General features: G+C 46.3%; 1 protein-coding gene across 1 annotated transcript; it reads right to left on the bottom strand.

The window, feature by feature from the left end:
* Positions 1 to 5,853: 5,853 nt before the first annotated feature.
* Positions 5,854 to 41,725, bottom strand: LOC119457911 (uncharacterized). The gene is made up of 8 exons (XM_049671434.1): positions 41,603 to 41,725; positions 30,648 to 30,831; positions 29,380 to 29,637; positions 27,940 to 28,206; positions 26,273 to 26,389; positions 15,534 to 15,750; positions 8,932 to 9,083; positions 5,854 to 6,043 (listed from the first exon to the last, which is right to left on the bottom strand). The coding sequence occupies exons 1-8, from the start codon at positions 41,723 to 41,725 to the stop codon at positions 5,946 to 5,948; spliced, it is 1,416 nt and encodes a 471-aa protein (XP_049527391.1). The 3' UTR covers positions 5,854 to 5,945.
* Between the last annotated feature and the right edge of the window lie 20,097 nt (positions 41,726 to 61,822).

Here is a 61,822-nt window from a genome sequence, read left to right as displayed (position 1 = left end):
TGAAAGAAGCGTCATTCGGCCATTATTTGCTATGTTTCCCTGCGACCAGAAAGAGCGGAGTTCACATTGTGTGAACAAGGAGGGCAGGGTAGGTGTAATGCGTGTCGAAACGTTGGTGTTTCTGGGTTAAAACTGAGCTTAGCAAATAATTACGAAGCCATCGTTTTCAGCCCAGTTCAAGCGCTCCACGGGTCACGTGTTAGGTTGCCCCAATGTCATAGTTGAATGAACGCTGGGAAGAAATGAACCAGGAAAAAATAAAGACAAAGGCACGACAATGATGGGAATCGAGACGCCAGTCTGATCCCGATGACCTGACGACAAAGTCATGACGACAATGTCCGCGTTAATTTAAGGTACTCGAGCGGGCTCTAGCCAGCAGAGTGCGCTCTTTTAAACTTAATGGCTAAAAAGCGACATCCGCTGCGTGATTACGGAGTGCGCGATAGCGTGCGCCTGCTACGGCGTCCGGAAAAATGACGTAGCTCCAAAGGCGTCGCACTCGAGCGCACTCGAGCATACTCCTTTGGAGTACGGGACGTACTAACTTAACGCGCCCAATGTGATGACCGCGTGGAAAATTATTAGTGTATGCAACAATCGCAAAGTAATGATGACTACATGACGCCGCAATTACATTGACGATGATTTACGAAGCAAATGGTATGACGCTGACTTCATGTAGTGACAGTGAAATGTAAAAAAAACTTGAAGGTGGCGTTGGTGAAATGGCGAAAACGCAACCACCATCCCGGAATGATGACAACGACACAACGACGGAATTGCGATGATGGCACGATCACGAAGGAATGCAGTCGATGAAATGGAGACTCGGCATAGTGACTATGGGCTGAAGACGACGGTACGGCGACAATGGGTTGACGATATCATTACCGATCGACGAAGCCCCGCTTCGCAATCGACTTCAAGGGCATTCCTCGTATATACAGGCTTCTTCACTTAGCCTGCTGTAGCGAAGTGCTCACCGCGTTACTCGACCGGCATCGCGGTTTCTTGAACCTGCCCCAATTATCCTTTACGGTTCAGTATGGGTTCGCGCTTTAAACCACGCCTTGCTGATTATCAAAGAGGTTCCTGCTCCGCCTGACGTTTTAATTCAGTACAAGATCGCTCGTAAGCGCGAAGCTGGGCGTTGTCGATAGGCAGCGGTGAGATTACAGCGGAATCGCATTGTGTCGTTTACGAGTGCGAACAAGTACTACTTCGAGTAACACTTTGTACAAGATGAGTTTGCTTCGCTGCGATGTTTGCGCGATATACTCTGGTTTCTGTTCGGGCATGTTTGCTAAGTTGGAGCGGGGACGCGCTGTTTACGCTTGACACCACGTCTACACTTTTTTAAACGCGTCCAAACTAGTTGTGCACGGTATACTTCCGTAATGGTCGGTAAACAAGAACAAAATTCATCGAAAAAGACAAAAGAATGCTTCGCCTAGGTTGATTCCCACAGCGCTATGCGAGCCGCATAATTGTTTTGCTGTTGCTGACAACGCGTACCCCTGCATCCAGCTGCCCGCTCCTTCCTACCGAGATTCCCGCCTTGCAGTGGACAATGAGGCACCATGAACAATCGGACAATCTGTTTTTCTTGTCGTCTACCTGGTCGCGTTGTTCAATATTGCCATTGCCGTTTGGGATCATTCTGAAAGGGCTTCCGGCCTGATCTATGCGTAACATTGTATCTGTTTTACTTTTCGCTTCGGGACCATTCCCAGAAATACCCGTACTAAGACGGCCATCCCGTGGCCAACCACCGCTCGCTTTCACCCATGCGGGTCGTCCTCCTACACCTCAACCAGGAAACTGGTCACCACCGTTTAGAAGGCAAGAACTGCGACATTGACAAAAAGAGCGCGAGGCCTCCTCCTACAAATGTAGCTGACAAATATATTGACGGTGTCAAGGCATTCGACCATTTTGACACAGGTGCAGCAGTTTCTGTCATTAGTGCCAAACTCTGGCGTTTGCTACGGAAAGTTGCAGACAAAAGTTCCTATCCAGACGTAAGTTGCTGCACAAGTTCTGTTATTCTGTTGACTGCCAATACACGTCTATGGGAAGCACGTGAGCGATCTGTCACCGCATGGTCATATGTGCCAGTGTGCTACTGCGACAAAGGGCCTTTCGTGTGCCAGTGTCAGAGTGTACCTTATCGGCGATCAGGTAGCTCATATTTTCAATCATGGCATCGTTCAGCTTTCCCACAGCGCTTAGGTCCCTCCGTCGTGTTTGCGCTTCGACCGGTTTGGGAAAGCGCTGATGTTGCTGGTTATTTGTTTGCCTTACATATATAGGAGCGGCGAGCAAATACGGAAATTTTCGAATGAGATCGAATACGAACGTTGAAAAAAAAACGACTTGGAATGTGGAATGTAATAACGAATATTTATAGTTCTTAAGCAAAGCGAAATATAAAGGGCGCGTGGATGCAGTTTGAAGCAAATGGTTTACTTACGTTGTTTTTCATTAGTAATGTCATTATTAATTGAAAGGCATTGCAAGCGAGACGCTTGTAAAGGAAAAGTGTTCGTGTCTGGTGCACCACGATAATGGCAACAATGAAACAAAGGGACAGCACGTCACCAGATGAAAGTAGCAAAGCGTAGTGCTCTTTGAACGACGCGCATTGTTTGAATGTAATTACGATTTGGCGAGATTGGCAAAATAATTGCTCTCTCAACATCAAGGCAACAAGTTTGACGTGAGACATGTTTATTTAGTGACTGGAAACTAACGGGAAGGAATGATGTCCAGGCGTTTGTATGCGTAACTATATGCGTATGCGTAACTGTAGGCGTAACAGAATTCGTTTGTATGCGCAACTATACCATATCTCTCCTGCAGCACAATTTTCTCCCTGTGGACAACAATTGTTGTTGTCCCTTATTTTGCATGAGGTGAATGAATGTGCGACTTCGAATATAAAACTGTCGAATTGAATACGAAGTGAATAGCAAAGACCTATTCGATTCGTATTCAATTTTCTTAATACTAGCACTAAAGGCCGTGACCCAGCCGACATGTTAGTAAAGAAATATTTCATTTGACACGTGCGCCATCTGGTTATTCCTTCCGTTATATATATATATATATATATATATATATATATATATATAGTGTTTCAGCGAACACTTTCAAAATTTATTTAAGGCTGCCTGTGGCACATATCCCAATTCTAATTAATGAGCCGGTCTACTCAAAGAGGCGGACATTATTTTCACAGAAAATTGAAATGCATAATCGCCTAATTAACAAAAATTCACTAATTAAGTTTTTAACTAATTACCTGATGGCCCCTATTGCAATTTACAAATGGTAGCCTTAGAGTTCGCAAGCAGGATCCACTTGGAACGAATTCTCAGGATGACACCTGTTTCAAGATAATAATTCTCGAACTTTGCAGAGAAATGCATTGGCGTTCCAGTTAATTTTGTGCTTCAATGCATAAAGCGACGTTTTTTTAAGAATCCAACTGGAACACCAATGTATTTTCCCGCAAAGTTCGGGAATTAATATCTCGAAACTGGTGTCATCCCAAGAATTCGTTCCAAGTTTATCTGCCTCGTGAACTCCACGGCTACAATTTGTAAATTGCAATAGGGGCCGGGCCATCAGGTAATTAGTTAAAAACGTAAAACTGGTGAATTTCTGTTTATTAGTCGATTATGCATTTCAATTTCTTGTGCAAGTAATGTCGCCTATTCCAGTAGACCAGCTTATGCACTACAATTGTGGTATCTGCCACAGCCAACCTTTAAGAATATTTTAAAGTGTTCGCTGAAACACCCTGTCTATATATATATATATATATATATATATATATATATATATATAAGCATGAGAAGAAAGGGAACAGAGGGGCCCGATTGTTATTAATCATATCATAAAAAGCCCACAGACAATGATACCAAGGACAACATCGGGGAAATTACTTGTACTTACTAATTGAATTAAACAAATGATAACCTAATAGAAATGAAAATGGATGACAAAACAACTGTCCCAAGGTGGGGAACGATCCCACGTCTTCAAATTACGCGTGCGATGCTCTTACCATTGAGCTACTGCGGAGCTGTTTTCCCATCCACTTTCTGGGGTATTTAGGTTTTACAACTAGAACTAACCCTGGGAGTGTTAGCCAGCGCCACCACTCACGAACCGTGGCGGCGGAAGTGGTTGGTATCATTGTTTTTGGCTTCTTATGATATGATTTATTTATTTATTTATTTATTTATTTATTTATTTATTTATTTATTTATTTATTTATTTATTTATTTATTTATTGCGTTTTTCTTTATTGTTGCTATTATATAAAGACTAACTTCGCCTCTCGGCGTTTGTGTGAATTGTGATATGGTAGGTCATGCGATGCTCTGTTACCCTGGGTATAGGCTATATGCGAGTTTGGCTGGGAATGGCAGCGCAATAGGAAGTCACTCTCTGTGAGGCGTCGAGCAACGTGAACATGTAGGGAATAACGAATCATGAAAGCCTATCTCATTTATTAAGAAATATCATGCTCCTTTCGAAGGAGGCAAGGAAAGAGTGGAGAAGGAGAGGCAGGGAGGTTAATCAGTTTAGCACAACCGGTTTGCTACCCTACACATGGGAACGGGATGGGGGAGAATGAAAGATCGGGAGGATAGAGAGAGAGAGAGAGCACATAGCACAGCACACACACCGTCAGTCGCAGTCCGTCACTCTTGCGTGGTACGTGACATCACTGTCACAGCCGCTTGTCCAAGCCCGTTTCTTTCAAAAACCTAAGTAGTCCCTTCGTCGCCTTCAGCTTCGATGTCTTCTGTCGACGACATGTGAGGATCGCTTCAACTGACATTGGTCTATTGTCAAGGTGCGCTAAAACGGACGTCAGGGACTGTCTCGGAACATTATATTCAGGACAGTCACATAGAATGTGTTCTAGCGTCTCCTCGCAAAGACAGGTATTGCAAAGAGCGTTGTCGGCCATTGATATGAGATATGAACAAGATTTCGTCAATGCCATCCCTAGCCATAAGCGATAACGCAGAGTGGCCTCTCTTCGGCGGAGTCCACTTGGCATACAGAGATGCATCAAATAGGACAGGTGGTATTGACGATTACTCCGGTTTGTCTGGCTGCTTGGTGGGCACCATAGAGAGAGCGTGATCTCCTGTGCAAGCACTCGAAGGCGGCTGGCTAGCGTCGGACCATGAAAGTGGTATGGCCTCGCCCTGTGTCTTCAAGAGCTGCCCGAGCGGCATTATCGGCGTCTTCGTTCCCTATGACGCCGCAGTGACTTGGCAGCCACTGAAACGTCACGTGGTGTCCTTTCTCATGTGATGTATGGAGTAGGCTTCTAATATCGAATACGTGCTTTTCGTATGGCCCGCGATGAAGAGCTGATGGCACATATTGTAAGGCAGCCTTTGCGTCACTGAAGATTCACCATTGTCGAGGTTTGCAGCTTGTCTCGTCTCTGCCTAGCCTATAACATTGACGGGATTAACTCTATTGAAAAATCCATATGCCCCATAACTCCCATATCCGATAATCCGATATGAAACTTACAGGATCCCATACGAAAGCCCGTTTTTCCTATATGTAATATGATTTGATGGAATATACGAGTTATGGAGAATGCGGGGTGTTTTAAGTAGGTGACTGTTGCATGCAAGTTCGATTCTGAAGTTCAAAAAGCTGTGGAATGGTTCAACGAAGATTGCGATGTTGATTGCGTAGAGTTCATTTTCTCGGCAAACATGTGACAAAAAAAGCTTGACAACTTGAGCACGACGTTTTATTCGGATGATAACGCGTTCACATATAATAGGTACGAGATAAAAGCAGACTACTGAACGAAGACTGGCGACAAATGTGCGGGTATCAGAAGGAAAAGGATGGCCGAAGATACAGGAAACCACACAGGGACCACGGCGTTGGTTTCACTTGCACGGGTTCTGGCGATAGTGGAGCTTGAAGCCGCGGGCGTTGTTCACGTGGTTTGAGACGAAGCGCATCAGGAACGGACCGGGCGTTCCGTCTGCGAATCCAGAGCAATGGAAGATGCAATGAGGTTGATTACTTGGAAATTCTTGGGTCTACGGTACAATAAACACCGCCTATATCGCCTAATTTTCACTACATGCTCAGTAAATCTCTTTATGCCTCCCAGTTGTGGATAATTATATTTCGCCATATTGCCAAAAGTATATAAATAGAAGCGATTTCATTTTAGATTGTTGAAGATTTATTCGTTCAAAGCTTTTTGAGATTTACTTAGTGCACTAAAATATCTTAAAATGGAAGAGACACGAAGTACCTGCCACCTTTTTTTTTCTCTTTTGTACATCTCTTTTTAGTGCTCTTTTTATTTTATATGTATATATAAGGATCAAACTAGCCCAACCCGTTCTCTTTTGTTCACACTTATTTGGCCCAAATCTATTGTTTTCGTGATTTTGCTTTCATTAACTTAAGTATCTGATATCGCGCTACGTATTATGCACTTTGTTCAGGCGTAAAACATTATTGCAATAGAAAAAAGGTACAGAGACAGGTTGAAAACGTAAAGGTCCGAATTTTCTTTTCCGGTCTTGTACCTAAACAACGGCATTTACGACCATCTTGTGACGTCATAGATTTCACGGCTTTTACGCTCATCAGTAGCCTCCGTTGTGTCGGAGAAATGCGTAATAGGTGCCATGCTCACTGTTTGCTTACTCTTCAATGAGGCCTTGTGTATCCTACACCTGGAGTTTTTCGCTTAATATCTGGCAACTGTGTTCGCCGTAGTGCGCCAAGTGCAAGTTACTTGACGATTCATGTCATCCAAAATAGTTGACGAAAAAAAAGAAAGAAAACCACGAAGGAAAGCCAAAACGACGCACTCCATGACATCCCACCATGGTTGTTTTCACGCAAACTGATTTACATCCAATCGTTGAGCGGCTGAGCTTGATCTCGAGGGTTTGATACCGGCATTGGCGGTTGAAATTTCATGAGAGTGATATGCAAAAACGCTCTTGTATCTATATTTAGAAGCAGGTTTAAGAACCCCAGACGGTCAAAATTAATCCAGAGTCTCCCCACTACGAGGCATCTCATAATCAGGTCGTGGTCTTGGCGCGTTAGACCACAGAACTTATCTTTTATATCCAATACGAAGCCTTGCAGACTCGCGCGGTTAGTAGCAATGACTTAGTATACAAGGACAAATAAGGTCTATTAATTTCTTAGTGACATCAAGCGTGAGCGCTGAAGCACCCCAACTTAAGAAATCCCTGCTGTTATACATACACCATTCAATTCTTTGACCTTTGGTTAATCTTCTGAAGTTTATTAGCTGATTTATGAATGGTTTTTTTTCGTATTCTTCTCCTCTTCATATCGAATAATGTAAAGTAGCAAGCCCTGCTATTAGCGGGGCTGACATCTCCAGCTTCCATTAAACACTTCCTCCCTCTTGGGTGGACACAAACCTTTATTTCTTCATATCATTTTTCTTTTCACTTTATCGCGACATGCTGTCCCAAGAAGCTTAGCAGTGCCCAATCATACCATTTATTAATTTTATTGGTATTGCAATGTGACTCTCAGATATCGTTAATTCTTATATTAAGCGACCACCGCCCATGTTTCAAAAAAAGTTTCATCTATTTTGCGTAAAGAATGCATTTGGTATTTTAGTGACTATTGAAAAGGTTTTCATATAGACGCTAAAATTTATTACAGGGCATCGCGAATTTCAGAAAAAGTAGAAAAAAATAAGGCGCATAATTGTTTAAAGCTCTGTAACTCTGCTAGCAAGTCCTATAGCAAAATTATATAAGTGGCCACTCATAGAGAACCTAAAACACACAGTGTAAATAAATTACATACACTTTACGTAAAACAAGTACTTTGGTGACTTGAATTTTGCAAAACTGTTGCATATAAAACGGAAACGTTGTAGGGAGTCACGTCCTATGTAGCAATCTTTTTTTTCGGTTTATACGGTTTTATTTCGGTTTATGTTTTGCGATATTCCACAGGTGCTTTTGCTGAAGTCGTGATAATTGTGAGGTGATTTTTTTGTGCACACATATTTATATTCGTTGATTTTCTGAAAATGTGTACCTTGCCTGAAATGTATATTGGGACCACAACAGCCACTAGATAGTAAATGCGACGTTAACGATTACGTTACTAAAGTAAATCAATTTACGAATTTACGTTACTTATTTACGTTCTTGCATTTCAGGTGAATAACAGTATAATCGAGCAAAATTAGACAAAGAGAGCGATTGTGAATAGGAAGAGGTGCTTTTTGTTGTTGTTGTTGTTGTTGTTGTTGTCGTCGATGATGTTGTTCCTCTGCGGAAGTGTCACATACCCACCGTCGGGAACGGCCATGAATTGGGCGGTTGGCAGAAAATGTGTGAAAGAAGTTTCGAAAAAAAAATACTAGGGAAAAACGTTTTCTGCTCGATGTTCAAAGTGGAACAGTCGTTATGCTAAAGTGAACAAAAAATCGATAAAGATTATCAGAAATTTACTACTTTAGGAAGGAAGCTGATTGGTATCAAGAATAAAGTCTTTCACCGCGGTGCAAACATTCTCGTGACTGAAATTGACATTCCTTCGCTTCCTCCTTCTTTGCCACAGAGGAGGGGGGGGGGGAGGGTGAAATTGTCTTACGCCCACGTAAATGCTGCTAAGGCATGCTACAATGAAGCAACCCAAGTCCCCTTAAAACGTTGGTGCCAGCGAAAATCCTTGCTTGACTACTGTTGTTGCCTTCGAACCTCCGTCTTCCTCTGAACATTGTCTTTCCTGCATTGCAAAAGTGCTTCACAAAGGCGGGGGATAGCTATGACTCCTTTTGAAGACGACGCGCGAGGCGACGTACTGTATTCGCATTCACATCGACGCCGTGTTTCTCGCGTTTACCTGTTATGAGTGTGAGGCCCGTGGCGTTGAGGTCCCTGGTGTGTCGCTGCTCGACCTCCGTCTCGTGGCCCGTGGAGCACATACGCACGCCGCCGATTATGATGTAATCATCCGGGCACTCTGCCATGATGGGCGAGGAGGTGAACTGCGCGCTGCAGGCAGGAAACAGTAAACGAAACACTTGGAGAGAGGTATCCTTAAAAAAACCAGTGCGGGAAACATATGGGGATACACAGGGCTTAATATCTGTCACAGCCAAAGCCAAATGCAGTAAGGGAATAGTATTCCAGAGAAACCGTAGGTGATGTTTCATTGTTATTATTAACTGAAAATTTAGAAATAATACGATAAAGGGAAATAAAAGTGCAAAGAAAAATACAGCTTGCCGATCACAGAGACATAGATACGCAGAGACAAAACACACAGAGCCGAACCACCATGTTGAGCATTACGCTTGCAGTACTTAACCACATAGGCTAAGCTAAAGCATCAGCCATCCTCCGGCCCACATTCTTGCCTATTTCTGTACAAGATTACCATCTGGATAGTTAGCCAGAGCCACTTACGCCCAAAGTGGCAGACGTGGAACGTCCTTTTAAGCGCAGGCGTCACGTAGTAAACGTAGGGCTGCCAACCATTGCAAATTTAGCAGGATAGTCCCGACTTTCGAATAAATGTCCGATGTTCCTACTTGACCCAATCCGGACGGCCAAATTTCCCGACTTTCGTCTTGCTTCTTTTAAGTGCGAAGCACTCTGGTGCCCACGCTGTCGGCGTGTTATGTCGTGGTCACGCGCAAAAAACAGGGTCAAAACAAGCGCAGAATTGATGAACACCGGTTCAAAATTAACTAGCATGATTGAAAATATTGTAAAAGATTGGAATAATCAAGCATTAAGCGCATTAATTAGCAGAAACTCGTGAAAATTGTGACAATCTTGCAATGTGATCTCATGTCGTCGTGGTCACGCGCGACAGACTTGGCTCCATGTGCGTGGTGGTTTCCCACCAGTTGTGGCTTAACACAGGTTTCAAAACGGATGATGAATTGCTAAACAGAAGAAAAACACAGTATAAAACAAGATACACGCAGGGAAAACACAAGGTAAACACCGGCGATTCACTGCTTCGCACTTACACAGCTTTCACGTTGAGTGGAACTGCGTTACCGCTGAGTTTACCAAGGCCACTGTCCCAGACCAGTACCCAATTTATTTCTGCTGCATAACAATGAATAGACCAGACTTCCTTTATATATTGCCTGAACGGTCGTTTGCGCACTCTTCTTTTTTGCATTCTGTGACATTTTTCATAAACATAAGGGTTGTTTCGTTTTTGTCGCTGTTCTAGTTCTCCTGTAGGCCTTAACCGTTCACAGTGTCCGTATTGGTAGACGTGTTAGTCGGGCAACTATACGGCACGTTTCCTTGCTGTAAATCGCTACACGGTAGAGCTAAAAAAATTAGACGTTCTGGCACGTAAAGATTCTTGCACATAGAGTTGTTGCCTTGAAACTTTGTTGCACGTAGAGTTGCATTGCGACTTCATTCACTCGAGGGTTGGCAACTCCATGTATGCATGAACTCAGTAGCAGGTGACTGCCCAATAAACCTTCGTATGAGACCTCAAGGATCATGACTGCCAAATTTGAGGCCCCATGTGACTCTTCGAAGTTTGGTTGTTAACCCGTTGCCGTGAAGAGCATTTACCCAATTTGTGGACCTCCCAGTCAGGAGCCATTTCGCTCCTTTTGAACACCACACAGAAAAAGCGCTCAAGTAGACAAACGCGCGTTTATGATCTGTTTCAGAAAGCTTTTATATATTGCTGAGGCTGTCGACGGTACTTGAACACTATGTGGTAGCGCTCGAAGTACTCTCTCTTCTGGACGGAGGCTAGAATTTGCACTGCCGGTCTGAAGGGTTCCTCAGTGTGGCCTTCTTCTAATGTTCTCTTATCCGGGAAAGCTTGCTGACTATCTGAAGGCGAAATGTATTCATCCGGATCGCTAACATCATCATTCTGATTAACTGAATTCACGCGACATTTTTCAGTAAAACGCGCATGCAAGAAAAATAGACAAAAGTTTATGATACGAAATGCAGACAGGTCGGCCTGAGGTACCTTTCTCTAGCAGCTACTCTGCGTTGAGGGAAAGGGAAGAGGGAAAGGAAGAGGAAACATAGCCAACCTGTCAGAGCTTGGCCTACAGATAGCACAAATTGCGCCAAACATTTCTTGAAATACCTGCTGAAAAAGTGCTGCCCTCGTGTGGAGCCATATCGAAGTGCACTTATTAGTTGGAAACCTTGGCGAAAGCTGGCGCTTCCAACCCAAAGTACCGGCGAACGAGAGCACGCGCAAGCGTGTAGCGCTTCCCAACATCAGACCGGAATCGACGTGGCGGCAGGGGCCCTACACGTGTTCGATGTGGCAGGAGGAGCAAGGTTGGTCCAAATAGGCCGCAAAGCTTCGGGCGGAAAGCGGTTCAAAGCAATAATTAGCAAGGGTGGTTATGGGAGCAGCGATTGAAGGGCGACTGTTAGGAGTGAACAAACCTTGGGAAAGAAAAAGCGGTTATTGATTAAAGCCAGACACAGTTAGATTCAGTCATCGAAAACAAAATTCCTAATAAATTTTACATACGCGTGATGACAAAAGAAAAGACGACTCTATTTTATCATTCTCAACCTTTCCTCAGCGATCTCCGTAAGAGGGGGCAATGATGCTGCTATCACTTGCAATGCAATGCAGCTTTTCAAGAGTGTAGAAAGGCGTGTTCGTGAACTTCAGCTGTTACAATAAACCCCGCGTCCCACGTTGTGTTGTATTGCTCTTTGGCGTTTGTCTGAATTTGGTGATGCGGGTAGTTTCATCGTTTCTTAACCTGTGCAGTCGAAATTATTGTGTGACGACCGCCAGATAATTGTTTACTTTAGTTGTTTTCGTGCGGCGGCGCTGGCCGACGGGCTTGGCGTTGGACGATAGGCCGAGCACTCTACACCTAGAGCTTTCGTCGACCTCCTAAAAAGTATGTTCTGTGCGAGGGTGCGGTTTCGACACCCGTACGGCTGACCTTTTCCTGCATCGCTTTCCGAGCTGAAAGCTTGAAACGTCCATCAAGTTGTATGGCGGGGCATTTGAATATATAGCGGTAGTGGTAGACTACCAGAACAAATTTCGCGCCTTTGAAAATTAAATGACGTCACTTCTGTTTTAAGCCGATATGGCGTCACATTATTTTTTCTTCCACCGGAAGTGTTCCCTCGTCACACAGATGGCGCTAAGCGCCATGAACCGTCGATGAACCGCCATGTTTTGAACGTACGGGCTTCTATGGAAGCTTCGCTACCTGGTATATTTACCTCGGGAGGGGCGCGATGAAGCGCATGGTTTGGTTTGTTCGATGCGCATTGATGCAAGCGTTGACAAACTTGTTAAAAGGGAGAAATTGCATCCATCGAACTTCCTATAGAATACCCCTAGGGCACTTGTCGAATTCCTTTCATAGTGTTAATGGGAGTTGTCTACTTCGAAGCACATATCGACACTGCTGGTTACTGCCTCGAGAAATCTCTGTTAGTTCTGACGAAGTTGTTAACGGCAACGTATCGATTCACCCTGATGGTAGCGCCGCATCTATAGGGGAATTGCGATAGCGTCTAGCCTTTTCGTTTCTGTGGTGGGCGTGCAATGGTTACCGCATTGCAAACCACCACAGATTACGAACTGTTGACCCATGCATGGACTATCACAGACGCTGTGGACGCTTGACCCGTTGCCAGCGCTGCTATAACTACTGCACCGGCAGAGTCAACTTCGTCTCCACTCGCCTCCGCCTTCTCCTCCTGACGACTGCCATCAGCCGAGTCGTTGCACCTGCTGGCACTCTAAATCTGCTGCATTTGGTGAAAAAACACAGCCCCTTGTCCGAGAATCATTCGCCAGCCCTTGGAAAGACACATGTAGCCACTGATCGCACCATGACCAATGGCTCACAAATTCGTCACCGGCGTGTACATATATCACGTGTCCCTTACCGAGCGCAAGGTAATTAAAAAAAAAAACGGGGACGACATGTTTGGACGGAACATAATGCTACCTTCCTTAGCCAAGTCAAATCACACGCAATGACTTTCATGGTTTCTGTCATTCCGTCCTGGTAGTTTCGTTTTCTTTGCGTACCGATTGCTGACGTATATATACGTGACAAACAGCTGGCTCAATGGAGCCCAACGTATTACCACGTTTCGGTTCACTGATTCATCATTATCATCATCAGCCTATCGCTTTACGATTCCCTATCCCTCAACGCATCAGGCCTACAGCTAGTTCGGTTGACACTACGAAGTTGCAGTAGTTTGAAACGCGTTACCGCAACTGCTCTCTGACATTGCTATAGTAAGACTCACTTATGATATAACTACGTCAGTACTTCCGGCAAAAAGAAAAAAAACTTCATTTGTCTGCTCAAGTAGCCTTCGTCGTAGCACGTAACTACGACCTTGCGATGCTGAGCTTAAGGCCACGGTTGCCGCATTTCGATAGGCGCGGAATGCAAAAAACGCCCGTGTGAGGTGGAGTAGCAGCACGTTAAAGAACCCCTGGTGGTAGAAATAATCCGAAGTCCCCACTGTGGCGAGAATCAATATACAAGGGGTGTTCAAATGAAAAGGTACGAAACGTCGTAACAACGTAACCGTTAACATATATCCCTATGCTGCTATGGGAGAACGTAGCGAGACATCTGGGGATGCGATTGGAGTCTCCGCCGTGCATCAGAGCAGATGCTCTTATAAACAGCGCCATCCAATTGAAGCGGCAGTGCGTGTGAGGACAGGATGGCGTTCACATTGCAAAATTCGACGATGGAGGAACAGTGAGGCGTTGTGCGATTTCGGACAGCGGAAGATGTTAAACCGATGTGTACTGTGAGACACTCCGAAGCCTAGCAGGTCCATCAAGAACAAAAGACCGGAGCTGCTCCCGGAGGGATGTGCTCCATGATAACGCGCATCCACACGTCACCTCCAGGGTCACACACGCGGAACTGGCCAAGTTCAAGTGGGAGCAGCTTGACTATCCACCGTACAGCCCGGGCAAGTCGCCGGGCGATTTTCATGTGTTTGGTCACCGGAAAAAAACATCCGAAAGGGAAGCGTTTAAACTCGGACGACGAACTGGAGGACGCTGTGAAGGACTGGGTCACGTCACGGCCACAGGAAATCTGGGGGCAAGGAATCCTTCGGCTCGCTGATCAATGGGACTGTTGTGCACAGGCCTATGGTGTATACTTTGAATAAAGTCTTCATTTATACCCACAGTGTCGTTTCATACCTTTTTCATTTGAACACCCCTATCATCACATTCATTGAAGTTTGCACACATTACAGACGCCAATGCCTAATTTATCCACCTCCATCTGTACCTATAGTACGGGCCAGAGAGAAATATTGAGGCGCCAACTACAAACTCGCACTTTTCTTACCCCTCACACTTTGCACTTATTCTTTCCCGCCACATACCCGACACCAAAGTGTCGCTTGTGCCCTGTGCTGACCGCAGATATCTCCCACATCATGTGGCAAGGCCCCATCAAATCCCCCCCGCACAGCCTCAAACCATTAATTAGTAGCGAGGTGCTGCTCCCACCCTACAGGACCGAGTCCGGAGGTGGGCTGAGGAGGCAGCGGAGGCCTACCACGACTGGTAGACGGACGTCTAGCAACATCAGGCGGTGACAGACACCTGCTGGGACTGGAGGACCTAAACCTCCCTCTCCGCCCTCCCACCCCCGGCCTCTCCCCTTCCTTTACAAATGGAAATAAACGTTTATTTAACCATTCATTCAAAATCAGACGGTGGTTGTAGCTGGAAAACCTCACTAGTTATTTCGATCGCCTAAAATTGTCGTCATCTCGAATGTCTTATGTCGTTTTATGATGCTCTGATGTCACGAAGTGCATTTTCTTCTCAGTACGTTTTCTTGTGACACAAATGCACGCTGTCGTAATCAATATTTCGCTCGCACTATTTCTGTCTACAATCACGAATTGCTGCTCTTGCAGCAGTGTCGAGTTTCTACATTTCTATGCATCGATATAAATAAAATTTCAATGAAATAAATGCAATGAGTGAGTCAGTTGGTAATGCATGTACAACGTTATTTTGTACGCAGTATTCTGCATATATCCACTATTTTTCAAACTTCGCATGCCGAATACGAGGTCGCCGAGGTTTCTGAACGTAAAATAGCCTTACAATGACGAATTTTGCGAACTTACAATTCTGCCCATGCTGTGTGTATGGTCCATACGGTTCGCTCACCACTAGTAGCAAAATTGTTTGACCAAGTTGAACAGAAATATAGCATCCAAAAGAAAGAAACAAAGAAGAGACCCATCGTTTCGTTACGAACATACACACCAAGCACTTCAGTACGAAAGTAGTGAAGATCACTACGGAACATTTCTTATAACATCACGTAAAGAAAATCAACATAGAGAATGTTCCCCGGGAAAGGCCAGTGACGTGGCATTAGATATTGTCGCATAATGGCACAGCCCCGAGTTTCGAGGGAGCCTCACCTTTCCCTCTGCGACGGTATGGCGCCCACTCCGAATGGCGACGCGCCCAGCTCTTCGTCCGGGGCTACCTCGTAGGTGACGGAGCAGAACCCGGGCTCCTTGCGCAAACACACGACGTAGTCCAGGTCGTTGGGGTAGCCCTGGTGGTGGAGGCTGCCACCGGCCTCGTCGTAGTTGAAGCTCTTCACAGTGCCGTGGGTGCCCCAGAAGTACTGGAGGCAGTGAGAGGGCGCTACGAGAGAGACGCCATCGTTGTCATATACGTATATTTACATCCGCTCATTATAATTGACACGATAGAAGGAGATGTTGGCTTACAAATACGGCGCCGGTTACTTCTCGGCCCTTTAAGGGCTGGTATGTGCAGCATACCACCCCTTAGCATTATCACACACAAGTCAAGGCAATGCCATGACATCGCAAGGAAACTTCTAAAGCAATATGGTGAGCCAGGATATATCATTGAGATTTGAAAGAAACACTCAAGCAACTATGCGAACCATAATAATGCCAAATACGAGGTCTGTTAGAAAAGTATCCGACCTTTTGCCGCTGAAAAAAAAAAAACTGGCATAACTGGAGCGTTGGAAACCTAATCACCCTCAAAGTAGTCTCCTTTGGACTCCACAAACTCCTCCCAGCGGTGCTACCATTGTTGGAAGCATTCCGGAAGGCCTTTTTCAGAATGGAGTTTACCTCAGCTGTCGCTGCAGTCGTAATATTCTCTCTTGTCTGAAATCGCGCTCCATTCATAGACCTCTTGATTTTGGGAAACAGCCAGAAGTCGCAGGGGGCCATATCAGGAGAGTAAGGAGCCTGTTGAACTACAGCAGTCTGGTTTTGCACCAAAAAAGTCTGAATCAAGTGCAAGGAATGTGCATTAGCATTGTCGTGATGGATACGCCAATTTCCTGTTGACCACAACTCCGGTCTCTTGCGCCGCACAGCATCACATAGGCCGACGGAGGTCATCCCTGTAGTGTACTCTTTGGTGATTTTTTGACCCTGTGGTGCGTACTTGTGGTGTACCACACCGCGGGAGTCAAAGAAAGCAGTCAGCATCACTTCGAAGTTGCTTCGCACTTGGCGGGCCTTCTTTGGCCTTGGTGACGTGGAATGCTTCCACTGCGACGACTGGGATTTGGTTTCCGGGTCGTACCCGTACGTACACCCAAGACTCGTCACCAGTAATTATGGTGTTCATGAAGTCGGGGTCACTGTTTGTGGAATCCAGCATGTCCTGTGAGACTTGAACAGGATGTAGCTTTTGCTCCACTGTGAGCAGCTTCGGCACGAATTTCGCCACAACTCTCTTCATGGCCGAATCTTCGGTCATAATGGAATGTGAGAAAAAGTGCTGATACCCACCTCTTTCACAATGTCTCGGATAGTCGCACGACGGTCCCGCATCACCACAGCGTTCACTTCGGCAATGACCGGGTCATTTCAGCATGTCGATGGCCGACTTTAGCGTGGCTCACTCTCCTCCGATGTGCGGCCGTCTTTAAACCGGTTGTACTACTCCTTAATCTGTGTGCTGCCCATAGCATCGTCACCCAAAGCCGTCTGAATCTTCCGAATGGTTTTCACTTGGCTGTAGCCCAGGTTCTGACAAAATTTGATGCAGTAGCGCTGCTCCAGTCGCTCCGCCATTTTCCTTGCAATAAAGAAACGACGAGAGCACTGCGCACTACCTCACTCATACGCTGCGTCCCAGCGACTGATGCGATTGGCAGGCGGGAAAAAATTCGCGCATGCGCACGAAGGTTCAAGGTCAGCTGATGCAAGCGCGCTTGTTTCATATCCATCAGGTGCTCGCAAAAAAATAATAAGATCGGATACTTTTCTAACAGACCTCGTATGCACGTAGACATATTCAATATTTCATTAGCTCTAGATAGAAACATTGAAACGCTTATTCATCGGTTAACAATGAGTTTTAAGCGAAGCTTCATAGGCTCAAGTGTTGGCGGTGGCGGTGGTGGTGGCGGCCGTGTCACGCTTAAAAGTGGGCCGATCCTGGCGATAGTGCAGAAAGGGTCCAAGATCATTGGTACATACCAGGGACGAAATAGAAAGAGAGAAAAGAAGAGGTAAAGAAAGAAAGAGAGAGAGAATAAACAGAGAAAGCAAGATTGAGAGAAAAAGGGAGAGAGAAAGAAAATCACCACGAAGGTCAGAGAAAGAGAGAGAGAAAGATAGAGGCAGAGAAAGAAATGAAGAGAGCGAGAAAGAGAGAGAGAGAGAAATATATATATATAGAAACAGAGAGAGAGAGAGAAATAGAGACAGAGAGAAAGAAAGAAAATCACCACGAAGGTGAGATACACACACGACCAAGCTTCGCTTACCCCCATTTTCTCGACAGGGGAAGGACTGGTGATTATTGACAATAAAATTGGCCGCGCTGAAGTTGCTTCGTGCGATTGTGGTTTTGTTGACGATCGGGACACATATCACGTCCACTCATTCAGAAATTTATGTCACGGTTCACAATCTGTCCTTTCGGAATCTTCCGACCAGTTCCTATCACTTTCTTTTCTTTTTCTCGCCCTTTCTTTGTTGATGTCATTGTTGCCGGTTATCCACATAGTATATAAAGGAGCACAACAGCCCGTTAAAATGGGTAATTCATAAGGCTTACAAAAAATAATCAAGTGTTATGCGTTTGCAAAACGTGAAGGCGAAAGCCTGTGAGCTGTGGAAGAAGACGAAGACGAACGCGCGAGCAGTTCGTCCGCATCTAAATGCGTCAAGCTATATCTATGAATTTCGTTCATTTTTAAACGCGAGAGCGTTAAGCGTCTCGTCTCGCAGAAAATCCGGCGAAAGGCGAAGCGTAAGCGTCCTCCAAAATTTTCTTTTGGCGCCTAAAAAAAGTTGTCGCAGTTTCACCTGAAAGGCGAAGCATCAATTGCGATAGCAAATTTGTAGAGAGCTATACGGAGTAATGATAGTAGCTTTATCAGGTGTATAACCTTGGACATGCAGCAGCACCGGCAACACGCAGAACTGTTGTCGACGCCGTCGGCGTTTTGCCCGCGTTCGCACAAAATGCGTACGGCGTTGGTGGCTGTTGCCGGAGCCTCTGATATAAATAGGCACTTGGTGCCGCAGCTAAACGTCGCCTCCCTTCCCTCCCCCTCCCCCCCCTCCCCGCCACGGCCTTTCGCGCGTCGGAAGAAGGCGCGTTTGTTCTACATATATGGTGGTGGTGGGTGGGTAAACTTTATTGATTCACGACAGAATCATGTGAGGGGGGGGGGAGGGGAGAAAGGGAAGCAGGACGACGATGGGCCCTCAGGCCGCTCTAGATGGCCGGGCACATTTGTGCTTCGGCGACCCCTCTGGCCCAGCCCACTGTCCGAAGCTGTAAGTCCGGTTGCGAGCTGCGCAGAGCAGCCTCCCATCGCTCCTGGTGTTCTGACCCTCGCCACGGGGGCTTGGGCTTGTTCGGGCAATTTAGAAAGATGTGGGCAAAGTCAGCTCTGGTGCTAGGACACAAGTGGCAGTGAGGAGAGGTTTCCCCGTGTGTAATAATCGACAGAAGGAAAGGGGTCGTAACTGTGGCTGTTTGAAGTCTTCGCCACAAAGCCTGGTCACTTCTGGGAAGAGATTTATGCGGCGGGGGGTAGATTAGGCGGGAATTTCTATAGAACAGGGTGAGGTCATGGTAGCTGAGGAGTCGATCTCTTGCACTGCGAGACGAAGGCGGGTCGCTCTCAGCCCGGTTGACGAGTGCTCGGGCCTGGGTGTGAGCGGCCATGTTGCCTGGGTGTTCGCTGTGTGCAGGGACCCAAAGGAGGGTGATAAGGCAATTAGGAGGGGGATTTGATTCGAGTATTTTAGAAGCCGGGGAGTGGATTTTGCGATTGGCATAATTACTGATTGCGGTTTTTGAATCTGAGAAAATATACGTAGCGTAGCGGAGGAGTGAGCAATTGCTAAGGCAATTGCTGCCTCTTCCGTTTCTAGGGATTCTGTCAAATTTGGAATCGACGCACAGACAATGGGGTTTTGGAATCCGTCTACAACGGCTAATGCGAAAGCTGGCCGGTCTGAATATTCAGCGGCGTCTACATAGACTGCCTGTGAATGAGGAGGGTAGCTCTTCTGCAGAGCCAGGGCTCTAGCTTCCCGTCTTGCTCGATTATGTTCCGGGTGGGTGTTTTTGGGAAGTGGCATAATGCAGAGGTTATTGCTAACAGCAGTGGGAGGAGAGCGCGTGGCCGTGGTATGACCGGGTAGGTTGATTCCGAGTCGGTGCAGAAGTATTTGACCAGTTTGTGTATGTGACAACCTTTGATATTGACCTATGAGGTGCGCTTCTACGAGCTCTCCCAGGGTGTTGTGCACCCCCAGTTGAAGGAGTTTCTCTGTGGGCGTTGATTTAGGGAGATGAAGAGCAGTTTTATAGGCAGTGCGGATGAGTCTGTTGAGTTGCTCGGTCTCCGTGGGTGTGAGGTAGAGGTAAGGGATGGAGTAGGTGATTCTGCAAAGGCAAAAGGCCTGAACGAGGCGACGTGTGTCTGCTTCTCGCATGCCGCGATGACGATTGGAGATGCGCTTAATTAGTGAAGCTGTATTGAGAATCGCAGTGCGGATTAATTTTATGGTTTCAGCGTTGGAGCCATTGTCTGAAATATTGAGACCCAAGATTTTGATTTTTTTAACCCTCCGGATGGGAGTGTCATGTAGCGTGACTTGAATGTTAGAGATATCCTGTTTTTTTAGGTTCATCACTAGGAGTTCTGATTTAGCCGCCGAGCAGCTTAGACCGATGCAATTGGCGTGCTTAACAACAGTGTCAACGGCCAACTGTAGTTTTGATTCGATTTCGCCATAGTTGCCAGAATTGACCCAGATGGTGATGTCATCCGCGTACAAGGAGTGATTGACAGAAGGAATTTTGGCAAGTTCTCGCGCTAACGGGATAAGAGTAATGTTGAAAAGAAACGGGGAAAGAACTGCTCCCTGGGGCGTGCCTTTGCTTCCGAGCGTGAAAGAGTTGGTTTTGAATGTGCCTAATTGTAGGCAGACAGACCTGTTACTGAGAAAGGCAGCAACATACCGGTGCGTGCAAGAGCCCATGTTAAGGTCACTCAGAGATTGTAAAATGGCGAAGTGAGCAACATATATGGTGATTGTAAAGGAGGAAAGAGACGCCTACTTCTGCAGCCCTTAAGGGAGCACGGCGCAGAACGCGCGTTTTTTCTTTGTCGTGCGTTCACTCCCCGTTAAAGCGCGCGTCCCTCGCGCCCTTTCACTCGCACATACAGCGTTCGGCGCGCGGCGACGATTTAATCTCCACTGACGTCATACGGAACCTCACAGCAACGGCGACGGCGACGACGACGGCGACGCCGACGGCAGAAATCTGCTTTGGAGTGTCCATATAATTGCTATCGCAATAATATCGTCGGTTTGGTCTCGTGCACCGTCAAGTTGCGACGCCAGCAGCACCGCTGGCAGCGCTACTCGCGTCGCTAAACGCCTTCAGAGCGACGCTAAGCCTTCCTATTGCTTTCATCGCTTTACCTTTGGGTGAAACCCGCAGTTTCTAACGCGAAGCATTCTTCTGCGAATAAACACCTCTTGTGGCCTTTATCTAGACGTTTTCCTAGGCAAATCCCACAGACAGTGCAGTTTAAAGAAGCATTGAGTAAAACAAAACAAAAAGAAAACAGCGGTTTATGAAGTCATCGTACATGACGTCTGCCCGGATAAATTAAAAGTGTTGTGCGTCATCGAAAGTTCACAGAACCACATAATTAAACATGATATCAATGCGTCTGATGAAAAGCTGATTTGTAACAAAGGCCGGGCACCCCTTGCTCTAGATTCAAGGACGCACTTGTAATAGTGGCAGGCTGAGGTATGGCACTTCTCGAGTTGATCTAAAAAATACACCGCTTGAATTGCTTTGGCCGACCGTCGAGGTGGTTGTGAAATTTTGAATATATGTTTGCAACCTTATGCTTACATTCTAATATATTAGATCGACAAGATAATTTCCAGTAGAATCAGCTTAACACTTGACTTCAATCAACCGAGATAACAGTTTGGCTTCAAGAAGGGATATGCTACAAAGGATCACATCCATGTCATCAATCAGGTGATCAAGAAATATGCAGAGTACAATAAACCCTTCTATATGGCTTTCAAAGATTATGAAAATGCATTTGATTCAGTAGAGATACCAGCAGTCATAGAGGCATTGCGCAATCAAGGTGTGCAGGAAGCATACGTGAAGATCTTGGTAAATATCTACAAAGATTCCACAGCTACCTTGGTTCTCCACAAGAAAAATAGAAAGATACCTATCAAGAAAGGGGTCAGGCAAGGATCCACAATCTCTCGAATGTTTTTCACTACATGCTTAGAAGAAGTTTTCAAGCTGTTAGGCTAGGAAGACTTAAGAGTGAGGAACAACGGCAAATATCTCAGCAACCTTTGGTTTGCTCATGACATTGTCCTCTTCAGCAAGACTGGAAACGAAAACAACAAATCATTGAGGACCTTAGCTGAGAAAGTGGAAGAGTTGGGTTGAAGAATAATATGCAGATTGTAGATAATATGAAGATAATGCTCCATTGCCTGGCAAGCGATCAAGAATTCAATATCGTCAGTCAGCCTAGAGTCTGTACAGGAGTACGGTTATCTAGGTCTGTTACTCACAGGGGACCCTGATAATGAGAAGCAAAATTACAGAAGAACAAAATTGAGTTGGAGTACATACGGCAGGCATGACCAAATCCTCACTGGGAGCTTACCACTGTCGTTGAAAAGAAAACTGTACAATCTATGCATTCTACCTACCGGTTCTCACATATGGGACAGAAACATGGAGGTAAACAAAGAAGCTAGAGAGCAAGTTAAGGAGCGCACAAAGAGCGACGGAACGAAAAATGTGATTCCTAACGTTAAAAGACAGAAAGATAGCGGTGTGGATTAGAAAGCAAACGCGAATAGCCGATATTCTAGTTGACATTAAGCGAACAAACTGGAGCTGGGTAGGCCATGTGTTGCATTGGGTGGATAACCGGTGGACCATTAGACTATCAGAATGGATATCTAGAGAAGGTAAGCGCTGTCGAGGACGGCAGAGAAATTGATGGGGTGATGAAGTTAGGAACTTTGCAGGCGCAAGTTGGAATCAGTTAGAGCAACACAGCGGTAAATGGAAATCGCAGGGGGAGGCATTCGTCCTGCAGTGGACATAAAAGTGGCTGGTGATGATGGTGATTAGGCTGGCGTGATGATTGAGGTCGTTTGAAGTGACCGGCAGGGTGTTAGCCACAGTGTAAGGTGTTCTGTCTGCTAACGGTCTTCATGCTTTTTGTTGTTGTTTTAAGCAGCTGGCACAAACTTTTTTGTTTTCAATAGGAGTCAGGAAAATTGTGTTTTCGGCAGTGCCATACTGAGGACCCTTACAGAAATAGCTTTTCTTTTCCTTTTTGCTGATAGTTTTAATGCCTAAACATTTCTCTGCCTACCCAAAGAGGAAACTAATCCGTCCGTCCGTCCATCATTTAAAACGATCGCTTTCAAGAGAGGGCTGGCAGCAGTGAGCGAATTGACCTTCGTGTTGCCTCTCGCATTAACGCGAACTAAGCGGAGAGAATACAGCGCACACGAAGCTGTCAGCACTTGGCGCAGTCGGTCCCCTTCGCAAATCACTTTCAATAAAGGGCTCAGGTGTCCCCATCATACCGAGCCGCCGCCGGAGTACGGTTGATCGCGTTTCATAATGGTTCGACGCGAAGGATAAGGCGCTAAAGATCAATAACGGGTTACAATGATCGGAAAGGCATCAGCGTGCCTTGCGCCGCCACCTGCAGTAGCTTGCATGCGTCATCAATCCCCCTTGCGCCACCCTCCACAGCAGTTTGTGTCGGATCACGAAACTGGTTGGATCAATTTTCATGACATTGATAATAACACCGGGCGCCGTGGAGATGAGCAAGTCGCACAATTCCTAGGCATACTTACACAACTCCCAGAAAAATTTTCTATGTGAATGTTTTTCAACATTGGTGAAATATCTACTATTACGCTTTAAGTGCGGAGCACTTTAGGGCCCCGGGGTGTCGGCGTCTAATGTGATGTCATGTCGTCGTGGTCACGCACACAAGCAAGATCTGCCGAAAACTCGCGTCTCATCGTTCCCTTGGTGTATACCAAAATTGGCATAGAAAGGAAAGAATGTATAACTAACATGACTGATAGGTCATGACGTCATTAACATCATATGTTCGTCAGTTCCGTCACGATTAACAATAATAAAATCACGTGTGGCGCATTACCGCATTGGATATGCGTGTATGAGCCAGGGATATGCGGGAATTTCCAGAAGGTCGTGAAAATCGCTTCCGAAACGCCATTCTGTTACCAGCGCAGCGCAAGAGAAGACGCAACCAATCCACAAGCACTCGATTCCTCCTCACTTGTGCAAGAATAAAACTTAATTTAAACCTGGTCTGACGTTATCGCCTCTGTGTCCATTCTGCCAAGAAACATAATCCCTAAATCACAATTTTTTGTTATGTCGGCGATACAAATAAGTAACAAAAATACTTCTAGAAACCCGCTTGTTAAATTAGGGTTAAACTTATCACCACAAATTATACTACCTTTCGGAGCGTCAATTCTGGGTTCTGGGTCCACAGGGACCTGTCTGATGCCGTTTCTGGTTACATACAATCTGCTAAACGGATAACTTGTTGAATGTATTTTTCTTAGTTTTTGTGTGTATTTTGTGTTTTATTTGAATATGTAATACTTCAAAACATCAAGTAAAAGTTTAAGCACACAATTCTAGGCCAATCACACAGTGTAGGTATGAGCCATATTATGGGGCCATCATAATTATCTCGGGCGGACAGCTGGCTGTCTGTTTCTTTACAATGGCGAAACCGACAAAAGCCCAACCTTAAGCACCGTACTGCGGTGGTCTTGTGTCCTCCTGAATCTCGCCGTCCTGGGTCCTTCAGGCGAGACAACTCCGTCAAAGCTTCCCTTGTCATGGATCACTGTACCATGACATCATCGACCTCTCAGCCAGCAAGGGATTCTGTTCACGCTCCCCTGGCCAAGCTTCTGGCTACAGTGAGCACGGCGGTCACCACCAGCCATGGCTCAACGGATGGCCTTCAGGCTCCTTTGGCCACTGGTCCGGCTGGCCCGAGTACTGCGGCCGCTGCCGCCGCGTCAGTTCGCGGAGATCCCCCCCCCCCCCCCCCCCCTGGCTCTACGGGTGCCGCAGCCGGCCGCTTGACCGACGTCATGCGAGCCATCTGGCTGCTGTCGCACCAGCTGTACTACATCGTTTCGGTCACCTCCGGCTTCCCGTCAGCAACTGTACCATAATCGGCTGTTTCAGAACTATCGGAGTTACATGGATTTCAGAATGACCCCATGCTGCGGGCGCAAACAGCCAACGTGCTCGGCGCTCGCCGTACTTGGCTGGACCACGAGAAATAGATGGTTGCAGTAAACCAACTTCGCGGTGGCGCCAAGGCATTGTATGAGTGCACAGGCATCAGATACTGGCCCTGGCCTGAATGGAGTGAAGCCTTGGTAGCTGCTTGCCGCCAACTCACCTGTGCCTGCGGCGACTCGGACCAGAAATGTTCCGTGGTCGCGGCTGGCGATATGCACGACCTGGACGCGCCCAATTTCCATCCACAGCAGTCAGCCAACAGGCTCTCCATCACTGACGTCACTGACATCATCACATCACTGACGGTATGCCCACAGTCTGCCGTTGTCGCTTGCGTTTGATGTCTCGAGTTTCCTCGGTGGCCTGGTTAGCAGCATTCGTCCCCATTGCCGCTTGCGATTCTTCGAAATTAAATTGCTTCAAAACATATCTGTCCGCTACGTGAGACAATGAATGGCTCATACCCCCTTAAGCAGTGGCTCTAACCTCCGTAAACGCGGCCTCAACATTAATTGCGAAGACAGAAGAGAAGTGAACTTCTACACTGGAATGATTAGCGGCATAGAGTTTCATGTTTTTTATTTAGAAACTCTATGGATTAGCGGCAATGCAGCCAGCTGCGGAAGCAGACGACGACGACGACGAACGCGGGAGCAATGTGGCACGAGCGCGCACCGAGCACGAGCGCGATCGCCACCCGAGGTAGTACACTGTATCCGAGGGGCGCCAACAAGCCAGCTGCGGAAGAATACTACATTCGAGCCAATGCTGGCGATGATATTTTTCTGTACACAGGCGATTTTGCCTAGCCATATACGATTTCAGCTAGACATATAAAGCTTCGCTTTAAGAACAATCGTACGCTTAGATTTAGGTGCAGTTTCATGAACTTCCCGAGTTCAAAATTAATCCGGATTCCTTCATTGCGGCGTGTCTCATATAGCCCCAGTTCCGATATGAAACGTTCAAACCTCACGAATCAATCAACTTACCTTGGAATCACTACCATACCGGATAAACCCGCGACAACTTTTGTAGCACAATTAACAGTGCCTGATAAAGTTTTAAGGTGCAGTTGATGTCTGCAGAACGTTTAGTGAAGTTTTTGCAAGTGTTCTTGGTGCTTTATTGTTTTAATTTTCCTGCTTGTATATGGTGCTGAAACAGTTTCTTTATTGCGTGGCGCTTCTTTTTTTTTATTTATTCCTGTGAAACCAAGATTCTCCCACAAACTTCACCTATTTAAACTATGCTGATCAAAAATAAAGAAAGGAAAGCACACCAAGGCATACATTGGTTTTTCTCAACTCACCTGATTGTGGGCCTTCGCATTCTAGTTGAGTGACTTTGATGTCAAATTTTCTCGAGTAGCTGCCAACCATCATGAGGTTCAAGCTGATGCCTCCCGATTCTTCAACGTCAACATAGGCTGAAAAAATACAGAACAGGACTGCAAATGAAGCATGCACAACCACCCACCCTTCTTTAAAGCACCCTGAGTGCTCGTAGTGTAATTATTCATATAGGAGTCTATAACTTAAAAGCTCGAGTGGGAGAGTTTATAGTAAATATCGTGAAAATTGTCTGGGCCATGAAGTACACCTGTGTACATAAATTACTTATAGAGTTTCGTCTGTTTGCCTTCTACGTATACATCAGGGCATGTTATGAATTCTTTCCAATCTCCACTGCATATAACTTGGTTTTGAAACTGAGCTTAACCACGACATTAGAAGCAGCAGAGGATTCACTTAAGTGCGACAATATAAAGGTTATTTAAATTCTGAATATACTGCTGATTAGTAAGAATTCTAAGGAAATAGCTTGGCTAAATTGGGATGTCCGCCTCATTGTCACTCCATTAGCTCAATCTGCAGACACTTGACACAAAATATTCCTGGTGTGTCGTTAAATTTATCACTAGGATGGCCTCCTCACTGCTTCAATTGGACCGCTTCGCGGTGTATTTAGCTTTCAAAAGCGCATATATCGTATTTATTTGAATCAAGGCCGATCGTACTTTTTTAATATGAGTTACGGAACGCCTAGCTCGGCTTAGATTCGGGAGTGTCATTAGACGCCATTGGAAATGGAAAATGCAGTACTGGGTGAAACATCGTCTGCACTCTCTTTGTACATATCCAGCTCACCTGTGTCGAGGCTTCGCTAAAGTGGCGGAAAAATAACATCTAAGAAGAATTCAAAGTAACTTTCGCTTCGTAAATTTACCTGCTTAGTATGCGTGGGTACCATTAACATACCAGATGTCGTGAGCTCTTGAAAACCAAGAAAGAATTGCTGCTTTTAACCAGACTTTCCTTAAATTTTTTTCCATAATTAACGTGAGACCCCCTACTTAAATCTGACATTGGCGTTGCACGCTTTGCAGTTGCTCCAGTTTGCGTAGTTCTATTTCAGCTGGCTGTACCTATATAAGTGTCGAAAGAACTTACACCGATTTGGCCCGGAACATGTCGTCCATTATAATGCCTATTTCGTTATAATGAAGCAACTGGAATATCCGGAACCTTTCAGTGCTCCCTGATGTTGAGGTCACGAATGCCACTAGCTCTTGTGTATCATGCTTTCATTCATTCGCGAACACTTTAGCACTTATTATTTTGTTATAATTAGACCTCTCCCAAACCCCTACATTATACCGAGTTTTTCAGTGTTGTTGGCGCATACAAGCAGCATTTGATTGTACAAAAAAAAACGTTTATAACATAAACAAATATTTCCCCGACGATATCGTTTGAACAAATACCCCAGTTACACGACCAAGAACAACACCTTTCGCGTTCATAACAAAGCCACATGTGAATCAAGTCTAGCTTCAGCCAAAAGTCTCTTTGATGCTCGAAAAGTTTGTTGAAGTAAAACGTTACTGTAATTTCTTATTTCATGTGTCACTCGTCACAAGTAAAACTCGTGACACATCGTTATAACGAAGTAGTTACCGACACTGCGGCTGCATACCGTGTTGTCCCGTGTTGAGACCACATATGCGTGGCACCTGGTTGTTCTCGTTCTGGCCAGAGACGACGAGCATGTCCTGCGAACAGTTCCCGTCCACGGGCCGCGCCAGGTCCAGCGTGAGGAAGTCCAGGCGGAACTGGCACACATCTGCGTCCCGCTTCGAGACTCGAACCTTGCACATGGCCTCGCGGTTGTGCGTGCCAGGGTAGCCCGGATTGCGAACGTATGCCGTCCGTTCCGAGCTCGCCTCGCCGCATGACACCTCAACTGCATGATTACCACCAGGATGTTGATGGCCACAAAGACCACTCACAGATCTATCTATCTATCTATCTATCTATCTATCTATCTATCTATCTATCTATCTATCTATCTATCTATCTATCTATCTATCTATCTATCTTTCTATCTATCTATATATCTATTCTAGCTATCTAGCTGTCTATCTTTCTATCTATCCATCCACCTATCTTTTATCTTTCTATCTTTCTATAAAATAACTAGTTCTTTGACTTCTGGTCAGCATGTCCTTAATAACTTCTGTCTTGTCCGCCAAAATGAAATATTGCACTCTAACGTATTACGCGCCTTCAAACTCGTATGCAGCTGGTTGAAGTAGCTATGCTCCTCTATCTATCAATCCATCCATCATTCACATAGTCGCTGAGCGATCACGGTGCCAGAGCACGTTGTAGCAATAGTTGTGGTAAATAATGTTCCAAAGCCTGCATGCCACCACGGCCGCACGGAGCATCCATGTACTAATCTATTGTCAGGGACAGGTCCTGAACGCAGCAGCAAGTATCTCTCATGAGGACATGTAAGCATACGCCAGCGAATCATGCACCTCGTCTATAGTGCGCCTTTTCATCCGTGTCCCCGCCTTCGCTTTCTTCGGACGCTTACTTGCTACGAAACTACACGCCCAGCTTGGGCACATCTTTATGCGTCAGCTGTGAGTGATACGTCTGTGAAGGGATCAGTAGGTCCATTCAACCCTTCTTGGTACATCTAGAAACTCACTCGCAACCACACGAAAAGGGCGGAAGATGAATGGGCTTGTTGGCAAGGAAGTACTTTGTGCACGAACAAGGTCGGTGAAATAGTGAAGTTAATTAATGTCCTTCTCCCAGTACCCGTGTGTGCAGTGACCTGTATTCTTCCTCCCCGCACTTGGAGATTGTGACTGCAACGGGACTAATCACGGTGTGCTCACTGTTGGTGAAAAGCTAGGGCCTGCTCCTCTTCTTATTAAGGGAAGTATGTCTTGAATCCCGGAGAGATACGAAGCAGGTCCATCACTTTTATAGCAGGGCGAACGTTTACAGGGGGGGGGGGGGGGGGGGGGGGGGGGGGGGGGGCTGTCATGAATCCTTCACTTGTCACGAGCCATAGCTATCGGCCGCAAAAAAAAAACGGAGTTGTGATGTTTGTACGCACAAACGCAGCAGACTCCGTCCTCGCAGCGGCCCATGGGTGTTCCGCCACGGTTCAGGCATTGGACGGCGTCATAGCACGTTCCGTCACGGCCGTCCGCTGCCCGGCAGGTCTCCTGGTCACCGCTTTCCTTGAGCAGCAGGTCGTGGTGGCGGTGGTGACTGGATGAAGAGGACGATGACGAACCCGACCCCTGCCTGTGCGGGTTGTAGTAGTAGGTGGTGGCCAACAGCGGCGAGTTCGAGTTCAGCATGGGCGCTGCTGCAATTTCAGAAAAAACAGACGAAGTGGAAGGGTAGATAGAGAGCGAAATGTCTTCAATTTACGCTCCAGAGAATGTCATCAATTTTTTTTTTTTGCTTTAAGATCACACAGAAACAGGCGTGCGCGCGTGCGCACACAAACACACACATACATACAAACGCACATGCACACACACAAACAGGCACACACACACACCAGAGTGTCCTGTGCTCATCCTTAAAGTAACTAGAATTTCAGTCGAGGGTAACCGATAACTACGTTTTGTGTGTGTTATTTGTCATGTTCCTCCTTCCTTGACATACTGATAATACCCGCCGCGGTGGCTCAGTTAGCTAAGGCGTTGCGCTGCTGAGCACGAGGTCGCGGGACCGAATCCCGGCCGCGGCGGCCGCATTTTGATGGAGGCGAAATGCAAAAACGCCCGTGTGTTTGCGTTGTATTGCACGTTAAAGAACCCCAGGTGGTCAAAACTAATCCGGAGCCCTCCACTACGGCGTGCCTCATAATCACAACTGCTTGTGGCACGTAACATTCCAGAAAGAAGAAGAACATACGGAGAATAGATCTATAGCAAACTGGTGACCTTAAAGAGTGTTGCAGAATCATGTTAAGGAATTCGAGGGCAAAAAAAAAAAGACTAGCAGCAGTAGTCACGGCAATCTACCATATTTCCCAGCATATCTTACCATAATTCCGAAAAAAAATAGTGCCAGTGACTTATGAAAATGCCAAAATGTGCAGCTTTGTGAAAGTTACCGATAATGCGTAATTTGGTGTTCCTCTTTAATTTTCTAAGGAACACCTACGGAAGGCGATTAACACAGTGTTCGGACAAGTTACGTCTAAGTCTGGAGTTAACTCTTCGCCAGGAGAACTCGTCTTCTTTGGGACAACAATATAGTTGTTCTAAGCTGCAACACATTGCAGGCGTCAACAGCTGTAAATGTTCTAACAAAATTAACACAGCGTGTACGCGATGCTAACTTCAAAACGGTGTTCGCACTCACAGAATGGGTTAGATGGTACGCCGGGCCTCTGGTCGCCCTCACTGAGGAACTCCTTGCCGGATCCGGTCTGCTTCCGCGTGCCTCCCCTCGTGTTCTGGTGATGCGCATGTCGACTGTGGTCTACAGCACCACCGAAGGCCTGGTGCGCCGGAACCACGGCCAGGGCCACCCACAGAGCAACGAGCTGCGTGGCGAGGCAGCATCAATTGGGCGGTAGGATCGATGAAAAGAGAAATGCAACGAAAACCACGCGTCATTCCACTGCTGATTACCAGCGAAGCAGTTTAGATCAGAAAATTTAGATCAAAGCTAAGGGCAAATTTTATTTCTGTTGAGCGGCAACGGCGGTCATCCCGAAGAAAGACACACGCACGCACACTTTTATTTTGATCGGCGGTCTTGATCGGTGGCATATACATTCGCGTGGAAGACTACCGCCACCTGAAGGAGCAGGAGGAAACTAGACACGTGCGACGGTACCGCGAAGTCGGGAGAGCGGAAGGAAATTAGGCACGCAAGCCCTTGTAACGACGACAAAGGGAGGGCGGTGCGAGCGTACACAAAGCCAGCGCGGGTCGCACAGCGCTAAATCTTTGAGAAACCTTTATTATATACCGGAGAGTCTACGTATTTCGAGAATGGTGGCTAATGATAACTAATATACTGAAAATATATATACAAGTGACGAGAGGTATAAGCTGTTCCATTGAATGAAAGGATCTTGCATCAAATTCGGGAGCTGAGTTTTTGCACACGCACGTATACGCTTGCCGGCGAGCGAGCGGCGTGGACATCTGCTCTAGTCAGACATAGGCGCTCGTGCTGGCTCGCGTCGGAGCGTGCCTGGAGACAACTCGCCCACAGAGAGCAACCATAGCAAGCGGTGGTGCGAGCGTCTCGAATGCGCGAGGGCCTGGACAACAAGTACGCTTGCAGGCGCACATGTCCCTCTGCTAACGAGCGTCTGCGGACGGTGCGCGATTGCGCCGACGTTTTCACCAGTCAGATATGGGTCTTAGAATGCTGGCGTAAACGCTCGAGTGATATGAAGTGCCACCACGGGCGTAGCAGGCGTCGTGCCTCAAAAGTGCGCGAGACCAGACCGGAGGAAAACTGTCATTGGCTATAGATTGAAGTGCACTTGAAACTACGCTTTAAAGTCAGGTTTACAGTCAGGTTTAAAGAGAGGAACATAGCGCTTTCAGCGCTCTCTTCTCTCTTCTGTCCCTCCTCTGGTGGCCTGGCGCTCTATACTGACTTTACAGCTTGTTTTACAAACAAGCCTAATCATACACCCACTTGAAGCTAACAGCGCGAAAACTATTTCGACGAAAGAATACAAAATGCGGGAAGCGGTGATACGTTTTTGTCCGGTGTAGTTTGCGCGCTGTAGCTTCAAGTATCGATTACGAACTTCCCCAGCATACGGTTCTTTCGAAGTGTACTGTCCATTCCTCTCGGACCACTTCATGTACTATGGTGTGGTACCCACATACCTGCTGAACAGCAGGAACGCTAATGTGTGTTCGCACAGCGAAAGCATTTGATGATGACGATGATCATGATGTTGATAATTATTTAATGGCCTCCCCTTGGAAACGAGGCGGTGACAAATAGTCACCCAGCCTACTTGATTTAATCAGGTATGCCCCACATGTTTTCTTATCTACCCTTTTTGCATACATTTTAATAATCCTTTATTTTTCTCTCAATATCTACCTCTACCTATGACTAAGAGATCAAATCAGGTCGTATCAATCTCTCCACTGCTTCTTTTCCACCAATACTCTACACGCCTTTTGCTTTTCACGACTGTAGACCGGTTGATGTTTTCGTCCACTTTAAACCCAAGCGCTTCTGGAAAGTGTACGTTACCTACTGTTCTCACTGGATGAATTTCTTCACATTCTATTAGGATGTGTTGAGCGGTCCCCGGATCTTTGCTGCAGCAGACATATGCCTCATCTAGTTTCGAATATTTGCTCCGGTATGTTTTCGTCCTTAGGCGACCTGCTTGAGCATCAAATACCAAGGCACTGCCCTTTGTGTTATCGTACATATTTGCCCTTTTAATTTCTTTCTTCTCATTGTTGTAAATGTCCATTGTCTTTTTTGTTTCCATTCTTTGCCTCCAATTCACTGTATCTATTCCTCTCAGTTTCTTTCTGATAACTCCTGGTTGTCTATTTACAGTTTGAATTATCCTGTACTTGGTTGCCGACTTTCTTGACCTCTTCCTCCATTCTGTGTCCACTCTTTTGAGATACAGATACTTGTCCATTTATTTTCATCCAAGTTCCTGAGTCTTTCTTCAAAACTAATTTTGCTCTGTGTTTCTCTGACTTCAAAAGAGGCCCAACCCAAGGACACCTTGCACTGCCTCATTTGTGGCTTTACTGTGGGCTCCCAAAGCCAATCGACCTACTGATCTTTGGTTAACTTCCAACCCCGACAAGATATGCGATTTCAAGCATAGAATGGCATTTGCGAACGTTAGCATTGGCAGCATTACTTCTTTCCAGATACCACGCACCACCTCATACTCATTCTGGCCCCACAGTGCTCTATCTGTGCGTTGCCACAGATATTCGCAAGTGTCTGTAATTATCTTGTATTGTCCGCTAGTAGCACTTTGTCGTCCGCATACATCAGTCTAGGGACCTTCTGCTGCACCATTTGTCCGTTACGCATGTAGAATAAATCGAACAATAATTCGCTGTTTTCCAGTCGTCTTTCTATGCCCTTAATACAAAGCGTGAATAACAGTGGAGACAGAGGACATCCTTGCTTCAGTCCTTGGCGGATTCCCACCACTTCCTTACTTTTTCGACCTTCCCATACAACTTTTTGCATGCTTCTCAGCGCCACTAAATGGCAGAAATATACTGCTTCACTAACAACGTGGCCTCTGAGATCGGTACGCCGGACGATTGCTGAGCCATGGTCACGCCCACGAGCCCCCAAGTGAAGTGGCGGCATTGACTGTATGCATTGTTTACGTCATGTTTGTGTGTCACGCCGAAGTCGTGCGTTACGCACGCAGCACCCTTTACGGGCGTACACACGCATCCGAAAAATAGACGTGTTACGTTCTGCGCATGCGCGCTTCACTGCCACAGGTTTGTTACGTACGTCCAACTAAAGATCTATAATGTGTCGTGTTCCACAGCCCTACGTCCTGGACACCTTCTAGCCCTCCACATATGGGCTGCGTATGTACCTCATACTCTAGGAAGGAAAGAGTGGAGAAGGAAAGGCAGGGAGGTTAACCAGTTCGGCACAACCAGTTTGCTACCCTACACATGGGAACGGGATGATGGGGAATGAAAGATGGGGAGGAGAGAGAGAGAGAGAGCACACAGCACAGCACACACATCGTCAGTCACAGTCCGTCACTCTTGCGTAGTACCTGACATCACTGTCACAGCCGCTTGTCCAAGCCCGTTGCTTTTAAAAACCGAAGTAGTCCCTTCGTCGCCTTCAGCTGCGATGTCTTCTGTCGACGACATGTGAAAATCACTTCAGCTGACATTGGTCTGTTGTCAAGGTGCGCTAGAACGGACGCCAGGGACTGTCTCTGAACATTATATTCAGTACAGTCGCATAGAATGTGTTCCAGCGTCTCCTCGCAAAGACAGGCATCGCAAAGAGCGTTGTCGGCCATTACAATCAGAAATGAATAAGATTGAGTGAATGCCACTCCTAGCCATAGGCGATAAAGCATAGTGGCCTCTCTTCGGCGGAGTCCAGATGGCATACAGAGATGCATCAAAGAGGGCAGGTGGTAGTGACGATTGCTCCGGTTGGTCTGGCCGCTGGGTGTGCACCATAGAGAGAGCGTGATCTCCTGGGCAAGCACTCGAAGTATGCTGGCAGCGTCGGACCGTGAGAGTGGTATGGCCTCTTCCTGTGTGTCGTCAAGAGCTGCCCGAGCGGCATTATCGGCATCTTCGTTCCCTATGACACCGCAGTGACTTGGAAGCCACTGAAATGCCACGTGGTGTCCTCTCTCATGTGATGTATGGAGTAGGTGCCTAATATCGAGTACGAGCTGTTCGTATGGCCCGCGACGCAGAGCTGATAGCACAGATTGTAGGGCTGCCTTAGAGTCACTGAATATTGACCATTGTCGAGGTGGTTCCCGATTGACGAAACAAAGTGCAGCGCGAAGAGCAGCTAGTTCCGCAGATGTGGATGTCGTTGGGTGGTCAGTCCTGGAGCTGATGGTAGTAGCTCTTGCTTGGACAACCACAGCACCGGACGAACATTGGAGGTTTGTGGAACTTCAGTATAAATATGTACACTGTCCGCATACCTCTCGTGTAGAAGAAGCAGAGACAGTTGTTTCAGCACAGGTGACGTTAGCTCAGATTTTTTCTTGATTCCTGGTACACTGAGATGTACTGTGGGGCTAATGAGACACCAAGCGGGCATCGATGGTTTAGATGCAGCGGTGAAGCCCGAGGGAAGTTTGTCGTTGTACTTGATGATAGTTTTAGAGAACGATGCTTGGCTCCTGTCTGAAGGTAGTGTTGCAAGGTGGTGATAGAGGGCACGTGCAAAATGTCTGATGTGCGTTCTCAGTGCTTTCACCATGATGTGAGTTTGCATCGGATGGTCCCCAGCAACCGCAATAGTTGCCTCTGTTGACGTGCATCTGGGCAAACCAAGGCAAACTCTGCGTGCTTGAGCTTGTTCTGCCTGCAGAACACGAATATTTGTCTTGCAAGTGTTGTTCAGTACAGGTAGACTATATCTTAAAAAACCGAGAAAGAGAGCTCTGTAGAGTTTCATCATTGCGTCTACTGACATCCCCCACGTCTTTCCTGTCAAGTATTTAAACAACTGGGAAATTGCTGTCAGGCGCCGTTTCATGTAAGCCACGTGCGGGCTCCAACAGAGGTATCGGTCAATGATTACGCCAAGAAACCTGTGGGTTCTGACATAGGAAATGGTCCGCCTATTGATTGAGATGACATAAGGCGTCATTGGTTTACGAGTAAATGCCACTAGTGCGCATTTTTCTGGTGATATGCTGAGACCTTGTTTACACAAGTAGCTCGCTGTCAAAGTTGCTGCTCTTTGAAGCCGCGCACGTATCTGTGGACGTGTGACTGCCGAAGTCCAGACACAGATGTCGTCTGCGTATATTGAAATCTTGATGGTAGTTGGTAAGTATTCAGCAAGTCCAAGAAGAGCGAGGTTGAATAGCGTCGGGCTGAGAGCACCGCCTTGAGGAACGCCTGTGCTGGTATAGCGTCGCGTAGTCGGGCCATCGTCAGTTAACACAAAGAATGATCTTGCAGATAGGTAACTTGCAATCCACAAAAAGAATCGACCACCTAGGCCAACCGTTGCAAGAGCATTTAGAATGGCCTCATGTAGTACGTCATACTGTAAGAGCACGAAATCGCGTACGTCAGCGCCAACATGTGCTTCGAGCATCCGCATAACTGCTAGGGGTCCCTTATGCTACAACTAAGACGACTTTAAGGCGAAAGCCCGAGCGCCGCTAACTAAATGGCACGACGACCACTTTTTGCGCTTTGTGAAATTTTTTTAGTCATTTTCTTTATTTTCTTTATTCACATTTCATTTCATAATTTCAGTCATTTTTTGCAAGTCATCCTTATTTCACCAAACTCGAACCATGACTCCGCACTCCTTTTTTTGTTGAGTCATCGTCGCTCTGAACCGTTATCTTGCCGTCACTTTTGTAAGTCATCCTTTATTCACGAAACTCGAACAATGACTAAGCACTTTTTTTGCTGAACCGCTCTCACTTTGACTCTCAAATCTCACATATATTTTCTTGCTAGTCACTCCCTCACTCCATACCACTTGATTAACTTTTAATTCCCTCTTGATTCACCTAATCACTGCTTGGTTCACCTTCACTGACTCTATCATCTCGGTTTTACTTCCATCACACTTGGTTTGCTCTATTACTCCAAATGTCCAATTTTCATCACCTTTGATTCACCCTATCACCACTGGACTCACCTTCATTCACTCCTAATTCAGTCTTCTCTACTCATCATTAATCTCAACTCACTATATATCGTCATTACCGTTCGTTTGACTCCTATCATCCAACTAAACCCCCTTTTTTTTCACCATCAATTGACTCAACCAATCAACCAACAATTAAATATTCATATATCTCATTTACCTCTCTGTATACCCATTATCACCTCAGTTCACTTGCTTAATCATTCTTCAACCCCTAATCGTGGTTTTGTGCCCATTCTCGCCTCTTATCAAAAGAGGACCATTTAGTGTCGACGACGCGGTTTTGAAACGGCCATGAAACGGAGACCTCACCATAAGACATATAAGGCTTTCGTCTTAACAAACGTTGCTTACGCAAATGAGAAAATTGGACAAGTCGGTATAAGGTGGACCATTGTGAACTGTAATGCGAAGAAATTCGCAGACGATACCAATACTCCCTAAATTCGAAGTTTGAGCGCAGAACCTTAGGCGTTTTGAATTCCATTGGTTGCGTAGCTCATTGTTCAGAAAGACAGCAAAAAGATAGCGAGAACACGGGAGCAAGCACGGAGACCATTCGATAAAGACATTGGGCGTCTCGATGACAACATTCTCAGGACAGAGCAATGTGTACATGGCAGGTTTCCTTACAAATGTCCAGTAACGTCAAAAAAATCCACAAGCATTGTTAAAATAATACTGCCGGCGATGTTAGCCACATAACTTTAGGCTATCTTTCGCAGCCTCCATTGTCGCCCTGGGTGCACATGCGCCATTTAAGCTAATATCTCGGAAACATTTGAAGTAGAACGTAAACCTGAAAGCAGATCCAGAGCGCGAGTTCACTTAACACGCGTTCTTTATTGCAAATTCAACATTACGGGCGAAAGAAAAAGCAGGCAGGAATAAAGTGGTTGTCATCGTCAACTTCAGCCAGTAGTCAAGTGGTGCTGTAGGTTATCATACTTTTTCGATGCATTCCTTGCTGTAATTAAAGCTAGTAACTTTCTTTGAATCTTTCGAATGTTTTCGTGGTAGCCGGCCGGATTTTCACTGCCGATCAAAAGAGCACTTGCCCTATCGCCACCTAGCTAGAGTCCACCTAGTTCATCGCCGAATGCCAATGAGCTTTTCATGCGTACGCGCTGTCGCGTAATGGGCGTAGTGGCGTTTGAAGTTTCTGATGCTGCGGTCAGTGCCACCACTGTGTGGTGGCACTGACCGCAGCCTGAGGCGACGTTTCTCCGCAGCCACTTTCTCCGCAGCCTGAGGCGACGTTTGCAGGGCACATTCATCGCCAATGTCCGCTGTGCCTCTCTTGCCAAAAGAGTAAACCATCTTTATTATTATTATTTGAACGGAGAGAGGAGCGTGGGAGAAACCCTCAGTCCGGGGTCCCTAAGATGCTTCCGGCGATGTTTCAAGCCCGTTCTACCATGGCTCGGAGCACCTCGGGAGGTCCGTCGCGGAGGGCATCGTCCCACAGCTGTTTGTTGCGTAGAGGGTAAAGTGACAATTGAGTGCACTGCGAACCTCTTGCCGATATATGCCGTTTCTTTCCTCCGCCTTACGATATACCTTCGCTTATACAGACTGCGAAGAGTGTGGGATACGCAATATTTTACCGAAGATCTTGGGAACAGTATATGGCCTCTGCGGAGTAAAAGAGCGGAGAAGAAAGCTCGAGTGCACCGCCACTGCCACGTCATGACAATCACGCTTTCGTCATTGCGTTGCCCCCATGCCTCTGTCGCCATCGCGCTATCGTGATTCCGTGGTGGTCATGCCTTTATACCGTGCGCTCGTCATCGTCACGTCATCGTGTTCAATGTCGCCGTCACTCCGTCGTCGCCACATCGTTTTGGTGGCACCGCCGCCATAGTCACCGTCACGTTGCCATGCCTTCTAAAAACCATGTCGAGGATAATCTATGCAGCCTTCATCAAACACCGTTGTCGATGCCAGAAGTGTACTACGGAAGAACTGCTTATGTGTCTATTTCATTTCTGCAGTCCCCCCCATGAGCTACTCGCTTAGTTTTGCAATCATCCCCAATGGTTTAAGGAACACTTTTATAAGGAAGCATTCCTCGCTCATTGCGGCAATATTGCGGTAGGTCGGCTGGTGAGTAGATATTTTCTGTCTCGCCAAACTTCCGACCTCTGTAGCAAAAAGAAATACATGACCGACACCTGATACATACATGAAATACATGATCGAAGCTCTGGCTTTGAGCACAGCAACCCAATCTTTGCACCACTCTACTTTCTTCCTTTTTTTTTTCTTTGTTATATAATTATTGCAAAAGAAGGACGCTTCTAGGTCAAGCACAAATCGAAGAAACAAAATTCACAACTGTCATGTTTTAAAAATATCAGCATTTGTGTTACTGGCGTTACGCACAGGAAATTCTTTCAAGGTGCTCAATGCATCAGCGTGGGGCAGCCATTCCGGCATGTACTCCTGTTTCTTTTGCTCTTAGGCACAGTTCCTGAATCTCTATTTCAAATACTGCTGCGCAGAGCGAGCATCAATGTCTGCCTGCCTAGCGGTCATTCTGCATTGGCATACGCTATTCAGGGCAAGGGGCAAGTAACATAATTTAGTCGGAAACTCTGTCTGTGTTGACACACAATAAGCGGATTCGCTGAGCACTGAGGGGGATTTCTTTATATTCCTGCGCTGGAGCAGATGTTTTCTCAAAGGAAGGCAGCATCCCAGCATTCAAGGAGCTTGTGCTCAATCGTTTCGATAGTCTTGCATATAAAACAATGCAGGAACTATGGTACGTAAAATCCTGCCCTTTTTCGCCTGCATACGTCCCCGTAGCAGCCGAAAAAATAGGGTCTTAAATCCCGATCAAACAACCATGTTCTTTACTCCTTTAAGGGCATCCTTGTCTGGGTTTAGACAAATCATTGATTGGTACATTAGGTCTGGTTGTATCGAGTCACAGATGTCTCCGTACAACCTCCTGCGTATAAAGTGATCGACTAAGATAACCAAGTGAAAACCGTCCCGATAGAAATCTACAAGCCAAAACATATTATTTAAAAAAATACTTGTATTCTTACTGGTATTTCGTCCGTCATAACAATAAATTGTTACAGGGGTGTCATTAGGCGACGGTGGCAGACGGTGCGCCAAGACGGGTCCTTGAGATGTGGGAAAGGTGAAGCGATTGACTATTTAACGCAGGATGAAGGGCGCTAATCCGAGTGCGCCATGGCGTACCCACCGGAAGAGATTTGTGCGACAATTTTTAATGCAGTTAGCATTCCTTGCCTACTTCAGCCATTTTCAGCCTGCCTGAATATCTATCTATCTATCTATCTATCTATCTATCTATCTATCTATCTATCTATCTATCTATCTATCTATCTATCTATCTATCTATCTATATATGTAACCTCTTCAGCCGACCCAGTGACCCATGGAGGAAGGAAACAAAACAGGAGAGGCCCTGACGTCACTTTTTTGAAGCCGGAAGTGCAGCCATGTTGGTGTGCCACCTCTCTTCGCGCCTCCAATCAGGGGTTCTGCAACTCGCCGGAGCAGATGGGCGCGAACTTTGAACTTGCATTGTTACGAGCCGCCGGAAGTGTGTGCTCCTGACGCGCGTCAAAACAAAGCCTACGAATCTTCTGTAGCAGTTTTAGTGAAGCAGACGCGCTCCTGTGTTTTTCCGTGGCACGTTGAAGAAGACAACGAAGACTCGCGCCGTGATTGCTTGAGTGTATCTGTTGCTGGCCGACACTCACACTCACAGACCCAAAACACAACTTTCAAGCTTACACACCATACTCCGAAGTCAGCTTTTCTCGCGAACAAGAGGTGCTGCGGGAAAGACACCGGCGGAAAAATCGTATCTCACTTTTCAGCGACCGAGACCAGCAGCGAAAGCTTCAGGAGCGCGGTTGCCATGGCAACGTTGACATTTGGGGTACCCGTCCCAGTGCTCCTTTGCGAAAAACAGCACGTGACTTCCGCCACACCTTCTCCAATACTCTCGTGCTGGCCAGGGCCTCTCCTGGGGTTTCCTTCCTCCATGCAGTGACCCAATTTGCCTTCCTGCTTGGGCCACTAGTTATGTGCTCGTAGCTGCGAAGCCGTCGTGGTCGTTGCATAGTCGTCATTCCGACTTCGTCATGTGACTATCGTGATGCCGTCGTCCCGCCTTGTACCCCCGCCCAATTTGTCTAATAGCTTCGGCCACTAAGTATGTGCTCGGGGGTCATATGATGCCGTCGTGGTCGTTGCATCGCCGTCGTCGCCCCTTTGTCACCCATCTCTCGTCATGCCGCCATCCGTTAAGCCATCATCGTCAAACAGTTGTGCATTCGTTGCCACGCCGCCATCGTGATGGCGTCATGGTCACTGCACTGTCGTAATTTTAACTTAGTCCTCTTACTTACGTCATGCCACCGTTGCCGTCACACAGTCATCGTCATGCCGTCGTTTCGCCGTTGTCGTCACTGCAGTTGTAATCATTGTAATCATTCTGTCGTCATTCAAGCGCGATTATGCCGCTGTTATTGCGTCATCGTCAGACACACGCTATCATGCTTATGTTATCGCACCACCGTCGTCGTCATGCCGTCGTGTTCGTGCCATCGGATAGGCATAAAATGCTAATCTCATTAAAAAGATTTTAAATTAAATGACTCATTGCGCGAAACAGCTAGCCGGCGTCTGTAGTCTGTCGCAGCGAAACGGTACCTTAATTCCCATTGGATGCGACGCCACGTCACGAGCGTGTCTCGGCGGAGTTCCCATTGGCTGCGACGCCAAGTTACGAGCGCGCTTCGACAGACCAGAGCGAGCGAAAATGGACACCTGCTTGGGCGCTAGCATGCCAGTTGTTACGTGAGGGGACAGGGCACCACCGCGACGCCTCGTCACCCTCGCTTTCACTCTCCGAAGCCAGCGCGCGGTCCGTATCTATCTCGCTCACCCCCCACTGAGCTTAGCTTCTGCGAGCGCCTGTCAGCCTTAACTGGTGGCTGCTGCTGCTTCCTTGGTCTCTCGTCGCGTATGACGTCGGTGGCGTGCGGCGTTGGCACCGCAGGCTGATGCTGCTTCATGCCTCGGACAGCACGTATCGCTATGGTACATTGCTCGCAGCGCCAAACTCGAAACACCGCTCAGCGGCGTTTAATTGGACATTAATGTTTTCACATTCATAACTAATAAGAAGTGCTTGATGTCTCGGATTTCCTCTTGCTTTAATATTTCCCACTTGACGCCGCATTTCTCTCCATCTTCCTTGAACGTTTTAAATCAACCTTCGACGTCTACAATAAGTTTATTGCCTTGAGTTGTGAATTTAAGTTTCCCATTTCCCGATCAATTATTTTTCGACTTTCATTCATGGCATTTAGTGGTCGCTAAATGGCGCCCCTTTCACACAGCATTTCCTATCTAAAGGCATTGATTCTAGTGACATGTATGTTCCATCGAGACCAGCATGAATAGCGGCCTGAAAATATGTAAACTGTACAGTACGCCCTGAACCAAGACATTCGGCAACGTTTTCCACACCGTAAGGACTAACCTAACCAATTCGCTTACTTCCCGGTTTTAGATGATGATAGGGGCACTACAAAAAAATCAAAGGACACCTAAACACTTCTTATGGGTTGTGAATGCGAAAGCAATAATGTCCAATTGAACGCCTTTGAGCGGTCCTTCGAGTTATGAACTCTTCGCAGGCAAGCGAGCGCGTTGAGACGCTTGGCCAATGCCTACGAGATAGCACAAGGCCGGTGCACTTCCATCAGTGACGTCATGGTACTTTGCCCGACTGCCATAGAATCTAATAGGGACGCTCCCGAGAAAGCCGCGGTTAATTTGGACGTCACCGCTTTCGTCACGCCGGGCTTGGCAAAGGAAACTGTAGTCCAAGTAGCATGGGGTCATAAAGCAGAGGGCACAGGCCTGCTATCTAGGAGGCGATGGTTTAGCCCAGTGGGTAAGACACTGGCCTTGTGAGAAAGGGGTCGTAGGTTCGAAGCTCACTACCGCCAACGTTTTTGCTTTCGAACTTATTCTCTGTTTTTATACAATAATTTCTGGATAGCGATTACCGAGGCGAACTTAGAACGCAGGCAACAGCTTGCGCGAAGAAGGAATGCGCGGATAACACGGGCGTCTGAGAGTGAGAGTGACGTGGCGTCACGGCGATGCCCCTCCCCCTTCACGCAACACCTGGCGCGCTAGCGGTTGTTCCCTTTCACCCGCTCTGCTCTGTTGAGGCGATCACGTGGCGTGGCATCGCAGCCAATAGGAATTCAGGTGCCGTTTCGCTGCTACAGACAGCCGAGTTTCGGATAACCAAAACGTAGTGGCTGGTTACCTCCATCGGCGCAGCCCCTGGTACGTCGGAACGAAGGACGTTGAGGGGGAAAAAGAAAGGTAAATTTGGCGCTTGTATATCTACGGTCCTACTGCGTCTTTTTGGAAAAACATATATCGGCAATAGCTTCCTGGGAGGCACAAAACATGTTACTCGCTACATTTTTAATTACACTTTGACGGGTGATAGTATTCATCGTGTGCTGGTGTTCGTGACCTTGGAGTTTGCGTATATTCAAGGCTGGATTTTCACCTTCATGTATCCTGTATTGTCAGTCATGCCTTGAGACCTTTATGCTTAATATCTAGACTTACAATAAAGCAGCAAACCCAACGAGTTGGAACTTACATACAGTGAAGCGTTTTGTGAATACATAAAGAGTCGAAACACGAGTTCGTGTTTATTCGTTCCACAGCACGGAAGTGGCCGACCCTGCCGTGGATGGATGTATGGATGGATGCAAGGAGCGTCTCCTTTGGAACGAGGCGGTTGTTTGCGCCACCAAGCTCTTGTGGTAATATTGTCTTATGTACTACCTATCTTAAAAACAAAACAAACCAATGAAACACGAAGAATTCTCCTCACTAAACTTTCTGAACCCCTATAGGGAACTTTGTTTTTGTGCGCCTGCGTTGCTTGTCGTTTCCCTACTTTTCTTCCACCAATCTTCCAATCACCTCTTACTAATCTATATTATGGACATGTTTACTTTCTCCCTGCTCTAGCTGAACCCAAGGGCTTCAAGAAGGCTAGAATTGCCTAAATTGACCGCTGTGGAGGTATCTTCACAATCTAATAAAACATCATCCATCGTTTCCCTAGCTTTACCGCAGCAAATACATGCTTCTTCTTCCTTGTTGCACCTCAATTTATAAGCGCGTCTTCAAAGGCATCCTGATATTGCTTCTAAAAGTAAAGAGCTACCCTTTGAGTTATCATCAAATGTTTCTTTACTGATTTCGTTTTTTCCTCTTAAGTAGTTACTCACAGCAGGTTTCTTTAACATTTCCACCACCAATGAGATTATCTCAGCCCCTCTGACTTTCCGCTTGACATTGTGTGTTGCCATGCTGCTCACCATACCGGTCGCATACTTGCTGGTAAGCTCCCTAGTTCTTTTCCTCTACTGCGAATCAGTGCTCTTCCTGTACAAATATCTGAACACTCTCCCAACCCATTTACTTTATTCCATATTCCTCAGTCTTCATTGTCAATTTTACTCTGAGCTTCCCAGACTTCAAAATTTGTCCAGCCCATATTACACTGTCTTTTGTAGTCGTCCCGTGAGCCCCCATTGCGAGGCGTCCCACTGACCTTTGGTTTCAATCGAGTCCAGATTGTACGCATGACTTCCAGCAAACAACCTCATTTGCAAATGTAAGTCCTGGAACCATTCCACCTTTCCAACTACCCCGGAGCACCTCCTACCTATTGTATCCACATAGCGCTCTGTGTTTCATTATGGCCGCATTTCTCTTCCCCTTTGTTATTATGTTTATTCCGCTGTTTCCATATATCTATTGCCTTCCTTTACCCATTTATCAAGGTATTTATATTCTTTTACCCGAGGTATTTCCAGGCCCTGCATTGACGCTGTCAACTGTTTTCGGTGAATACCAGAACACCCGATTTTGTAACACTAAATTTCGGACCTAAATTCTCGCCTACCTGTAGCCATCCATTCTCGCCTTCTATATGGCGCTCGCCTCCGCGCGCATGCGCGCGGAGGTGAGCGCCATCTGGTGGTGGTGCATGGAACCCCGCGGCGGTACCGTCGCGCACGTTCTCCTCTGTGATTGGTTCGCTTATACGACAAGAGAACAGCCACGCAGCACCCACGGTCACGAAAACACGGCGCGGTTAGGAAAGAAAAGCTTTGCTTTTAAAGGTTGAAACACCCTGAATGTTTCAATTGTTCTGCGCACTACTCAGGCCGCAAATGAAGTTTGCTTCTACAGCGTAGAATTCTATTAGTACCCATCAAAGTAACCTAATAGGAGCCGTCCAGCGTCGAATCCTTCACACTTGCGACGACAGATATATTCTTCGACGGCTATATTATGACTATTCAAGCCTGCTAGTTGACTTTGGTATGCTTTCTTTGTGTGACAGGAGCCTGGTCCGTGATTTCAATTTATTTCGAGAAGTGGCGAGTGGGCTGATTGATTGCCGTATGTTACTAGCATCGCTGAGGTTTCGGGTACGGCCACTCAGAACTAGGAGTCCTGACTTGTCTTACCATAATTTTCAACTAGCCCCATGACACGGTTGCAGCAGGTGCACAATATCAGTTCATCTGAAGTGGATGTTTTCAATTGAGTGTCTGTGTACATACAGTTGGCTCACAGGATGCTTGACAAAATTATTTAGGCAAGTATATCTTTTTCTTAAGTTTAGTATGTAAACTACTGTCTTTCGTGCTTACTTTAGCATGCTAGAGTGGGGGTAGAGGTATTCTGTTTGTATTTTATTATGTTCATGATCTTGAATGTACTAGTGACCTTTCGCCAAGGCTTTGCCGTTGTTAGCAGGCACTGAACTAAAGAATAAACGAAAGGTGTTCTTGAGGCTTCAAAGAAGAATCTTCCTCTTTTTTTTCTTTTTTTGCTTCCTCAAAGAAGAATGTTCATTCTTGTGAGCCCTAATACACTGACAAGAATGAAAGAAGCAATCAGACAGGCGCTGTCCCGTTGCTTTTTCTTTGATTCTTTCAAGTGTATTTGTCTGCGCTGTGTTAATTAGAAATTATTTAGTGGGTTACATAAAATCAAAGCCTCATCAAAGTCACTCCCTCACCAGAACAGGAATTCCATGGCCTCCCTGGTGCAGTATTCGGCCACTACCTCCCTCATGGCTCCGACAATTAACCCATGGCCCTCATTCCTCAGCGACTGCGGAGCACCTGACCTGTACAGTGCCCAGAACAGCCAAGATACTTTCATTCAAAATAGTGATGAACCGGATACAGAGGCTCCTTCTATAACTAGCGATGAAGTTAGGAGGACGTTAAAATACATGACTAGGGGAAAAGCTGCTGGAGAAGATGGAATAACAGTAGATCTAATCAAAGATGGAGGAGATATCATGCTTGCAAAGCTTGCGGCTCTTTATACACAATGCCTCGCAACTTCAAGTGTACCAGAGAGCTGGAAGAACGCCAACATTATACTAATCCATAAGAAGGGAGACGTTAAACAATTGAAGAATTATAGACCCTTTAGCTTGCTTTCAGTATTGTATAAAATATTCACCAAGATAATTTCCAATAGAATCAGGGCAACACTTGACTTCAGCCAACCAAGAGAACAGGCGGGCTTCAGGAAGGCATATTCTACTATGGATCATATCCATGTCATCAATCAGGTAATCGAGAAATCTGCGGAGTACAATCAACCTCTGTATATGGTCTTCATAGATTATGAAAAGGCATTTGATTCAGTAGAGATACCAGCAGTCATAGAGGCATTACGTAATCAAGGAGTACAGGAGGCATACGTCAATATCTTAGCAAACATCTACAAGGATTCCACAGCTACCTTGATTCTCCACAAGAAAAGTAGAAAGTTATCTATCAAGAAAGGGGTCAGGCAAGGAGACACAATATCTCCGATGCTATACAATGCATGCTTAGAAGAATTCAAGCTCTTAGACTGGGAAGGCTTCAGAGTGAGGATAAACGGCGAATATCTCAGCAACCTTCGGTTTGCAGATGACATTGTCCTATTCAGCAACAATGGAGACGAATTACAGCAAATGATTGAGGACCTTTATCGAGCAAGTGTAAGAATTGGGTTGAAGATGAATATGCAGAAGACAACAATAATGTTCAATAGCCTGGCAAGGGAACAAGAATTCAGGATCGCCAGTCAGCCTCTAGAGTCTGTAAAAGAGTACGTTTATCTAGGTCAATTACTCACAGGGGACCCTGATCACGAGAAAGAAATTTACAGAAGAATAAAATTGGGTTGGAGTGCATACGGCAGGCATTGCCAAATCCTGACTGGGAGCTTACCACTGTCGTTGAAAAGAAAAGAGTACAATCATTGCATTCTACCGGTGCTAACATATGGGGCAGAAACTTGGAGGTTAAAAAAGAAGCTCGAGAACAAGTTAAGGACCGCACAAAGAGCGATGGAACGAAAAATCTTAGAACTAACGTTAAGAGATAGGAAGAGAGCGGTGTGGATCAGAGAACAAAGGGGGATAGCCGATATTCTAGTTCACATTAGGCGGAAGAAATGGAGCTGGGCAGGCCATGTAATGCGTAGGATGGATAACCGGTTGACCAGTAGAGTTAGAGAATGGATACCAAGAGAAGGGAAGCGCAGTCGAGGACGGCAGAAAACTAGGTGGGATGATGAAGTTAGGAAATTTGTAGGCGCAAGTTGGAATACGCTAGCGCAAGACAGGGATAATTGGAGATCGCAGGGAGAGGCCTTCGTCCTGCAGTGGATATAAAATATAGGCTGATGATGATGATGATGATGATGATGATGATGATGATGATGATGATGATGATGATGATGATGATGATGATGATGATATCCGCTTACATCACGGGCCACTGGCGCCGCTTCAGTTTGTCCTATCTCGGGGACCGGCCCATTGTGCAAGGCTGCAGCCAGAACCCGCCAAGGTGCGGAGCTAAAGGGAAAGTATTGCGCTTAAAACTGCGTATATAATGGCGGAGAAGTATATCTAGATTTCAGCCCACCAGTCTGCACACACCAATCCAAAGCCTGCACTTCCCATAAAACTCATAGTGCTTTAGCGCCGGCGCGCGCACCACCACTCCTCCTGTCTTTAAATTCGTATGCTCCATGGTGACAATACAGTGGTCGCCCTGTGTCCGATATTTTTATCTCAAGCATGTTGTTTCTAAAGAGCGTTGAGGACTTTTTTCCTTGGTGCATGAACAATACACATTGGTGAAAATTTCGTGTAAATATGGAATGATTCTCCTTGATCAAAAGTCAGAAATTATGTTGGCGCCGCGATTTTAAGGACGTCTCCAAAGTTTCAACTGTCGAGCGCTGGTAAGCAGAATGTGTATTCAGCTGCCCTGTGATCAATGCGTTCCGTAACCACTAGAGATATTTTCAGCGGCGGATTCAATGCGCACAGTTATTTCAATTTCACACGACAAAAACAAGATATAAGTACTTCTTCATATTTTCAGTTGTTCTACAATATACATTCATTGTTCATTATAGGTCTGTTCATTCTACCATCGTTACTCTCAGTCCATCAAAGGATTGAGCCACTTTAAAGGACGCTTTACCTTTTTTTATAAATTCCGATCTTTCTGTCAAATGTATGTGAAATACTGGTAAGCTCTCAGTGGACAACTGCTGCGCTTTTCTGTGGGAAATTTGTTGCAGTTATGAGAGAATGCCGAATGCTACCGAATTTAGCAAAACGGCATAGTTTTCATATAGGGCTTCAAACTTCTTACAGAAATGACCTAAAACTACGAAGTTTTGAAACACTCAGTTTAAAGCACAGCGTATCATCTTTGACACGCTTAATTTAGTGCTTAGAAGCTCTGATATAAGTGCTCGAAACCCAATGTAGAGCACATAGTTTTTGATATGCGGGACGGAGTTTTTTGAGCTGTGGATAGTTCACCACACGAATTACTAATCAAGTAATTACCATACTAATTATTTATTCTCACTGATCGATTCCCTGTTTTCTTGTTCCAATATACACTCGATGGCCAGAAATAAATGCGAACAAGTTGTTTTATTTTGTTTAGTGCGAAATAGTGTTTGGGCATTGTGGAAACGAGCCCTCTGCACCAAGAAACAGGTACCGCAGTTGTGTAAACTACATCTGTTGTAGCAGTTCAAGTGGACAAATAAAATATGCGAGTTCATTGCTTGGGTGAAATTGCTGAAATCTTTTACGAGGCCGTGTAAAAGCTCTACTGCCAAATTAGTGGTACATTTACGTGTGGCGCCGAATACATCAATTTTCACCGCCTCAGATGTCTGAACTGGTACAGTTTACAATAGGTGCATTCTAATTTATTTTTCATTACGGAGTTACGTCATTGCGCGCATAATGCATACATTTTGTCAATTTCAACATTGAGAAACGAGACGTTCATAGCCAAAATACGAAATCAACTCGATAAACTTGAGTGAGTGTCACTTTCGTTTAATGCAGCAACCCTAGTCAAATTTGATATAGTGTCTGCTAAGCAAAACGATTTCTCGGTTGCTATGAATTTAGAAAAGGGCAGTAGGGATACATCATCATCTTCAACGTAGCGGCATGTAGTAATGAAACTAAATGCGGGAGCGTAGCTTTACCCGTTACTCATTCCTGTTTTGTAGAGAATTTCTGGGCTGGCTACAATATTCTTGAGGTGCTGGTGAAGTGGTAAGCTGGAATCGTGAGCATTAATGTGCTGAAGTGATTGGCTACCTCGTGGTTTATACGCATAGCAAACGAACGTGAAAAGCCACAAATCTAAAAATGTAATTGGCAAAGTTTTTTTTAACCAATTTTCCAACTTGTACGACTAACACACAATATGAGCGTCGGCACGTACTTACCAGGACTCGCGTTCTATCCTCTAAAGCAGCCGCCATGCGTCGCCACTGATGTTGCCGCTGCTGACCGGTATCCAGCGACGAAGCCGTTCAACTGACCGCGGTCATCGGAGGCCAGCGAACGTGGACAGAGCCGCCGGGGAACAGAGTTTGATCAGCGGCGCACACCACCGCGCTTACGCTTACCTCTTTGTGATCTGCTTTGCTTTGATTCCGCGGCTCCAGGCGACTGACTGGATGCACCCCTCCCCCACACCATCCTCGTCACGAACAAATAAAATACACTTCATCGCATACCTCTCAACCAGCGTGGCTCCGCTTTTACGATCGTTTTATGCAAAGTCACTGCTGGTTATTCATTTATCCTATTGTAACATTTTATTTTTTTCATGGAATCGGTTTCTTTGCTGTTTTTGCTGTTTTCTTTAGGTTTAATTCGTTTCCCACGCTTCACTCGTACGGAGTCACTGTGGTGGGAGACGCGGACCGGAAGCGCTGCCGACCACTTCCGGTTTGGAGGTCGCGTACGCGTTCGTAGCATGGTCCGAAAAACCGGACACGCAGTGCGGAACAGGCTATGGACGAACGGACGTATCGCTTCCGGTCACCGTGGACAGCGTCAGACGCGCCGCACGTCGGCCCGTCTCTGTCATATTTCACCTAGACGTGCACGGTATTTCAGGCTTTGCTGTCGAAGCATAAAGAGCGAATCGGAAACGAGACAATTCGGTTACCTGTGGCTGTTCTCTGGTCTGGTATGGAATGATAGGAAAATAATGTGAGAAAAAAAGGAACCCAGCAGGAAACTGAATTTTTGGAATGTTTAAAGCAGTTGTGTCGTCATTCTCCTTCCCATTATTAATATGTAAAGTCGTTTCGCCGCTGTCAGAGCTCGTTGAATCGCATTAACGCAAACGCAGCACTCACACAATGAAACGGCAACTGTTCTGATGTCCTACAATACGTGACGCCTACACGTATCTGTAGTTATTGGGTCAAGGACCAATAGTGTCTGAATTTGGGAATGCACGTATCACTATTCCGCCTAACTAAAATGAGAGTGTAACTTTCAGATTCTAGCGTTTGGATGAGCGTCAATCGATGTGTTTAGGCTTCGTGAATTATGTCGAACGTAATGTTGTCTCCAGGACTGTGACTTAATTAAAGCTTTGCTATCACGTGATCCGCATGTATCAAGCAATGTATTTATCTATCTATACCAAACAATAACCCCTAATTTCACCAGCATTCATGAAGGACCAAATCTGGAAAGCGGAAAAGAAGCAAACGTACCCAACTAAATCCTACAAGCAATGCAGCCAAAGCAGTAAATTGATTATGCAAAACCGCTGCCTAATTGGTTCTCACGGTATTTTGCCGATTTAAAAAGTGACGAAATACACATTCACTCACAATAGGAGTTCGTATATGTTCGTCGATGGAAAGCTCCCACTCTCAAGTTACCATAAACACTGAGTTTGCTCATACCGTCGGCACACCAGCCGCTTTATACCACAGATTATTAGCGATACAAATGAATTATTATCACAAATTTAGGACCAATTTTTAACATATGGTACTATTATATTGAAGATTATGGCACTTTATTTAAGTTGTGGGGCTTTACGTACCAAGCCACGATATGGTCATGAGGCACGCCGTTGCGGGGGACTCCGCATTTATTTTGACCACTTCAGGTTCTTTAACGTATGCACCTAAATCTAAATATACGCGAGCGTCTTTGTATTTCGCCCCATCGAAATGACGCCACCACGACGTGGACCGAACCCACGACTTCGAGCTCAGCGAGCGCAGCATAAGCTATAATAAGAGGCGGGTTGGTCTGACTTTTACAGGCCTTCTCTTCGCAGACTTTTCACACTTTTTACAGATCAGACTACTTTCGTTTCTTGACTCGGTATAATCGTTCCACCACCTACCCTTTCTCTAAAAAAAATCTGCGAAACTCATTAGCGGGTGCTTGTCAAATTTAGGCGATTGCTTAATTCTGAGTAGCTCTGCTGAAATATGCTTTCTGCGGGGATACTCATTGCTTAGCTCTGTTGGTTAAACCGTATGACGCGTGTGGGTTCCGGGCCGCATGGACCTGTATAGGAGAGCACTCTGCCGGTAGTCTTCAGCCTGATCATGTGACGAGACGAGGCACAGGCTGAGGTATTCATTTTTGCCCGGCCTTCGTCAGGTAATACCTCGTGTAGGCCGGACCCCGGCCATAACGTCGGAGGAAAAACATTTCTTTACAGCGAAGCTGTGTATGGCTAGGATCTTGCGGGTCACTCTCCGGCGACATAGACCAACAATGTGGGCCGATCCCGGTGATAGTGCAGAAAGGGTCCAAGTGCAATGGCACGGACTACGGGTGATGAAGATATATACGGGTGGCGGATATACATCGGCATTATGTATAAAGTACCCCAGCACAGGTTTCAAGGCGGATTATGGGTGGTCCATTGTTATACGCCTCGCCACCGCCGCTGCCTCTTTCACAAGTGTCGTGATACTCGGCGGTGGCACTTCCCACCAATCGCTGCGCCCCTTTGTCTTGTGACGCAGAGAGCGCTCTGGCGCTCTTATCAGCAGTTGCCCTTTGGACTCGGCTATGGAACGGACGCGTATCACTCGCTCGGATTAAGAAGAGCTGGAATTGAAGGAGTGCCAACGCGCACAGAAGCACGAATGGGCGCGAAAACGACGTGAAGCCGCTAGCGCCAGCTTCGCTGGACTTCCCTCTTCACAGGATGGATGGGCTCTGGCTTTTTTTAAGACTCGCCCGACAGATGAAACATTGACATCAATATTGAGGTTTAGCGTTGCGCTCGTCCTCCTCCTATAGTGTTCTAACTGTAGGCGGGTGTGATGGGTTGACGCAGTGCAGAACACATTACAACGCCTGTTGGTCACAAGAAACAGTATCCTGGCGGCTACCGGTGCGTCTTACATTAACGGCGTCGGCTGGAGCGCCGCCAGTGGCGTTGCAGCCATCGTCCCTCGATGAGACCGACGGGAGACCTTCGGCGTTGGTCGGCAACCAGTGAAATGTTAGATGACGTTAGCTCGGCGTTGATTGTTCATACCAGAAGATACGCACATGCGCTCAGTGGGACGCTAGTGGGCTTATAGTGGCGTGCGCACAACACTGTGGGTACACTTTGAGCAAACAAACAAACAACGCTCATGTCAACAGCGGAAGTCAGAAGGCTGCCCTTTATCCGCCACCCAGGCAATCGAGCGTAGCGTTGACTCAAACTCGAGAAAGTTTCAAGTCGGACACTTCACACTTTCTATTGACTGGCTTAATTTGCTCGGTTAATCTGACGTCCACTTCGCTCCGCCCTTCTTGAAGCCACGCGCACTCCACGTCTTTGAAGAGCCTCTAACATACCGCGCATAAGCCACGCATGCGCATTCGATAGCGGGACAGCATGACAATGGCGGTGGCGCCCACGGTGTGAGGGCGCCTCGAGCATCTGTGATTGCTGTCGCAATAAAATGTTTTCGTGATATCGTCCACTCCTGTTGCGTACATTAAGAGAACGGGATCCGGAGATACGTTCACTTGATGCGTGTCAAATATTTGGAGGAAGCTTAAGCTTCGCCTTTAGCAGTGGGACGCGATAGCATTCAAAGATTCCCTGGCTGCTTTTCAGGCTTTTTACGCGCATACTCAAAATACAATCCGACGCTATCACGTCTGTAGGTTGTGGTTAAGTCGTACTTTGCGATTTTCTGAAGGATTTTACTTTGCGAAATTGAATTTTGTTCGCTAACGCCTTGCGCCACGCGAAGGGCCTGCGCGGTCAAGATGATTATTTCCGCCAACGACGCCGGCGCGCCCACGCCGACACCGACGCCGACGCTGAATATTTCTGCGACACGGGGCCCTTGCATATGGTCTGTTCTAAAGCGATAGCATTAGGGACCCCATTACGCAGAAAATCTGGCGTTAACCGTGAGCGAAAGTTTTCTACGAATCACAGCAGATCGCGCGCCGCGTTTCTACCAACCACTGAGCGGCGCGCGACGCTTGGTTCCTTGCAGAACCACCACATGGCACTCGCTTTCACGCATCCGAGGTATAGGAAGGTCGAAAAGGTAATGAAGTTGTTGGGAATTCACCAAGGACTGAAGCAGTGATGTCCTCTGTCTCCATTGTGGTTCACGCTTTACTTTAAGGGCATAGAAAGACGTCTGGAAAACAGCTAATTAGGGTTTGATGTATCCTACATGCGTAATGGACAAATAGTGCAACGGAAGGTCCCTGGCCTGACGTCTCTGGACGACGTAGTGCTAGTAGCGGACAAAACACGAGATTTACAGATTTACAGCGACAAATCTAGGCCTTAAGTTTAGCACAGAGAAATCAGGAATTATGGTGTTTAATGAAGAGACGAATAATTGCGTGATGTCAATTCTACAAGAAGTCGTGCCCATAGTCAAGCAATATAAGTACCTGGGCGTATACATAAGCGAAGGAAAGACTTACTCAAACTTACTTCTTTCAAACAAACTTACGGTCAAGGTAACATGAAAATAAAGGGTAAGCAGAATGCAGCAATAATGAAACACAGAGCACTTGCGAGGCCACAATAAGTAGGAGGTGGTGCATGGAATCTGGAAAGAAGTAATAGTGCCAGTGCTAACGTTCTCAAATGCCATTCTATGCTTAACATCAGATATCTTGTCGGGGTTGTTAGTTATCCAAAAAGCCGGCAGATCCCACGCCCTGTGGGAATCGATGTTAGGCGAAGCAGTGTGCGGGGAGCCTACCTAGTTAACGAAACGACCATGAGAGCATAAAGACCTAGGCGGCTCTTTCATGCCCTACACGGCATGCATGTCACGACATTCATGTCATGAGTTTCTCAGGAGTCCCTTTAGCTAGGCCTGAGAGACCATAAGAAGAAAGCCTTAGTCGTGCCCATGACTATTACTTCGACCATCAACCTTTAGCCTTTTCCTTCACTTACTGCCCACGTCCGAACCCATTTCAGAGTTTTTTGATTGTTCATTTTTTTCTGAGTCACTGTCGTCTTTGCTGAGTCATGCTCATGACTAAGACTTCTGTCATCATCCTTTAGTGTTTCCTTCGCTTAGTACCCACGCCAGAACTGATTTCAGTGGTTTTTGAGTGGTAATCGTTTCTCACTGAGTCATTTGCATTTTTGCTGACTCATGCCCATGACTATGACTTCAAACATCATCCTTTAGCGTTTCCTTCACTTAGTAACTATGTCAGAACCCACATCAGTGGGTTTTCAGTGTTAATCTCTTTTCGTGGAGTCATTGTCATTTTTGAAGAGTCATGCTCATGAATATGACTTCTACCACCATCCTTTAGTGTTTCCTTACCTTAGTACCCACTTCCAAACCCCTTTCAGTGGTTTTTTAGTGTTAATGTTTTTTCGCTGGGTCATTGTCACTTTAGGCGGCTGTTTCATGACCTACATGACACGCATGTCATGACATTCATGTCATGACCTATCATTTATGTTCGTCATACACTGCAGTCATATTATGCCAATTTTTGTAAATACCAAGTTAACGAAACGACCACAAGAGCACCAAGACGTGGGCGGCTAGATAGAAGTTTCTAAGTATGTAACATTTTGGTGAAGTTCTGTTTCAAGTTCATCTAATCTTATTTATTGATCAATAATTGTTGTACCGACAAATTGGTTATAAATAAAACGCCGGCCTCTGCAGAATGTGAACTTTCTGCTCGATTCGAACGGCTAGGAAGCCACCCTGGAATAAGCTTTCGGGTATGCTAGACTTGACATTGGGTGGGACACAAGGCCGGCCAGCGAATTCAAAAAGTGGTAAGCGCCTGAGCGTACAAGAGCTCACGTTAAGCACTGCTTAATATGTATCTTGGCTGATATTGTTTCATATATAAAAACGTTTAGACCACTTTATCAGGGAAATTAATATATGCATGAAGGGTAGCATATACGCTATCCAAGCCAAACACAATTGGCATAGATTACATCATAATGTATTCACCCGTAGGCACGCTACAACTGTGGTGTGAACATTAGTATAATATAAGCGTCAGCCAATTACCTTTCCTTATTAAAGTGAAGTGCGAGGTTTTGTGCTTAAAACAGCTTTTAAGCGAAGCTTTATGGGCTCACAAGTTTGGGCGGTGGTAGTGGTGCCAGGCTGAAAAGTTGACCGATCCTGGTAATAGTGCAGTAAGGGTCGAAGCTCAACGGCACATACCAGGGACAAAAAAGAAAGCGAGAAAGAAAGAGAGAAAGGAAGAAAGAAATAGAGAAAAAGAGAGAGAAAGAGAGAAAAAGAAAGAAAGATAGGTAGGAAAACCACCAGCCCATTCCCTGTCGAGAAAATGCGAAGCTTGTCGCGTGTGTACTTGACCTGCTCCTTTCCTTTCTCGTTCCTACTACTTTTCGTTCCCTTTCGTGGTAATTTCCGTTCCCTTTCCTTTTACTTTTGTTTTCTTTCCGTTGCATTGTACGTTTACTTCCCTTGATGTACCCATTTAATAACGTTCATGTTTCATTACTGCGACATGGCGTGAACTTTACGTTGCCCTGACGAAGGTCAGGTACACACACGACAAGCTTCGCTTACCCCCATTTTCTCGACAGGGGAAGGGCTGGTGACTTTTTCTCCGCACAGATCTGCCTTTGTGTCACTGGTTGTAAGATGAAACCTGAACGTCTTGTCCAGTTTTATGGGCTATCATTACACCAGTGCTCGACGAAGGATTTTCTTTTAGCTGGAAAGAAGCAGCGTTTATTTTCCTGCTATAATAGCCAACTCGCCGATAAGGGCGGGAGGAAAAAAGAATGTCCGAAAATTATGATATTCCCCAATGCGAAATTTGAGCGCAGTTGCATGCGGATTTTCGTTTCGCGATATATATTGAGACAAATAATTTGAGACCGAAATCAGCACACCTACTGGCAGTGGGCCAGTGTCGTCAGCGCCTTCGCAGTGGGAGGGGCAGTATGGGAACACTGGCATGATGAGCGGCATCGAAGCCAGCTGTGGAAGGCGACGACGAAGGCGCAAGCAGTGGCACGAGCCCGAGGGGCAATATGGGAGCGCTGGCTATTATGAGTGGCATCGGAGCCAACTGTGGAAGAAGATGGCGTTGAACATGCAAGCAGTGGCACGAACGCCTTCACGCGGTTGCGCCGAGGGACGCCCAGGAACGCCGGCGATCAACCCAGGAACGGGCACAAAATATCTCGCGCTCTCACAAGAAAACGTGACACCTAATTTTCAAGGATGCTGCGTTTCATAACAACATCGTTATTGCGTAACGTGCCAGACGTGACATCTGTTCGGGGCTCGTAGCAATCAATATAGCGGCGCGTGCTCAAGTGGCCATCCGTTACACTCCTCCCCAACCTGAAAAAAAAAAAAACCTTGCACTCGGCCGCAAGACGAAACGAAAGTACCAGTCGTTCAGCAGGCCTTCGAGGTTAGAACCACAGAATTGGTTTTCTTACCCTTGTGCTTCTTCTGAACATAGGGGGGCTAGCGTCTGAAGTGGAAACGGTCTAGGTGCATTGTCTACCTGTTGTTGAAGCTTCACTGTGTCCATGTTCACGTTGCACAGCTTCACTTTGACTGTGTGTACTAAGATGCGGCTCAGAAACAGGCGTCGCTTGTTCTGGCCCACACTCGGTAGGCAAAGAAGCCTACCTAGGGAGCTTACATGCGAGAAACAGCGCTTGCATGTAGGCTACCTAAGCCTGCCGCATAAGGAGCGAAGCTGTAGACACATCAGCTGCGGCGAAGTCGTGTCGTAGGAGTTGCTTGTAACGCCGCCACCATCGACCGTCTGACAACACGACATTCGTGACGTTGTCGGTGGCACTGTCAGTCACTCTCGCTGGCATTCATGGTGGTTCGGAATGGAAGTTTCATGCGCAGACCGAGTGTCCAGGTCGTGCAAGGGGCGTAGCTCTAGCGCCCATATCAAGGAACACCTTCTGCTTGGGTTGCTTCAACAAGACATTGGACTTCATGTCTGAATGTAGCAACGTTAAGGTACCCGCTGCGGTGGCTCGGTCATCTAAGGCGCTGCGCTGCTGAGCACGAGATCGCGGGATCGAATCCTGGCCGTGGCGGCCGCATCTTGATGGAGGCCAAATGCAAAAACGCCCGTGTGCTTGCGTTGTAGAACACGTTAAAGAACCCCAGGTGGTCAAAATTAATTCGTAGCCCTCCACTACGGCGTGCCTCATAATCCGAGCTGGTTTTGGCACGTTAAACCCCAAAAAGAAGAAGAAAAAGAAGCAACGTTAAGGCAGTTTTAAACATACGGCTGCTGATTACCTCCACTGATGTGCACCCGATGGTACTGTACGGAGTGGTGCTGTACTTAAGAAGGATACGAGCTAGTCAGCAGTCTTTTTTTATCATTTTACAATAACATTTGAAGAAGATCAAAGTTGATAAAAGAAATTGGCACACTCAACTGCAGTTGAAGTCTGCGTTATGCCAAGCACTCATGATTTGTAGATAACGGTTGTATCAATAATGTAACTGCTGTGTAGTAAATAGTTAGTGGCACACACTGAATGCCCCAGGAGCACACACGCAGTCGCATCAGTGTGCGTACCCCATACACATACCCACTACACATATCCAGTGGTACATACACAACATACCCAGTGGCGAAAGTGCTCATATCGCGTCACCCCTGTGGCACATAATTTTAGACTACACTATCACAGGGCATCGCCCACGAATGCGACGAGATAGGCTCGCCCGCCTGAAAGTGGCTGTACTCGGGAAAAAAATGTTACGCATTCAACTTAAACAATTCCGCCTGAACCTATCTCGTCATGAGTATCAATGTGAATGTGATTACCATTGAATGAATGTAGCGAGACACCGCACTGCCACCGCCAATTACGCGTCATGTATAACGCCTGTCCGGAGCGGCCTCCTCTCTCGTGCATTCCTCCGGACAGGCGGCGCCATCTAGCGACGTGGCCGCGAAGTCCGCACTTGGCACCTGTCTAAATATCCATTCAGACAAAACTGTATGACTATACATGACGCGGGTTTGAGTCCAGGAGAAATTTTTTATTCTTTTTTTTTTTCTTATTGAAGAACAGCAAGTTCAGGCCACCCAAGTTGCCGTCATGAGGTTTATGGAAAAGCGGTACATAACCCAGTGACCAAAGTTGTCGTTAAATTATTGAAATGTGGCACATGCACAGTGTCAATCACCCAATCACTCAAGTTGGCAACAAGACGGCAAGTTGGGCCAGTTGGTTGGGATTCATCTTAAGTATCGTAACAGCGCAAACAATACAGGGACAAAAGGAAGGAAAGAATGTGACACACGTTGCCTTCAAATAGCTTTATTGGAGAGCGCTACATACCAGGGGACCCAACTTGGCATCAAAGAGCAACACTCTAGCTGGACGTGCCATGAACTTGGGAACACTGTGACTGCTGGGCCCGGCCCGGCGTTCAGCAATTTCAGTGCCATTCTCGTAGGAATGGTCACCACATCATGTGACCACTGTGCTTAACAGTAAATTATCATCCCAATTCTGTGCTACATCGTGCATGCAGCACGCTCCCTTACCGCTATGCTCAACAAGTTCGACGACTGGCGTCTGGTAGAAGAGATAATCTTCCAACATAGACGCCACTAGAGATGTTATCAAAAGATCGTCAAAGCGTTATTGCTGCTTCGCGTGATCCGCTGGACTCAGTGAACGCCTATAGCAATTACTTTAAGGTGAAAGCCTTAGGTGTCTATGCTGGCGGTGCCCTTGGAGCGCCCTTGGCGTGCCCTTGGCGTGACCTTAGCGAAACTGCGCCGTGACGAAAAATGGCCTCCGCCACAAACAGTAAAAACACGTCTAAAATGCTCGGATTGGCGTCACAAATCTCAGGAAGGTTTCTGTAAACAAAGTAAATTAGTGGCTTCGAAAATAAAATTTGGTACATTTCGGTTTGGGTGGGAATCGAATCTGGGCCACCACGGTGCGAGACGAGTACGCTTCCCTGAAGCCACAGCTGTTCTTTTTTCTTTTTTTTTTCTTAAAGAAAAAAGTGCTTTTCTTTCGTAAAGAAAAGCACTTTACTTGAAATGTTTACAGAAAATACCCACTCAAATTTGATGGAGCGCTCATTAAAAACGCCCCAAGTTAGCAAGTTCATCCATCGTACTGATCCACTCCGGGGGATCACTTTGACATTTAGTGCAACTCTAACATATAAGATGCTCTCTATAAAGTACTGCCTCGCAGGGTGAGCACCTATGTCGGCATTCCGGACTGCCATAGGCACTTTCCATAGACTGTGCAGGCCCAGTACCATGACCATATCAAGGTGTATGCTTCCAAAATTTGGGAAAGGTAAAAACCGGATGCCTCGATATGACAACGGGAGGTCCTTTTTTGAGGTTCGTTGGAGGATATCCCACAGGAGAATATCGCATCCCAGCACTCGAGGAAGATATGTTCAACGGTCTCAGGCTTTCTGCACAAAGGACAGCTTGAGGAAAAAATGCTTCTTGCTCTGAAGCCACAACTGCTCCACAGTTCTGGCTTACTAAAGGTGTGCCTAGTGCGTGCATGATTGCACACGTCACATGGTCACAGAGGCGCGCTCGTGCCACTGCTCGCGCGTTCGTCGTCGTCTTCTTCCACCGCTGGCTACGATGCCCCTCATCATGCCAGCGTTCCGATACTGCCCCTCCCTCTGCGAAGGCGCTGACGGCACTGGCCCACTACCATGTAGGTGCGGTGATTTCGGTGAGCTCTGTCGTGCGTTCCGATGGACAGTTGTCGCAATTCTTCATAAACGCATGCCTTAATCGTGACAAAAAGTTTGCAAATGGTGCAATCAGGCTTCCGCCTTAACGTTTTACAAACGTGTAACACTTGCCTGATTTTTTTAATCTTCCATATACGTTGCGTCTTATCTGTCGTCATTATAAACCATACGATAAAAAAACGTGGACACAAGCAATGAACGACGAGGACGCAGCACTCTCACAAGTGAGGAAAACGTGTTTCGGCGCATGCGCCAACGCTTAAATAGGTAATCGTACATTCACGCGGCGATCGCATCCTGTATAATGAATCCGTTTCGACTTGCTCGACTTGCAGTTCTTCCGTACTATCGTTATTTTATGTCTGTATTTCACCGCAAAAGAGGACATACGGACAATACAGAAGCGGACAGGACAAACGCCTCTCCTGTGAGCTCCTATGTCAAGCCTATGTCCACTATTTTCCCGCCGTAATATCACGAGTTATGAAGGAATACTTACAGGTATTTTAGAAGTACTAGAAACTCAACCAGATGCTTCGCGCACGTGAAAGAATACACAAAGAATGACGGTCGGCAAACGCTTGTACCATATGTTTCATTTTGATACCAAAGTGTGTGTCCATATGCCGGAATTGGCACCATCGACAATATTCTAACGTTGTAACGTCACGGCACAATTTGAAACTTGCTGCCTTCGTGAGGGATAACGGTTGGTGGTGAGGAGCACTGCTAAGATTGAGGAGTAAGAGGGCGAATGATGGTTAGCAATAAGTCTGTGGTGACGTTGCTCATAATCCAATAAAAAAAAAGGGTGTTGCCCGTGTTTCTTCTGACGGCGCTCACGTGTGCCAGAAAAGATCTGAGCCAGTGTATCGTGATGTGACCATGCAGGCACCGCCTGGGTACCAAAACTGGTTTGCAGAAACAAGCGTTGTATTAAATTCTTAAGTGTCCTCTGACGCTTTCCAGGGCTATGTTTAGCAATCAGAGCGTTTGGACCATTTATTAACGCTAATTAAAATGACGAACCAGAAATATCGTGTGAGTTCATGTTTAACGGTTTCGCCCAGCTGTGCGTATTTCCAACTGCAATTAGTCCTGCCTGACCCAGGTGACACCGACTCTCGTTTTATCGAGATTATATCACTTACGAAAACACTTGATATTTTTATAGAATGTTTGTTGAGTGTTCAATACAGACCCGACAGAAAGGCTACTGAACTTAAGCTGTCGTTTTTGTATCGCATGGCTTCAGCAATGTCATCCCAAGGTGTACTTTTGGCGGAAAACAAAGTGCGATAGAAAGCGCAGGCGAACAATGGCGTACCCTAAGCAATATTAGGACTTTAGATGCCATAGTTTGTCGCATCTGGTTTAGCTTTAAATGGCAAGATCAGGTGGATGAATTGCTTACATGCTTTTCTTGTTTGTTTTTCAAACAACGGAGCTGTTTAAGCTGTTGAATG

This window comes from Dermacentor silvarum, chromosome 7 (genome assembly GCF_013339745.2).
Source record: "Dermacentor silvarum isolate Dsil-2018 chromosome 7, BIME_Dsil_1.4, whole genome shotgun sequence".
NCBI classification, from domain to species: domain Eukaryota; kingdom Metazoa; phylum Arthropoda; class Arachnida; order Ixodida; family Ixodidae; genus Dermacentor; species Dermacentor silvarum.
Note: the sequence above shows the minus strand (reverse complement) of the source record. Positions and strands in the feature narration are given on the sequence as shown.

Coding starts and splice junctions, on each gene's coding strand:
- LOC119457911 (XM_049671434.1), bottom strand. CDS start 41,725: ATGAAGCAGCATCAGCCTGCGGTGCCAACGCCGCACGCCACCGACGTC. Junction 29,638..30,647: donor CGTACCATCTAACCCATTCT/GTGAGTGCGAAC, acceptor CTGAAATTGCAG/CAGCGCCCATGCTGAACTCG. Junction 9,084..15,533: donor TTCGGAGTGGGCGCCATACC/GTCGCAGAGGGA, acceptor TCCTGCCTGCAG/CGCGCAGTTCACCTCCTCGC.